At 47.2% G+C, this 72,089-nt stretch overlaps 2 protein-coding genes across 2 annotated transcripts in view; both read left to right on the plus strand.

Annotated features, from left to right (window-relative positions):
* The window catches only part of ninj2 (ninjurin 2), an 11,459-nt gene extending 6,339 nt beyond the window's left edge, over positions 1-5,120 (plus strand). Inside the window, exon 3 of the mRNA XM_038978042.1 lies at positions 4,972-5,120. Coding sequence (XP_038833970.1) covers positions 4,972-5,120 — 149 coding nt within the window. The remainder of the gene's footprint in view (positions 1-4,971) is intronic.
* A 3,865-nt stretch (positions 5,121-8,985) lies between these two features.
* LOC120032164 (ELKS/Rab6-interacting/CAST family member 1-like) lies at positions 8,986-53,268 on the plus strand. Its single transcript, XM_038978132.1, has 3 exons — positions 8,986-9,144; positions 48,608-49,138; positions 51,435-53,268. The coding sequence occupies exons 2-3, from the start codon at positions 48,905-48,907 to the stop codon at positions 51,945-51,947; spliced, it is 747 nt and encodes a 248-aa protein (XP_038834060.1). The 5' UTR covers positions 8,986-9,144; positions 48,608-48,904; the 3' UTR covers positions 51,948-53,268.
* The last annotated feature ends 18,821 nt before the right edge of the window (positions 53,269-72,089 follow it).

Consider the following 72,089-nt stretch of genomic DNA (forward strand, 5'->3'; position numbering starts at 1 on the left):
TGTAGCTGACTTGATGTAACTCTGTAGTTCTGAACCAGTTGTCTGTAGCTGACGTGATGTAACTCTGTAGTTCTGAACCAGTTGTCTGTAGCTGACTTGATGTAACTCTGTAGATCTAAACCAGTTGTCTGTAGCTGACGTGATGTAACTCTGTAGTTCTAAACCAGTTGTCTGTAGCTGTAAGATGTAACTCTGTAGTTCTAAACCAGTTGTCTGTAGCTGACTTGATGTAACTCTGTAGTTCTAAACCAGTTGTCTGTAGCTGACTTGATGTAACTCTGTAGTTCTAAACCAGTTGTCTGTAGCTGACTTGATGTAACTCTGTAGTTCTAAACCAGTTGTCTGAAGCTGACGTGATGTAACTCTGTAGTTCTAAACCAGTTGTCTGTAGCTGACGTGATGTAACTCTGTAGTTCTGAACCAGTTGTCTGTAGCTGACATGATGTAACTCTGTAGTTCTGAACCAGTTGTCTGTAGCTGACGTGATGTAACTCTGTAGTTCTAAACCAGTTGTCTGTAGCTGACTTGATGTAACTCTGTAGTTCTGAACCAGTTGTCTGTAGCTGACGTGATGTAACTCTGTAGTTCTAAACCAGTTGTCTGTAGCTGACGTGATGTAACTCTGTAGTTCTAAACCAGTTGTCTGTAGCTGACGTGATGTAACTCTGTAGTTCTAAACCAGTTGTCTGTAGCTGACGTGATGTAACTCTGTAGTTCTGAACCAGTTGTCTGTAGCTGACGTGATGTAACTCTGTAGTTCTGAACCAGTTGTCTGTAGCTGACGTGATGTAACTCTGTAGTTCTGAACCAGTTGTCTGTATCTGACGTGATGTAACTCTGTAGTTCTAAACCAGTTGTCTGTAGCTGACTTGATGTAACTCTGTAGTTCTAAACCAGTTGTCTGAAGCTGACGTGATGTAACTCTGTAGTTCTAAACCAGTTGTCTGTAGCTGACGTGATGTAACTCTGTAGTTCTGAACCAGTTGTCTGTAGCTGACATGATGTAACTCTGTAGTTCTGAACCAGTTGTCTGTAGCTGACGTGATGTAACTCTGTAGTTCTAAACCAGTTGTCTGTAGCTGTAAGATGTAACTCTGTAGTTCTAAACCAGTTGTCTGTAGCTGACGTGATGTAACTCTGTAGTTCTGAACCAGTTGTCTGTAGCTGTAAGATGTAACTCTGTAGTTCTAAACCAGTTGTCTGTAGCTGACTTGATGTAACTCTGTAGTTCTAAACCAGTTGTCTGTAGCTGACGTGATGTAACTCTGTAGTTCTAAACCAGTTGTCTGTAGCTGACGTGATGTAACTCTGTAGTTCTAAACCAGTTGTCTGTAGCTGACTTGATGTAACTCTGTAGTTCTAAACCAGTTGTCTGTAGCTGTAAGATGTAACTCTGTAGTTCTAAACCAGTTGTCTGTAGCTGACTTGATGTAACTCTGTAGTTCTAAACCAGTTGTCTGTAGCTGACTTGATGTAACTCTGTAGTTCTAAACCAGTTGTCTGTAGCTGACTTGATGTAACTCTGTAGTTCTAAACCAGTTGTCTGTAGCTGACGTGATGTAACTCTGTAGTTCTAAACCAGTTGTCTGTAGCTGACGTGATGTAACTCTGTAGTTCTGAACCAGTTGTCTGTAGCTGACGTGATGTAACTCTGTAGTTCTGAACCAGTTGTCTGTAGCTGACGTGATGTAACTCTGTAGTTCTAAACCAGTTGTCTGTAGCTGACGTGATGTAACTCTGTAGTTCTAAACCAGTTGTCTGTAGCTGACGTGATGTAACTCTGTAGTTCTGAACCAGTTGTCTGTAGCTGACGTGATGTAACTCTGTAGTTCTAAACCAGTTGTCTGTAGCTGACGTGATGTAACTCTGTAGTTCTAAACCAGTTGTCTGTAGCTGTAAGATGTAACTCTGTAGTTCTAAACCAGTTGTCTGTAGCTGACGTGATGTAACTCTGTAGTTCTGAACCAGTTGTCTGTAGCTGACGTGATGTAACTCTGTAGTTCTAAACCAGTTGTCTGTAGCTGACGTGATGTAACTCTGTAGTTCTGAACCAGTTGTCTGTAGCTGACTTGATGTAACTCTGTAGTTCTGAACCAGTTGTCTGTAGCTGACGTGATGTAACTCTGTAGTTCTGAACCAGTTGTCTGTAGCTGACGTGATGTAACTCTGTAGTTCTGAACCAGTTGTCTGTAGCTGACATGATGTAACTCTGTAGTTCTGAACCAGTTGTCTGTAGCTGACGTGATGTAACTCTGTAGTTCTAAACCAGTTGTCTGTAGCTGACTTGATGTAACTCTGTAGTTCTGAACCAGTTGTCTGTAGCTGACGTGATGTAACTCTGTAGTTCTAAACCAGTTGTCTGTAGCTGACGTGATGTAACTCTGTAGTTCTGAACCAGTTGTCTGTAGCTGACGTGATGTAACTCTGTAGTTCTAAACCAGTTGTCTGTAGCTGACGTGATGTAACTCTGTAGTTCTGAACCAGTTGTCTGTAGCTGACGTGATGTAACTCTGTAGTTCTGAACCAGTTGTCTGTAGCTGACGTGATGTAACTCTGTAGTTCTGAACCAGTTGTCTGTATCTGACGTGATGTAACTCTGTAGTTCTGAACCAGTTGTCTGTAGCTGACTTGATGTAACTCTGTAGTTCTGAACCAGTTGTCTGTAGCTGACGTGATGTAACTCTGTAGTTCTAAACCAGTTGTCTGTAGCTGTAAGATGTAACTCTGTAGTTCTAAACCAGTTGTCTGTAGCTGACTTGATATAACTCTGTAGTTCTGAACCAGTTGTCTGTAGCTGTAAGATGTAACTCTGTAGTTCTAAACCAGTTGTCTGTAGCTGACTTGATGTAACTCTGTAGTTCTAAACCAGTTGTCTGTAGCTGACGTGATGTAACTCTGTAGTTCTAAACCAGTTGTCTGTAGCTGACGTGATGTAACTCTGTAGTTCTAAACCAGTTGTCTGTAGCTGACTTGATGTAACTCTGTAGTTCTAAACCAGTTGTCTGTAGCTGTAAGATGTAACTCTGTAGTTCTAAACCAGTTGTCTGTAGCTGACTTGATGTAACTCTGTAGTTCTAAACCAGTTGTCTGTAGCTGACTTGATGTAACTCTGTAGTTCTAAACCAGTTGTCTGTAGCTGACTTGATGTAACTCTGTAGTTCTAAACCAGTTGTCTGTAGCTGACGTGATGTAACTCTGTAGTTCTAAACCAGTTGTCTGTAGCTGACGTGATGTAACTCTGTAGTTCTGAACCAGTTGTCTGTAGCTGACGTGATGTAACTCTGTAGTTCTGAACCAGTTGTCTGTAGCTGACGTGATGTAACTCTGTAGTTCTAAACCAGTTGTCTGTAGCTGACGTGATGTAACTCTGTAGTTCTGAACCAGTTGTCTGTAGCTGACGTGATGTAACTCTGTAGTTCTAAACCAGTTGTCTGTAGCTGACGTGATGTAACTCTGTAGTTCTAAACCAGTTGTCTGTAGCTGTAAGATGTAACTCTGTAGTTCTGAACCAGTTGTCTGTAGCTGACGTGATGTAACTCTGTAGTTCTGAACCAGTTGTCTGTAGCTGACTTGATGTAACTCTGTAGATCTAAACCAGTTGTCTGTAGCTGACGTGATGTAACTCTGTAGTTCTGAACCAGTTGTCTGTAGCTGACGTGATGTAACTCTGTAGTTCTGAACCAGTTGTCTGTAGCTGACGTGATGTAACTCTGTAGTTCTGAACCAGTTGTCTGTAGCTGACGTGATGTAACTCTGTAGTTCTGAACCAGTTGTCTGTAGCTGACGTGATGTAACTCTGTAGTTCTAAACCAGTTGTCTGTAGCTGACGTGATGTAACTCTGTAGTTCTAAACCAGTTGTCTGTAGCTGACTTGATGTAACTCTGTAGTTCTAAACCAGTTGTCTGTAGCTGACGTGATGTAACTCTGTAGTTCTGAACCAGTTGTCTGTAGCTGACGTGATGTAACTCTGTAGTTCTGAACCAGTTGTCTGTAGCTGACGTGATGTAACTCTGTAGTTCTGAACCAGTTGTCTGTAGCTGACGTGATGTAACTCTGTAGTTCTAAACCAGTTGTCTGTAGCTGACGTGATGTAACTCTGTAGTTCTGAACCAGTTGTCTGTAGCTGACGTGATGTAACTCTGTAGTTCTAAACCAGTTGTCTGTAGCTGTAAGATGTAACTCTGTAGTTCTAAACCAGTTGTCTGTAGCTGACGTGATGTAACTCTGTAGTTCTGAACCAGTTGTCTGTAGCTGACGTGATGTAACTCTGTAGTTCTAAACCAGTTGTCTGTAGCTGACGTGATGTAACTCTGTAGTTCTAAACCAGTTGTCTGTAGCTGACGTGATGTAACTCTGTAGTTCTAAACCAGTTGTCTGTAGCTGACGTGATGTAACTCTGTAGTTCTAAACCAGTTGTCTGTAGCTGACGTGATGTAACAGTTGTCTGTAGCTGACGTGATGTAACTCTGTAGTTCTAAACCAGTTGTCTGTAGCTGACGTGATGTAACTCTGTAGTTCTAAACCAGTTGTCTGTAGCTGACTTGATGTAACTCTGTAGTTCTGAACCAGTTGTCTGTAGCTGACGTGATGTAACTCTGTAGTTCTAAACCAGTTGTTGTTTAGTAAACTGTAAAACATGAACTTGCTTGACCACGCTGCAGTTCATATGACTGTTATATGTACTATTTGCTTTGTGGACGTCACCTGACAGATGTTTCTCTCCGGTTTTGTGGTGAAACAAACGTATGTGTAGTTTAATTTATTCCGCCACTGTTTTTTGTTGTTGTATATTATTGTATATCACGGTGGCGTATGAACGAATGGGTTATAGAGCAAACAACGCAATATCACAACATAGGATATAATATGTCTTGTTTCCTGGCTTGGCTTCCTCAGTGATATTACCCACGCACCACTGCGGTATAGGATCTCGCCTCAGTTACAACACTGTTTGTCTCTGTGTGTTCCAGCACGTAAGGACCTGAACGACGTAGCCAACCAGAGGAAGCTGGACATCATGAACAACGTGGCCACCGGCCTCGTCTTCATCACCGCCATCATCAACATCTTCATCACCGCATTTGGAGTGCAGAAAACTGGCCTGTACCCCAAAACCTAGACTGAAGACTGGCCTGTACCCCAAAACCTATACAGTAGACTGACCTGTACCCCAAAACCTAGACTGAAGACTGGCCTGTACCCCAAAACCTATACAGTAGACTGACCTGTACCCCAAAACCTAGACTGAAGACTGGCCTGTACCCCAAAACCTAGACAGAATACGGACCTGTACCCCAAAACCTAAAGTGATATACTTCAGCGATATATCTTTTAAAACATGGCAATACGGGTTTACTATTGTAACTTTTTTTTATCAGAAGAGATTTGTAAAAGGAAGATATTAATCATTTTAAATGTCAAAAAGTAGAATTGTCTTATTCTAATGTGTATGGCTCAGAAATCAAATTAAAGACAAGTGTTTGGGCTACAGATCAGTCTCTGTAGACAAACGGGTTGCCTCCCACAATTTAACAACGTTCAAGCATGTCCTTGGTCTGGGATTTCCAAGAATGGCTACAGACCAATGGGTCTTCAGATAATATAAGGCTCTTCAGATAATATGAGGGTCTTCAGATAATATAAGGGTCTTCTGATAATAGGAGGGGAAATATAATATAAGGCTCTTCAGATAATATGAGGGTCTTCAGATAATATAAGGGTCTTCAGATAATAGGAGGGGAAATATAATATAAGGCTCTTCAGATAATATGAGGGTCTTCAGATAATATAAGGGTCTTCTGATAATATAAGGGTCTTCTGATAATATAAGGGTCTTCAGATAATATAAGGGTCTTCAGATAATATAAGGGTCTTCAGATAATATAAGGGTCTTCTGATAATATAAGGGTCTTCTGATAATATAAGGGTCTTCAGATAATAGGAGGGGAAATATAATATGAGGGTCTTCAGATAATATGAGGGTCTTCAGATAATATAAGGGTCTTCAGATAATAGGAGGGGAAATATAATATAAGGGTCTTCAGATAATATAAGGGGGAAGATAATATAAGGGGGAAGATAATATAAGGGTCTTCAGATAATATAAGGGTCTTCAGATAATATAAGGGTCTTCAGATAATATAATGGTCTTCAGATAATATACGGGGGAAGATAATATAAGGGGAAACAGTGACTACTAGGGGTCTTTATTTGACTAATAAAGAAGGATACTCACTGTGTCCAAAGTGTGTCTCTAATGCAATAAAGTCCATACAACAACTGTGTCTTGGTCAAATGTTCTGCTATGTGCTTAGACACGTGATACTGAATAAAGGTGCTTATAAATGATAAGTAATACGGTCGGGGAGGAAATGATGACATCAGTTACATGTAATCTGATTACAACAAAAACTGTAACTGTTACCAGCAAAAACATTGTAATCGGATTACAGATACTTTTGGAAAAACGAGATGATTACTTCTTGGATTACTTAAAAAAAAGGATGTTGTGCAAAAAAAATACATTATGACAGCTTCCTGTTTTCTCAATGACATTCAGTTAAGCATTGAAAAAAGGAGCAGGTTTAAAGGTCCAATGCACCTGTTTTTATCTCAATATCAAATCATTTCTAACTAACAATTAAGTGCCTTAATGTGATTTCAATTAAAATGGTCAAAAATAAACAAAAAATAGCTTCTTGGCAAAGAACAATTTCTATTGGTCTGAGGAAAACTGAAAACTAGCTATTATTGGCAGAGAGATTTGGAACGCTCTTCTTATTGGTCGGTTAACTAATTTACCACCTGGTGATTTCACCAGACAGGCCAAAACTCCAGCCCACCAAAAACAGACTGAAATTTCAGGCTGAAAAAACAGCTCTTATATGAAAAGGAGCATCATCATCATTTTCACCATTCCACAGTATTATTCCAACCTCATAGTGTGGAAATATACACGGAGTGGACAAAACATTAGGAACACCTGTTCTTTCCATGACATAGACTGACCAGGTGAAAGCTATGATCCCTTATTGATGTCACCTGTTAAATCCACTTCAATCAGTGTAGATGAAGGGGAAGAGACAGGTTAAAGAATGATTTTTAAGCCTTGAGACAATTGAGACATGGATTGTGTATGTGTGCCATTCAGAGGGTGATAGTGCCTTTGAACAGGGTATGGTAGTAAACGCCAGGCGCACCGGTTTGAGTGTGTCAAGAACTGCAACGCTGCTGGGTTTTTCACCCTCAACAGTTTTCTGTGTGTATCAAGAATGGTCCACCACCCAAAGGACATCCAGCCAACTTGATACAACTGTAGGAAGCAATGGAGTCAACATGGGCCAGCCTCCCTGTGGAACTCTTTCCACACACCTGGAACGCTTTCGGCAAAAGGAAGGTATTCCTAATGTTTTGTACACTCGGTGTATATAAAACACAGGAACATCACATTTTTGACTGTATGGGCCTTTAAGTTTATTCCACCTGAGCAAGTCTGACCACAAGTCAGAGACCACTGTGATGACACACCAACTGATGACCACCAATCAGAGACCACTGTGATGACACACCAACTGATGACCACCAATCAGACACCACTGTGATGACACACCAACTGATGACCACCAATCAGAGACCACTGTGATGACACACCAACTGATGACCACCAATTAGACACCACTGTGATGACACACAAACTGATGACCACCAATCAGAGACCACTGTAATGACACACCAACTGATGACCACCAATCAGAGACCACTGTGATGACACACCAACTGATGACCACCAATCAGAGACCACTGTGATGACAAATGCCATTGATGGATCCTTTTAGTATTCTTCTAATCAAAATGTAACTGAAAGTAATCAGATTACTTTACTGAGTTTGGGTAATTAGGACAGGTAATTAGTAACTGTACTGTAACATATTACATTGGACAGGTAATTAGTAACTGTACTGTAACAGATTACATTGGACAGGTAATTAGTAACTGTACTGTAACAGATTACATTGGACAGGTAATTAGTAACTGTACTGTAACAGATTACATTGGACAGGTAATTAGTAACTGTACTGTAACAGATTACATTGGACAGGTAATTAGTAACTGTACTGTAACAGATTACATTGGACAGGTAATTAGTAACTGTACTGTAACAGATTACATTTAGAAAGTAACCTAACCAACCCTAGACTAATAAGTCATTACATTTCATGATCAAGGCTTTGGTCTATGGCCACTCGGGTGACCAAACCAGACACATTCCTTGGGCCACGTCTGGGTGTGTGTGTGTGTGTGTGTGTGTGTGTGTGTGTGTGTGTGTGTGTGTGTGTGTGTGTGTGTGTAAGGGGTACACACACTACACCACCTTGGCGCCAGGGGACTGGACTGGGACAGTATGGGAGGTCGTCAACACTGACACCTGGAATTATCAGAACTGTCATTGACAGTGGATTACAATGAACACATTGCTGTACAGGCCTACACACACCACATGTGCATACTTAGACATACACAAAAGTCAATTGTAGGCAACAAAATACATAATACTGTGTATAGCTCTCAAAGTACATGAGACACAATGTCATGGGCACACTACACACGGCTAGCCTTACATTAACACACTTGTTGTAGTTTCCAAACAGTGTCGGAGCTTCAGAGGCTTTGACAACACACTGTTATCAGGATCTGTGATTAGGTTAGGAAGTGTTTACCAAAGTGCGCCCTCTCCTGTTTGAAATACCTGGCAACGAATCAAAGAGCTGCATGAGTAAGGGTCTAGAATAGAGTGTGTTCTATTGTGAAAGTCTCTCTGCTACAGAGGAACGCCCGTTCATTTCTCTAGTGACCTCAAGCATAGCGCTCTCCCGCCTGTGTGTGATGTTGAAAGACTCGTGCACGTACGGCGGTGGAGTGGAGGGAGGCCATTCTCGTGAACGCGCATCCCGATCCTTACGTCACTGAAGCGCCCTGGCTCGGGGATCTACTGGTAGTGCTGGCAATAGAGGAGAAAAAAATCAACTGCTCCGAAAAGAGGCATTTTCTATCGGTTGTAACGGTTCCTCAACGGATAACGGTTCTATCTGACGCCGGATACGGATAATTGACATAACTGGACTAACCGGATTTATGAGAAGAAGGTAGGTGACATTTTAAAAGTGAATTTCTAGATTGAAGCCCACTTCTGACTGGGCTGAGAAGTGGACAGTCTAATTGCCGTGAGTGTGTGTCTCTCAGGAAAGAGAAGCCATGTACATGTGTTGAGTGTGTGTGGTGTTATATGGTAGTTTTGACAGCATGTCTGTTGTAATTAACTATAATTATACGCAGCTTTACTTAGTTGTCGTCTCGAGTTGTTGGGCTCTTCTGTAGCGCGAGATAGGAGGGAAAATATATTTAGCGGTTGAGGAAAAGAGGCGTCTCGTTTCACTGGGGTTTTACACAATGTAGGTATGCAATATATTCTACCATTCAATGTATTCCTGTGTTCCCTCAGAGGAATAGGCAGTCTTATAGCCGACTAAAGCGGTTATGAATCAGTGCATTGCGTTTTTGTCGGTGTAGTGAGAGGGTTCTTCTAGACTGCCGTTGAGGGTTCATTTGACTGTCTTGCTCTAAAGGTTTAAGTCTTTGACTTGTCAGTCTTACGAAAGAGCTGTCAACTGGCAGCGTGGCCAACACAGCAAGTCGACACCCGCTCTACAGAGTAGCCAACAACCTATTCCAGCAAGTTGCAAATTGTTACATTGTTGCTACGCTGTGTGGATAAAACATTTATCGCCAGGCCTATTCGGCAACATTGTAGCCAGACGTTATTGTTGCAAACACAAAAGCTATAGAACGTTTTACGACACCTCCGATTAGATAGACTCATTATTTTATCTACGACACGTTTTCCTACGGGAATGACTTCTTTATAGGGAATTACCTCCAAAGTGTAATGTTGCCGCCCGTTGAAATGCCATTTCCCCAACTCCTCCCATAAACACTGGAGTCGAATAACCCTGGCGCGGTTCACTTCCAGAATACCCAATCTGGACTAAACACGAGAACTTCTGAAGTGTTTGTAAACGCCCTGTGTAATAGACTGTAGCCTATTCCAAAGCACCCGTGATTGACTTGGACGTAAATGTGAGAGGAGACGATACGGATTGAGTCGGTATTTGTAGGCTATTCCCGGTATCCACTAGGCTACTCGTATCCTCCAGACAGAGCGGGCAACAGGTTGCTTCATGGCTGGGGCTAACGTTGTCATCGACCCCTTGTTATTCACGCGTCACTGCACGTAACCTAGGTTTACCTCAAATAGCCTAATAACTACTCAGTAATAATGCGGCTCCCTAAATAGATTAGTTTGACAGAATAATAACATTGTATTTTTTATCAGTTACTATTCTTTGAACGGTAGTATTTTTCATCAGGCTACAGTGGGCCTAGTTTGTAACGGCAGTAGGCACCGTCTGTATTTTTCATGATGTCGCTAATTACCGGAGAAGTTACCTTAAGTTCATACACTTTTTTTTTTTTAGTTTAGTTTAGTTTATTAGCTCGTGCTGCAGCTCCTCTTCCTGAGGTCTGTTTAATGTTGTACATGTCATACATTACACAATGCTGTGTGTCCTGGCCTTTTGACTCATAATTGATTAGTCAGTTGACTGATAATTGATTATGTCTGTCTGTCTGCCTATCAGTCTGCCTGTGTGTATGAGAGATAATTAAGGAGTGAGTGAATGAATGCTATGTTGTTCAGTACTACCTCCACTGTGAGGGGGCCAACAGTCTGTCTCAGTGTCAGAGCCCACCTGCTATAGAGGAGATAAGACCCTAATAACATGTCACCCTACCCCAGTCCATATTCAAGGCCTTATGTCAGGCTGCTCCACTGTAAGGCCTTATGTCAGGCTGCTCCACTGTAAGGCCCTTATGTCAGGCTGCTCCACTGTAAGGCCCTTATGTCAGGCTGCTCCACTGTAAGGCCCTTATGTCAGGCTGCTCCACTATAAGGCCTTATGCCAGGCTGCTCCACTGTAAGGCCTTATGCCAGGCTGCTCCACTGTAAGGCCTTATGCCAGGCTGCTCCACTGTAAGGCCTTATGCCAGGCTGCTCCACTGTAAGGCCTTATGCCAGGCTGCTCCACTGTAAGGCCCTTATGCCAGGCTGCTCCACTGTAAGGCCCTTATGCCAGGCTGCTCCACTGTAAGGCCCTTATGCCAGGCTGCTCCACTGTAAGGCCTTATGCCAGGCTGAACCACTGTAAGGCCTTATGCCAGGCTGCTCCACTGTAAGGCCTTATGCCAGGCTGCTCCACTGTAAGGCCCTTATGCCAGGCTGCTCCACTGTAAGGCCTTATGCCAGGCTGCTCCACTGTAAGGCCTTATGCCAGGCTGCTCCACTGTAAGGCCTTATGCCAGGCTGCTCCACTGTAAGGCCTTATGCCAGGCTGCACAACTGTAAGGCCTTATGCCAGGCTGCTCCACTGTAAGGCATTATGTCAGGATGCTCCACTGTAAGGCCCTTATGCCAGGCTGCTCCACTGTAAGGCCTTATGCCAGGCTGCTCCACTGTAAGGCCTTATGCCAGGCTGCTCCACTGTAAGGCCTTATGCCAGGCTGCTCCACTGTAAGGCCTTATGCCAGGCTGCTCCACTGTAAGGCCCTTATGCCAGGCTGCTCCACTGTAAGGCCCTTATGCCAGGCTGCTCCACTGTAAGGCCTTATGCCAGGCTGCTCCACTGTAAGGCCTTATGCCAGGCTGCACAACTGTAAGGCCTTATGCCAGGCTGCTCCACTGTAAGGCATTATGTCAGGATGCTCCACTGTAAGGCCCTTATGCCAGGCTGCTCCACTGTAAGGCCTTATGCCAGGCTGAACCACTGTAAGGCCTTATGCCAGGCTGCTCCACTGTAAGGCCTTATGCCAGGCTGCTCCACTGTAAGGCCCTTATGCCAGGCTGCTCCACTGTAAGGCCTTATGCCAGGCTGCTCCACTGTAAGGCCTTATGCCAGGCTGCTCCACTGTAAGGCATTATGTCAGGATGCTCCACTGTAAGGCCCTTATGCCAGGCTGCTCCACTGTAAGGCCTTATGCCAGGCTGCTCCACTGTAAGGCCTTATGCCAGGCTGCTCCACTGTAAGGCCTTATGCCAGGCTGCTCCACTGTAAGGCCTTATGCCAGGCTGCTCCACTGTAAGGCCCTTATGCCAGGCTGCTCCACTGTAAGGCCCTTATGCCAGGCTGCTCCACTGTAAGGCCTTATGCCAGGCTGAACCACTGTAAGGCCTTATGCCAGGCTGCTCCACTGTAAGGCCCTTATGCCAGGCTGCTCCACTGTAAGGCCTTATGCCAGGCTGCTCCACTGTAAGGCCCTTATGCCAGGCTGCTCCACTGTAAGGCCCTTATGCCAGGCTGCTCCACTGTAAGGCCTTATGCCAGGCTGAACCACTGTAAGGCCTTATGCCAGGCTGCTCCACTGTAAGGCCCTTATGCCAGGCTGCTCCACTGTAAGGCCTTATGCCAGGCTGCTCCACTGTAAGGCCTTTTGCCAGGCTGAACCACTGTAAGGCCTTATGCCAGGCTGCTCCACTGTAAGGCCTTATGCCAGGCTGCTCCACTGTAAGGCCTTATGCCAGGCTGCTCCACTATAAGGCCTTATGCCAGGCTGCTCCACTGTAAGGCATTATGTCAGGCTGCTCCACTGTAAGGCCTTATGCCAGGCTGCTCCACTGTAAGGCCTTATGCCAGGCTGCTCCACTGTAAGGCCTTATGCCAGGCTGCTCCACTGTAAGGCCTTATGCCAGGCTGCTCCACTGTAAGGCCTTATGCCAGGCTGCTCCACTGTAAGGCCTTATGCCAGGCTGCTCCACTGTAAGGCCTTATGCCAGGCTGCTCCACTGTAAGGCCTTATGCCAGGCTGCTCCACTGTAAGGCCTTATGTCAGCGTCGTCCAGGTTAGGGGAGGGTTTGGTCGGGGTAGGCCATCATTGTAAATAAGAATTTGTTCTTAACTGACTTGCCTAGTTAAATAAAAGTTAAATAAAATGATTTGAATGGTGTAGAATGAAAGAGGATGACATTGGCATACTATTGACATACTATAGATAACATACTGTACATTTTTTGTTTAATGGAAATTTAGTGAACTAGTCACGACAACCCCCTCTAGCTGTTGATTAATAGTTTTCACCTCCCCTCTGACCCCTATCCCAGTACCTGGTGGACACCTGGTTTCACCTCCCCTCTGATCCCTATCCCAGTACCTGGTGGACACCTGGTTTCACCTCCCCTCTGACCCCTATCCCAGTACCTGGTGGACACCTGGTTTCACCTCCCCTCTGACCCCTATCCCAGTACCTGGTGGACACCTGGTTTCACCTCCCCTCTGATCCCTATCCCAGTACCTGGTGGACACCTGGTTTCACCTCCCCTCTGACCCCTATCCCAGTACCTGGTGGACACCTGGTTTCACCTCCCCTCTGATCCCTATCCCAGTACCTGGTGGACACCTGGTTTCACCTCCCCTCTGACCCCTATCCCAGTACCTGGTGGACACCTGGTTTCACCTCCCCTCTGACCCCTATCCCAGTACCTGGTGGACACCTGGTTTCACCTCCCCTCTGACCCCTATCCCAGTACCTGGTGGACACCTGGTTTCACCTCCCCTCTGACCCCTATCCCAGTACCTGGTGGACACCTGGTTTCACCTCCCCTCTGACCCCTATCCCAGTACCTGGTGGACACCTGGTTTCACCTCCCCTCTGACCCCTATCCCAGTACCTGGTGGACACCTGGTTTCACCTCCCCTCTGACCCCTATCCCAGTACCTGGTGGACACCTGGTTTCACCTCCCCTCTGACCCCTATCCCAGTACCTGGTGGACACCTGGTTTCACCTCCCCTCTGATCCCTATCCCAGTACCTGGTGGACACCTGGTTTCACCTCCCCTCTGACCCCTATCCCAGTACCTGGTGGACACCTGGTTTCACCTCCCCTCTGACCCCTATCCCAGTACCTGGTGGACACCTGGTTTCACCTCCCCTCTGATCCCTATCCCAGTACCTGGTGGACACCTGGTTTCACCTCCCCTCTGACCCCTATCCCAGTACCTGGTGGACACCTGGTTTCACCTCCCCTCTGACCCCTATCCCAGTACCTGGTGGACACCTGGTTTCACCTCCCCTCTGATCCCTATCCCAGTACCTGGTGGACACCTGGTTTCACCTCCCCTCTGACCCCTATCCCAGTACCCGGTGGACACCTGGTTTCACCTCCCCTCTGACCCCTATCCCAGTACCTGGTGGACACCTGGTTTCACCTCCCCTCTGACCCCTATCCCAGTACCTGGTGGACACCTGGTTTCACCTCCCCTCTGACCCCTATCCCAGTACCTGGTGGACACCTGGTTTCACCTCCCCTCTTACCCCTATCCCAGTACCTGGTGGACACCTGGTTTCACCTCCCCTCTGACCCCTATCCCAGTACCTGATGGACACCTGGTTTCACCTCCCCTCTGACCCCTATCCCAGTACCTGGTGGACACCTGGTTTCACCTCCCCTCTGACCCCTATCCCAGTACCCGGTGGACACCTGGTTTCACCTCCCCTCTGACCCCTATCCCAGTACCTGGTGGACACCTGGTTGGAGCCTGACTTTATAACTGTACATCACGGAGAAGATCAAAGCCTGTCTAACTCCCTCTCTTTAACCCAGGAGGAGAGTAAAAGTGACAGAGAGAGAGAGAGGCCCCATGTACAAATTACTGCCTGAGTTGTTTGTTGAGTCCAATATGTGCAAGTCAAGACCTGTCATCTCTCACTTCTGTACCTTCAAGTTTACTCAAAATAAGCGCTTGTGGTGTGTGTGTGTGTGTGTGTGTGTGTGTGTGTGTGTGTGTGTGTGTGTGTGTGTGTGTGTGTGTGTGTGTGTGTGTGTGTGTGTGTGTGTGTGTGTGTGTGTGTGTGTGTGTGTGTGTGTGTGTGTGTGTTATCATGTATCAACTTGCTAGTGGCTTTCTGAGATAAAGAGTCTAATGGATAAGGATAATGCTGAATGAGAGTGAGATAAATTATATTTATGTTTGTATAGGAAGGATAATGCTGTACTGCATATGAAGGACAATGCTGTATTGTACAAGAAGGATAATGCTGTATTGTAGACGAATGATAATGCTATATTGTAGAGGAAGGATAATGTTGTATTGTATAGGAAGGATAATGCTGTACTGCATATGAAGGACAATGCTGTATTGTACAAGAAGGATAATGTTGTATTGTAGACGAATGATAATGTTATATTGTAGAGGAAGGATAATGTTGTATTGTAGAGGAAGGATAATGTTGTATTGTAGAGGAGGGATAATGTTGTACCGTAGATGAATGATAATGATGTATTGTAGAGGAATGATAATGCTGTACTGTAGACGATGGATAATGCTGTATTGTAGCAGAATGGTAATGCTGTAGTGTAGAGGAAGGATAATGCTGTATTGTAGACAATGGATAATGCTGTATTGTACAAGAAGGATAATGTTGTATTGTAGAGGAAGGATAATGTTGTATTGTAGAGGAAGGATAATGTTGTATTGTAGAGGAAGGATAATGTTGTACCGTAGATGAATGGTAATGATGTATTGTAGAGGAATGATAATGCTGTACTGTAGACAATGGATAATGCTGTATTGTAGCAGAATGCTAATGCTGTACCGCAGAGGAAGGATAATGCTGTATTGTAGGCCTTGTACACAGTAATAACACTATGTTTCCCCTAGAACCCAAAAAGTTGGGGTTAGCACTTCAGAATGTATTTCATTTAACACAAATTGAGATTTTGAGATTGTTTAATTTTTGTGGAGTTAGCTCAATCTGGGCAAAAGTATTAGATTCCTGCTGGGCTGAAGAAAGCCAAGCTCTTACTTTCATTTCTTTCCCACCCCATATTAATTTCTTCTCTTTTGCAACAATGAGTTTGGCAAGTTTACTTATGTGTTGGATGGCTGCAGTGAAAATGTAGGTTTATACCAGGTGTGTACAGGCCCCCACATGTGCAAATTATACACACGTGTGAGTTGGAGAGTGTTTTGTTTTGCATTTCCCAGCTACCCCTGAGAGTGGGGTTACAGCCACCCATTATCAATGGCTTCCCTGGAGAAATTAGTGTTAAGTGCCTTGCTCAAGGACACGTCAACAGATTCTTCACCTCGTCTGCGCAGGGATTCGAACTAGCGACCTTTCGGTTACTGGCGCAGCACTCTAACCACTAGGCTACCTGCCACTTGCATATATTTTGCTGATTGTGCTATTACACATTGATGTCAGGGTTATGCCAGTTATGACAGAATAAACTATCCCTTTCACACCCCTTTCTCACACCTAACAAAGGGATATTAACCGGGCTATTATATGATGCTAAGGATAGCATGTACCTGTTATGATGCTAAGGATAGCAAGTACAGTACTATAGCTGTTCCTGTTATGATGCTAAGGATAGTATGTACAGTACTATAGCTGTTCCTGTTATGATGCTAAGGATAGCATGTACAGTACTGTAGCTGTTCCTGTTATGATGCTACGGATAGCATGCACAGTACTATAGCTGTTCCTGTTGTGATGCTACGGATAGCATGTACCTGTTATGATGCTAAGGATAGCATGTACAGTACTATAGCTGTTCCTGTTATGATGCTAAGGATAGCATGCACAGTACTATAGCTGTTCAGGTTATGATGCTAAGGATAGCATGTACAGTACTATAGCTGTTCCTGTTATGATGCTAAGGATAGCATGTACAGTACTATAGCTGTTCCTGTTATGATGCTAAGGATAGCATGTACAGTACTATAGCTGTTCCTGTTATGATGCTAAGGATAGCATGTACAGTACTATAGCTGTTCCTGTTGTGATGCTACGGATAGCATGCACAGTACTATAGCTGTTCCTGTTATGATGCTAAGGATAGCATGTACAGTACTATAGCTGTTCCTGTTATGATGCTAAGGATAGCATGTACAGTACTATAGCTGTTCCTGTTGTGATGCTACGGATAGCATGTACAGTACTATAGCTGTTCCTGTTGTGATGCTACGGATAGCATGTACAGTACTATAGCTGTTCCTGTTGTGATGCTACGGATAGCATGTTCCTGTTATGATGCTAAGGATAGCATGTACAGTACTATAGCTGTTCCTGTTATGATGCTACGGATAGCATGCACAGTACTATAGCTGTTCCTGTTGTGATGCTACGGATAGCATGTACATGTTATGATGCTAAGGATAGCATGTACAGTACTATAGCTGTTCCTGTTATGATGCTAAGGATAGCATGTACAGTACTGTAGCTGTTCCTGTTATGATGCTACGGATAGCATGTACCTGTTATGATGCTAAGGATAGCATGTACAGTACTGTAGCTGTTCCTGTTATGATGCTACGGATAGCATGTACCTGTTATGATGCTAAGGATAGCATGCACAGTACTATAGCTGTTCCTGTTATGATGCTACGGATAGCATGTACCTGTTATGATGCTAAGGATAGCATGTACAGTACTGTAGCTGTTCCTGTTATGATGCTACGGATAGCATGTACCTGTTATGATGCTAAGGATAGCATGTACAGTACTGTAGCTGTTCCTGTTATGATGCTAAGGATAGCATGTACAGTACTGTAGCTGTTCCTGTTGTGATGCTACGGATAGCATGTACAGTACTATAGCTGTTCCTGTTGTGATGCTATGGATAGCATGTACCTGTTATGATGCTAAGGATAGTATGTACAGTACTATAGCTGTTCAGGTTATGATGCTAAGGATAGCATGTACAGTACTATAGCTGTTCAGGTTATGATGCTAAGGATAGCATGCACAGTACTATAGCATGTCAATGCTGCACAAACAGAACATATGGAACACCATTTGGAATGCTGTCTCCTCCTTTCCTGCGTACAGAGAACCCCCCCCTCTCTATCTCTATGTAGGAGGGAAAGAGGAGAACCCCCCCCCCCCACCCCTCTCTATCTCTATGTAGGAGGGAAAGAGGAGAACCCCCCCCCCCTCTCTATCTCTATGTAGGAGGGAAATAGGAGACCCCCCCTCTCTCTATCTCTATGTAGGAGGGAAAGAGGAGAACCCCCCCTCTCTATCTCTATGTAGGAGGGAAAGAGGAGAACCCCCCCCCTCTCTATCTCTATGTAGGAGGGAAAGAGGAGAACCCCCCCCCCCCTCCCCTCTCTATCTCTATGTAGGAGGGAAAGAGGAGACCCCCCCCCCCCTCTCTATCTCTATGTAGGAGGGAAAGAGGAGAACCCCCCCCCCCTCTCTATCTCTATGTAGGAGGGAAAGAGGAGAACCCCCCCTCTCTCTATCTCTATGTAGGAAGGAAAGAGGAGAACCCACCCCCTCTCTATCTCTATGTAGGAGGGAAAGAGGAGAAAACCCCCCCCCTCTCTATCTCTATGTAGGAGGGAAAGAGGAGAACCCCCCCCCTCTCTATCTCTATGTAGGAGGGAAAGAGGAGACCCCCCCCCTCTCTATCTCTATGTAGGAGGGAAAGAGGAGAACCCCCCCCCCCCTCCCCTCTCTATCTCTATGTAGGAGGGAAAGAGGAGAACCCCCCCCTCTCTATCTCTATGTAGGAGGGAAAGAGGAGAACCACCCCCCCCTCTCTCTATCTCTATGTAGGAGGGAAAGAGGAGAACCACCCCCCCTCTCTATCTCTATGTAGGAGGGAAAGAGGAGAACCCCCCCCTCCCTCTATCTCTATGTAGGAGGGAAAGAGGAGAACCACCCCCCCTCTCTATCTCTATGTAGGAGGGAAAGAGGAGAACCACCCCCCCTCTCTATCTCTATGTAGGAGGGAAAGAGGAGAACCCCCCCTCTCTATCTCTATGTAGAAGGGAAAGAGGAGAACCCCCCCCCCTCTCTATCTCTATGTAGGAGGGAAAGAGGAGAACCCCCCCCCCCCTCTCTATCTCTATGTAGGAGGGAATGAGGAGAACCCCCCCTCTCTCTATCTCTATGTAGGAGGGAAAGAGGAGAACCCCCCCCCTCTCTATCTCTATGTAGGAGGGAAAGAGGAGAACCCCCCCCCCTCTCTATCTCTATGTAGGAGGGAAAGAGGAGAACCCCCCCCTCTCTATCTCTATGTAGGAGGGAATGAGGAGAACCCCCCCCCCTCTCTATCTCTATGTAGGAGGGAAAGAGGAGAACCTTCCCCCCCCTCTCTATCTCTATGTAGGAGGGAAAGAGGAGAACCCCCCCCCCCTCTCTATCTCTATGTAGGAGGGAAAGAGGAGAACCCCCCCCCTCTCTATCTCTATGTAGGAGGGAAAGAGGAGAACCCCCCCCCCCTCTCTATCTCTATGTAGGAGGGAAAGAGGAGAACCCCCCCCCCCCCTCTATCTCTATGTAGGAGGGAAAGAGGAGAACCCCCCTCCCCCCCTCTCTATCTATATGTAGGAGGGAAAGAGGAGAACCCCCGTCTCTCTATCTCTATGTAGGAGGGAAAGAGGAGAACCCCCCCCCTCTCTATCTCTATGTAGGAGGGAAAGAGGAGACCCCCCCCCCTCTATCTCTATGTAGGAGGGAAAGAGGAGAACCCCCCCCCTCTCTATCTCTATGTAGGAGGGAATGAGGAGAACCCCCCCCCTCTCTATCTCTATGTAGGAGGGAAAAAGGAGAACCCCCCCCTCTCTATCTCTATGTAGGAGGGAAAGAGGAGAACCCACCCCCTCTCTATCTCTATGTAGGAGGGAAAGAGGAGACCCCCCCCCCTCTCTATCTCTATGTAGGAGGGAAAGAGGAGACCCCCCCCTCTCTATCTCTATGTAGGAGGGAAAGAGGAGACCCCCCCCCCTCTCTATCTCTATGTAGGAGGGAAAGAGGAGAACCCCCCCCCCCCCCCCTCTCTATCTCTATGTAGGAGGGAATGAGGAGAAACCCCCCCCCTCTCTATCTCTATGGAGGGAAAGAGGAGAACCCCCCTCTCTCTCTATCTCTATGTAGGAGGGAAAGAGGAGAACCCCCCCTCTCTATCTCTATGTAGGAGGGAAAGAGGAGACCCCCCCTCTCTCTATCTCTATGTAGGAGGGAAAGAGGAGAACCCCCCTCTCTCTATCTCTATGTAGGAGGGAAAGAGGAGAACCCCTCTCTCTCTATCTCTATGTAGGAGGGAAAGAGGAGAACCCCCCCCCCCCTCTCTATCTCTATGTAGGAGGGAATGAGGAGAACCCCCCCCCCCCTCTCTATCTCTATGTAGGAGGGAAAGAGGAGAACCCCCCCCTCTCTATCTCTATGTAGGAGGGAAAGAGGAGACCCCCCCCCTCTCTATCTCTATGTAGGAGGGAAAGAGGAGAACCCCCCCCCCTCTCTATCTCTATGTAGGAGGGAAAGAGGAGAACCCCCCCCCTCTCTATCTCTATGTAGGAGGGAATGAGGAGAACCCCCCCCCTCTCTATCTCTATGGAGGGAAAGAGGAGAACCCCCCTCTCTCTCTATCTCTATGTAGGAGGGAAAGAGGAGAACCCCCCCCCCCTCTCTATCTCTATGTAGGAGGGAATGAGGAGAACCCCCCCCCCCCTCTCTATCTCTATGTAGGAGGGAAAGAGGAGAACCCCCCCCTCTCTATCTCTATGTAGGAGGGAAAGAGGAGAACCCCCCCCCTCTCTATCTCTATGTAGGAGGGAAAGAGGAGAACCCCCCCCTCTCTATCTCTATGTAGGAGGGAAAGAGGAGAACCCCCCCCTCTCTATCTCTATGTAGGAGGGAAAGAGGAGAACCCCCCCCCCCTCTCTATCTCTATGTAGGAGGGAAAGAGGAGAACCCCCCCCCCTCTCTATCTCTATGTAGGAGGGAAAGAGGAGAACCCCCCCCCCCCTCTCTATCTCTATGTAGGAGGGAAAGAGGAGAACCCCCCCCTCCCCTCTCTATCTCTATGTAGGAGGGAAAGAGGAGAACTCCCCCCCCCCTCTCTATCTCTATGTAGGAGGGAAAGAGGAGAACCCCCCCCCCCCTCCCCTCTCTATCTCTATGTAGGAGGGAAAGAGGAGAACCCCCCCCCTCTCTATCTCTATGTAGGAGGGAAAGAGGAGAACCACCCCCCCCTCTCTCTATCTCTATGTAGGAGGGAAAGAGGAGAACCACCCCCCCCCCTCTCTATCTCTATGTAGGAGGGAAAGAGGAGAACCCCCCCCTCTCTATCTCTATGTAGGAGGTAAAGAGGAGAACCACCCCCCCTCTCTATCTCTATGTAGGAGGGAAAGAGGAGAAACACCCCCCCTCTCTATCTCTATGTAGGAGGGAAAGAGGAGAACCCCCCCCTCTCAATCTCTATGTAGAAGGGAAAGAGGAGAACCCCCCCCCCCTCTCTATCTCTATGTAGGAGGGAAAGAGGAGAACCCCCCCCCTCTCTATCTCTATGTAGGAGGGAATGAGGAGAACCCCCCCCCTCTCTATCTCTATGTAGGAGGGAAAGAGGAGAACCCCCCCCTCTCTATCTCTATGTAGGAGGGAAAGAGGAGAACCCCCCCCCTCTCTATCTCTATGTAGGAGGGAAAGAGGAGAACCCCCCCCCCACCCCTCTCTATCTCTATGTAGGAGGGAAAGAGGAGAACCCCCCCCCCCTCTCTATCTCTATGTAGGAGGGAAAGAGGAGAACCCCCCCCCCCCCCCCTCTCTATCTCTATGTAGGAGGGAAAGAGGAGAACCCCCCCCCTCTCTATCTCTATGTAGGAGGGAAAGAGGAGAACCCCCCCCCCCCTCTCTATCTCTATGTAGGAGGGAAAGAGGAGAACCCCCCCTCTCTCTATCTCTATGTAGGAGGGAAAGAGGAGAACCCCCCCCTCTCTATCTCTATGTAGGAGGGAAAGAGGAGACCCCCCCCTCTATCTCTATGTAGGAGGGAAAGAGGAGAACCCCCCCCCCCCTCTCTATCTCTATGTAGGAGGGAATGAGGAGAACCCCCCCCCCTCTCTATCTCTATGTAGGAGGGAAAGAGGAGAAACCCCCCCCCTCTCTATCTCTATGTAGGAGGGAAAGAGGAGAACCCCCCCCTCTCTATCTCTATGTAGGAGGGAAAGAGGAGACCCCCCCCTCTCTATCTCTATGTAGGAGGGAAAGAGGAGACCCCCCCCTCTCTATCTCTATGTAGGAGGGAAAGAGGAGAACCCCCCCCCTCTCTATCTCTATGTAGGAGGGAATGAGGAGAACCCCCCCCCTCTCTATCTCTATGGAGGGAAAGAGGAGAACCCCCCTCTCTCTCTATCTCTATGTAGGAGGGAAAGAGGAGAACCCCCCCCCCCCTCTCTATCTCTATGTAGGAGGGAAAGAGGAGACGCCCCCCTCTCTCTATCTCTATGTAGGAGGGAAAGAGGAGAACCCCCCCCCCCTCTCTATCTCTATGTAGGAGGGAAAGAGGAGAACCCCCCCTCTCTCTATCTCTATGTAGGAGGGAAAGAGGAGAACCCCCCCCTCTCTATCTCTATGTAGGAGGGAAAGAGGAGACCCCCCCCCTCTATCTCTATGTAGGAGGGAAAGAGGAGAACCCCCCCCCCCTCTCTATCTCTATGTAGGAGGGAATGAGGAGAACCCCCCCCCCCCCCCCTCTATCTCTATGTAGGAGGGAAAGAGGAGAACCCCCCCTCTCTATCTCTATGTAGGAGGGAAAGAGGAGAACCCCCCCCCCCTCTCTATCTCTATGTAGGAGGGAAAGTGGAGACCCTCCCCCCTCTCTATCTCTATGTAGGAGGGAAAGAGGAGACCCCCCCCCTCTCTATCTCTATGTAGGAGGGAAAGAGGAGAACCCCCCCCCCCCTCTCTATCTCTATGTAGGAGGGAATGAGGAGAACCCCCCCCCCCCCCTCTCTATCTCTATGGAGGGAAAGAGGAGAACCCCCCTCTCTCTCTATCGCTATGTAGGAGGGAAAGAGGAGAACCCCCCCCCCTCTCTATCTCTATGTAGGAGGGAAAGAGGAGACCCCCCCCTCTCTCTATCTCTATGTAGGAGGGAAAGAGGAGAACCCCCCTCTCTCTATCTCTATGTAGGAGGGAAAGAGGAGAACCCCTCTCTCTATCTCTATGTAGGAGGGAAAGAGGAGAACCCCCCCCCCTCTCTATCTCTATGTAGGAGGGAAAGAGGAGAACCCCCCCCCCCTCTCTATCTCTATGTAGGAGGGAAAGAGGAGAACCCCCCCCCCCCCCTCTCTATCTCTATGTAGGAGGGAAAGAGGAGAACCCCCCCCCTCTCTATCTCTATGTAGGAGGGAAAGAGGAGAACCCCCCCCCCTCTCTATCTCTATGTAGGAGGGAAAGAGGAGAACCCCCCCTCTCTCTATCTCTATGTAGGAGGGAAAGAGGAGAACCCCCCCCTCTCTATCTCTATGTAGGAGGGAAAGAGGAGACCCCCCCCTCTATCTCTATGTAGGAGGGAAAGAGGAGAACCCCCCCCCCCCTCTCTATCTCTATGTAGGAGGGAATGAGGAGAACCCCCCCCCCTCTCTATCTCTATGTAGGAGGGAAAGAGGAGAACCCCCCCCCCCTCTCTATCTCTATGTAGGAGGGAAAGAGGAGAACCCCCCCCTCTCTATCTCTATGTAGGAGGGAAAGAGGAGACCCCCCCTCTCTATCTCTATGTAGGAGGGAAAGAGGAGACCCCCCCCTCTCTATCTCTATGTAGGAGGGAAAGAGGAGAACCCCCCCCCTCTCTATCTCTATGTAGGAGGGAATGAGGAGAACCCCCCCCCTCTCTATCTCTATGGAGGGAAAGAGGAGAACCCCCCTCTCTCTCTATCTCTATGTAGGAGGGAAAGAGGAGAACCCCCCCCCCCCCCCCTCTCTATCTCTATGTAGGAGGGAAAGAGGAGACGCCCCCCTCTCTCTATCTCTATGTAGGAGGGAAAGAGGAGAACCCCCCCCCCCTCTCTATCTCTATGTAGGAGGGAAAGAGGAGAACCCCCCCTCTCTCTATCTCTATGTAGGAGGGAAAGAGGAGAACCCCCCCCTCTCTATCTCTATGTAGGAGGGAAAGAGGAGACCCCCCCCCTCTATCTCTATGTAGGAGGGAAAGAGGAGAACCCCCCCCCCCTCTCTATCTCTATGTAGGAGGGAATGAGGAGAACCCCCCCCCCCCCCCCTCTATCTCTATGTAGGAGGGAAAGAGGAGAACCCCCCCTCTCTATCTCTATGTAGGAGGGAAAGAGGAGAACCCCCCCCCCCTCTCTATCTCTATGTAGGAGGGAAAGTGGAGACCCTCCCCCCTCTCTATCTCTATGTAGGAGGGAAAGAGGAGACCCCCCCCCTCTCTATCTCTATGTAGGAGGGAAAGAGGAGAACCCCCCCCCCCCTCTCTATCTCTATGTAGGAGGGAATGAGGAGAACCCCCCCCCCCCTCTCTATCTCTATGGAGGGAAAGAGGAGAACCCCCCTCTCTCTCTATCTCTATGTAGGAGGGAAAGAGGAGAACCCCCCCCCTCTCTATCTCTATGTAGGAGGGAAAGAGGAGACCCCCCCCTCTCTCTATCTCTATGTAGGAGGGAATGAGGAGAACCCCCCCCCCCCCCCCCTCTATCTCTATGTAGGAGGGAAAGAGGAGAACCCCCCCTCTCTATCTCTATGTAGGAGGGAAAGAGGAGAACCCCCCCCCCCTCTCTATCTCTATGTAGGAGGGAAAGTGGAGACCCTCCCCCCTCTCTATCTCTATGTAGGAGGGAAAGAGGAGACCCCCCCCCTCTCTATCTCTATGTAGGAGGGAAAGAGGAGAACCCCCCCCCCCCTCTCTATCTCTATGTAGGAGGGAATGAGGAGAACCCCCCCCCCCCCCTCTCTATCTCTATGGAGGGAAAGAGGAGAACCCCCCTCTCTCTCTATCTCTATGTAGGAGGGAAAGAGGAGAACCCCCCCCCTCTCTATCTCTATGTAGGAGGGAAAGAGGAGACCCCCCCCTCTCTCTATCTCTATGTAGGAGGGAAAGAGGAGAACCCCCCTCTCTCTATCTCTATGTAGGAGGGAAAGAGGAGAACCCCTCTCTCTCTATCTCTATGTAGGAGGGAAAGAGGAGAACCCCCCCCCCCCCTCTCTATCTCTATGTAGGAGGGAATGAGGAGAACCCCCCCCCCCATCTCTATCTCTATGTTGGAGGGAAAGAGGAGAAAGAAACACAAAGTAGGGGTGCAGATGGACAAATGGAGCAGGTGAAGAGAGAAACAGAGAGTGAACATCTGTCCCTATCTGCTAGGTAGTCTATGTGGTTGTCGAGGCGACAGGGAGTGATATACACCTTTCCTGCACCAGGAGCTTCATCAACACATGACTTCCTGCCTCTTCATTGTCTCTCTCTTTCAATTCAAATGGCTTTATCAGCATGGGAAACTAATGTTTACATTGCCAAAGCAAATGAAATAGACAAGAAACCAAAACTCTCCCTTTCTCTCCCTTCCCCTCTCCCTCTCCCTTTCCCTTCCCCTCTCCCTTTCCCTTGCCCTCTCTCTCCCTTTCCCTTGCCCTCTCTCTCCCTTTCCCTTCCCCTCTCCCTTCCCCTCTCCCTTCCCCTCTCCCTTTCTCTCCCTTCCCCTCTCCCTCCCCCTCTCCCTTCCCCTATCTCTCCCTTTCTCTCCCTTCCCCTCTCTCTCCCTTCCCCTCTCCCTCTCCCTTCCCCTCTCTCTCCCTTCCCCTCTCTCTCCCTAGAGACTTTAACATTTCACTTTATTTATGTGTGGAACAAATTGTGTTGACTTACACATGCCATATCTGTAGTTAGTGTGTAATGTTGTTGCTTTGAATATGTCCTCTCAGTCAGTCACTAGGTCAGGTCTGTCTTACACAATTAAAGGATATTTCCCTCTGCAGCTAATGGAGGAGTTAAAGTGAGCTGGTCTCAGTGACTGGTCTGAGATCAGTGGTGGCAGGTAGAGGATCTCAAGATCTGACTTGAGAGAGAGAGTGAGGAAGGGAGGGAAAGAGAGAGAGAGACAGAAAGAGAGAGAGATAGGGGGACAGAGAGAGATAGGGGGGACAGACAGAGAGGGGGGACAGACAGAGAGAGGGGGGACAGACAGAGAGGGGGGGGGCAGAGAGAGAGGGGGGACAGAGAGAGAGGGGGACAGACAGAGAGGGGGGACAGACAGAGGGGGGGGGGGGCAGCGAGAGAGAGGGGGGGACAGAGAGAGAGGGGGGGACAGAGAGGGGGGGACAGCGAGAGAGAGGGGGGATAGAGAGAGAGGGGGGACAGACAGAGAGGGGGGGACAGAGAGAGAGAGGGGGGAGACAGAGAGGGCGGGACAGCGAGAGATAGGGGGGATAGAGAGAGAGGGGGGACAGAGAGAGAGAGGGGGGAGACAGAGAGGGGGGGACAGAGAGAGAGAGGGGGGAGACAGAAAGAGAGAGCTGGATAGTTCTGAGATCAGAGCTAACAGGTAGCTAGAGGTGGATTTGAAGGCGTGAGTTGATTTCTATAAATACACTGTCTGACAGACCAGGAGGAGTATTGATTTTTTCCACAGTTTGTTGTATTACAACCTGAGTTTAAAATGTATTATTTGTCACTGACTTACACACAATACCCACCATGTCAAAGTGGAATTGTGTTTTTAGAAATGTGCAAAAATTAATTACAAATAAAAAGCTGAAATGTCTTGAGTCAATAAGTATTCAAGACAGCCATTTTCTAGTCTTGCCATAGATTTTCAAGCCGATTGAACTTGTATCTGCAGTGGGCTAAATCAGGGTCACACAGAGGGATTCTTGGTCGTCTTAGACAAAACTACTTTGAAACAAAAATGTACACCTCACACACATGGTTATGGGTTTAACAAAAAGAAGACACCTGTACCATGTCAGATATACTGTTGAAATGTATTACATTTTGAGTTTGCTTCCCAATATTACACTTTATATACATCACAGAAGACTGAAATATAACAAAACCGTTTGACATAGAAACACCAGATTTTCATTGTATAAAAACAACATCTTTATTAATGATGAAATGATGAAACATATTAATAACATTCCACCCATGAGACCAAAGAGGATGCTGTTGGTCATTGACTGCAGGAAAGGGCGAAGTCAAAACTTTAACTAGGCCACTCAGGAACATTCAATGTCGTCTTGGTGAGCAGTGTGTTTTAGGTTATTTTCCTGCTGAAAGGTGACTTTGTCTCCCAGTGTCTGGTGGAAAGCAGACTGAACCAGTTTTTCCTCTAAGATTTTTCTTCTGCTTAGCTCTATTCCATTAATTTTTTATCCTGAAAAACTCCCCAACCTTTAATGATGAGAAGCATACTCATAACATGATGCTGCCACCACCATGCTTGAAAATATGGTGTGGTTCTCAGTGATGTGTTGTATTTATTTGCCAAATTTTCCTTCTTTTCACTCTATCATTTATGTTAGTATTGTGGAGTAACTACAATGTAGATCCATCCCCAGTTATCTCCTATCATAGCCATTAAACTGTAACTGTTTAAAATCACCATTAGCCTCATAATAAAATCCCTGCGTGTTTTCCTTCCTCTCCACCAACAGAGTTAGGAAGGACACCTGTATCTTTGTATTGACTGGGTGTATTGATGCACCATCCAAAGTGTAACTGTCACGTCTGCCCCCCCCCCCCCCCCCCCCCGGCGCTTGAGGGCGCCAGGCTGCCCTGCATCACGCACTCCTGCCATCTATTATGCACACCTGCCTTCCCTCGTCACGCGCATCAGCGATATTGGACTCACCTGGACTCACTCATCACCTGTTTATTACCTCCTCTATATTTGTCAGTTCCCCAGCTCTGTTCCCTGCTGCTGCCTCAACAATCACCCAACCTCAACAATCACCCAACCTCCACAATCACCCAACCTCCACAATCACCCAACCTCCACAATCACCCAACCTCCACAATCACCCAACCTCAACAATCACCCAACCTCAACAATCACCCAACCTCAACAATCACCCAACCTCAACAATCACCCAACCTCCACAATCACCCAACCTCCACAATCACCCAACCTCCACAATCACCCAACCTCCACAATCACCCAACCTCCACAATCACCCAACCTCAACAATCACCCAACCTCCACAATCACCCAACCTCAACAATCACCCAACCTCAACAATCACCCAACCTCAACAATCACCCAACCTCCACAATCACCCAACCTCAACAATCACCCAACCTCCACAATCACCCAACCTCAACAATCACCCAACCTCCACAATCACCCAACCTCCACAATCACCCAACCTCCACAATCACCCAACCTCCACAATCACCCAACCTCAACAATCACCCAACCTCAACAATCACCCAACCTCAACAATCACCCAACCTCAACAATCACCCAACCTCCACAATCACCCAACCTCCACAATCACCCAACCTCCACAATCACCCAACCTCCACAATCACCCAACCTCCACAATCACCCAACCTCAACAATCACCCAACCTCCACAATCACCCAACCTCAACAATCACCCAACCTCAACAATCACCCAACCTCAACAATCACCCAACCTCCACAATCACCCAACCTCAACAATCACCCAACCTCCACAATCACCCAACCTCCACAATCACCCAACCTCCACAATCACCCAACCTCAACAATCACCCAACCTCCACAATCACCCAACCTCAACAATCACCCAACCTCCACAATCACCCAACCTCAACAATCACCCAACCTCCACAATCACCCAACCTCCACAATCACCCAACCTCAACAATCACCCAGCCTCCACAATCACCCAACCTCCACAATCACCCAACCTCCACAATCACCCAACCTCCACAATCACCCAACCTCAACAATCACCCAACCTCAACAATCACCCAACCTCAACAATCACCCAACCTCAACAATCACCCAGCCTCAACAATCACCCAACCTCCACAATCACCCAACCTCCACAATCACCCAACCTCCACAATCACCCAACCTCAACAATCACCCAACCTCAACAATCACCCAACCTCAACAATCACCCAACCTCAACAATCACCCAACCTCAACAATCACCCAACCTCAACAATCACCCGACCTCAACAATCACCCGACCTCCACAATCACCCGACCTCCACAATCACCCGACCTCAACAATCACCCGACCTCAACAATCACCTGACCTCAACAATCACCCGACCTCCACAATCACCCGACCTCCACAATCACCCAACCTCAACAATCAACCCAACCTCAACAATCACCCAACCTCCACAATCACCCAGCCTCAACAATCACCCAACCTCAACAATCACCCAACCTCCACAATCACCCAACCTCAACAATCACCCAACCTCAACAATCACCCAACCTCAACAATCACCCAACCTCCACAATCACCCAACCTCCACAATCACCCAACCTCCACAATCACCCAACCTCCACAATCACCCAACCTCCACAATCACCCAACCTCAACAATCACCCAACCTCAACAATCACCCAACCTCCACAATCACCCAACCTCCACAATCACCCAACCTCAACAATCACCCAGCCTCCACAATCACCCAACCTCCACAATCACCCAACCTCAACAATCACCCAACCTCCACAATCACCCAACCTCAACAATCACCCAACCTCAACAATCACCCAACCTCAACAATCACCCAACCTCCACAATCACCCAGCCTCCACAATCACCCAACCTCAACAATCACCCAACCTCAACAATCACCCAACCTCAACAATCACCCAACCTCAACAATCACCCAGCCTCAACAATCACCCAACCTCCACAATCACCCAACCTCCACAATCACCCAACCTCCACAATCACCCAACCTCAACAATCACCCAACCTCAACAATCACCCAACCTCAACAATCACCCAACCTCCACAATCACCCAGCCTCAACAATCACCCAACCTCAACAATCACCCAACCTCCACAATCACCCAACCTCCACAATCACCCGACCTCAACAATCACCCAACCTCCACAATCACCCAACCTCCACAATCACCCAACCTCAACAATCACCCAACCTCAACAATCACCCAACCTCAACAATCACCCAACCTCAACCCAATTGAGATTGTTTGGGATGAGTTGGACTGCAGAGTTAAGGAAAAGCAGCCAACAAGTGCTCAGCATATGTGGGAATTCCTTCAAGACTGTTGGAAAAGCATTCCAGGTGAAGCTGGTTGAGAGAATGCAAAGCTGTCATCAAGGCAAAGGGTGGCTACTTTGAAGAATCTAAAATATATTTTTATTTGTTTAACACTTTTTTTGTTAATACATGATTCCATATGTGTTATTTCATAGTTTTGATGTCTTCACTATTATTCTACAATGTAGAAAATAGTACAAATGAAGAGAAAACCCTTGAATGAGTAGGTGTGTCCAAACTTTTGACTGGTACTGTATATCCTGATGCCTAGTCACCTTACCCCTATACATATCTACCTCCATCACTCCAGTATCCCTGTCACCTTACCCCTATACATATCTACCTCCATCACTCCAGTATCCCTGTCACCTTACCCCTATACATATCTACCTCCATCACTCCAGTATCCCTGTCACCTTACCCCTATACATATCTACCTCCATCACTCCAGTATCCCTGTCACCTTACCCCTATACATATCTACCTCCATCACTCCAGTATCCCTGTCACATTACCCCTATACATATCTACCTCCATCACTCCAGTATCCCTGTCACCTTACCCCTATACATATCTACCTCCATCACTCCAGTATCCCTGTCACCTTACCCCTATACATATCTACCTCCATCACTCCAGTATCCCTGTCACCTTACCCCTATACATATCTACCTCCATCACTCCAGTATCCCTGTCACCTTACCCCTATACATATCTACCTCCATCACTCCAGTATCCCTGTCACCTTACCCCTATACATATCTACCTCCATCACTCCAGTATCCCTGTCACCTTACCCCTATACATATCTACCTCCATCACTCCAGTATCCCTGTCACCTTACCCCTATACATATCTACCTCCATCACTCCAGTATCCCTGTCACCTTACCCCTATACATATCTACCTCCATCACTCCAGTATCCCTGTCATCTTACCCCTATACATATCTACCTCCATCACTCCAGTATCCCTGTCATCTTACCCCTATACATATCTACCTCCATCACTCCAGTATCCCTGTAAATATGGTACTGGAACTGACCCTGTATATAGTCTGCTGACTTACTTCATCGTGTTCTTCGTATCTCTTGTGTGTTCCTGTTCTACTTCTTGTAATTTCTAGTAACACATTGATGACTGCGTTGTTATTGACGACTGTGTTGTTATTGATGACTGCGTTGTTATTGACGACTGTGTTGTTATTGATGACTGTGTTGTTATTGATGACTGTGTTGTTATTGATGACTGTGTTGTTATTGACGACTGTGTTGTTATTGATGACTGTGTTGTTATTGACGACTGTGTTGTTATTGACGACTGTGTTGTTATTGATGACTGCGTTGTTATTGACGACTGTGTTGTTATTGACGACTGTGTTGTTATTGACGACTGTGTTGTTATTGACGACTGTGTTGTTATTGACGACTGTGTTGTTATTGACGACTGTGTTGTTATTGACGACTGCGTTGTTATTGACGACTGTGTTGTTATTGATGACTGTGTTGTTATTGATGACTGTGTTGTTGGGTTTAGAGCTTCCAAGACTGGTGCATGTGATAATACAACCGCAAACTTATAGACTCAAGACATTTCAGCTTTTAAATGTTTATTCATTTGTAAAAAATAAATCAATAAATAATCCACTTTGACATGATGGGGTATTGTGTGTAGATCTGTGGCACAGCATGTCAAGTCAAGGGGTTTGAATGCTTTCTGAAGGCGCTGTAAATCAGAAACGACTGAATATCAGAGTTATTTGTAACTGTTTGGAGAGGAAGCAAATGTTCATGTTGAAATTCATGCTTTGAAATACACAAGCCTTCTTTGTTGTTTTTGAACATTATTAACAAAGATCTATGATCTCTTTAAACTGTTCATATCTCATGAGTTGACTAGAACCCACGTGAACGTTTAATTCAGTTTAATTCAGTTTAATTCAGTTTAATTCTAGCCCTGAGCTTTATCTAGAGCCGACATCACCCTGACATTTTGTATGTGGTTTGCCCTGGTTACATCTTACTTTGGTGTCCCCGGTTTTCCTCCAACTTGCTTTATAATCTGTTTCTGTTCTTTGGAGATCCACTGATTGTAATCTTAAAGTTGTGTCCCAAATGGCACCCTATTCCATATTTAGTGCACTACTTTTGACCTGGGAAGTAGTGCCATTTGGGCCACTCGATATTTAGTGCACTACTTTTGACCTGGGAAGTAGTGCCATTTGGGCCACTCGATATTTAGTGCACTACTTTTGACCTGGGAAGTAGTGCCATTTGGGCCACTCGATATTTAGTGCACTACTTTTGACCTGGGAAGTAGTGCCATTTGGGCCACTCGATATTTAGTGCACTACTTTTGACCTGGGAAGTAGTGCCATTTGGGCCACTCGATATTTAGTGCACTACTTTTGACCTGGGAAGTAGTGCCATTTGGGCCACTCGATATTTAGTGCACTACTTTTGACCTGGGAAATAGTGTCATTTGGGCCACGGTCTTAGTCATATGCTGAGGCCTGTTGCACACGTCGCCATGGGAACAGTGACACATGTACATGACAGTCACACCACCTGGATTAGGAGACGTTTGGTTGGTCTCTTTGTTGCAGCTCAAGAGTCAGCCTATAAGGACACTTTTGGAAAACACTTGGATCTTTCTTGCTTCAGTGGTTCTGTTCAATTTGCCTTACAAGAAAAGCTTCTCTCTCTCTCGCTCTCTTCTGTCTCTCTCTCTCTCTCTCTCTTCTGTCTCTCTCTCACTCATCTGCCTGTCTCTCTCTCTCACTCATCTGTCTGTCTGTCTGTCTGTCTCCTCTCTCTCTCCAGTCTCTCTCCTCTCTCTCTTCTGTCTCTCTCTCTCTTCTGTCTGTCTCTCTCTCTCTCTCTTCTGTCTGTCTCTCTCTCTCTCTCTTCTGTCTGTCTGTCTGTCTGTCTGTCTGTCTGTCTGTCTGTCTGTCTGTCTGTCTGTCTGTCTGTCTGTCTGTCTGTCTGTCTGTCTGTCTGTCTGTCTGTCTGTCTGTCTGTCTGTCTGTCTGTCTGTCTGTCTCCTCTCTCTTCTCTCTCTCCTCTCTCTCCTCTCTCTCCTCTCTCTCCTCTCTCTTATCTTCTCTCCTCTCTCTTATCTTCTCTCTCTCCTCTCTCCTCTCTCCTCTCTTCTCTCCTCTCTCTCCTCTCTCTTCTCTCTCTCCTCTCTCTCCTCTCTCTCCTCTCTCTCCTCTCTCTTATCTTCTCTCCTCTCTCTTATCTTCTCTCTCTCCTCTCTCTCTCAGTTCTGACTGAGTCTAACAGAGTGTGAACATGTTGTAGGAGAGACGCTCAGTAGGTTCAATGGTCAGGACTATAATGACCACTGAGCCTCTACATCTGCATTGCTGCTGTTTGGGGTTTTAGGCTGGGTTTCTGTATAAGCACTTAGTGACATCTGCTGATGTAAAAAAGGGCTTTATAAATACATTTGGTTTGATTTTGATTCGATTGGATTTTATCTGTGTGTGTGTGTGTGTGTGTGTGTGTGTGTGTGTGTGTGTGTGTGTGTGTGTGTGTGTGTGTGTGTGTGTGTGTGTGTGTGTGTGTGTGTGTAATGGTTGCCTGGAGGCAGGGTCCTGGCCTGCTGTGTCCAGGTGTGTGTTTGGTGGCCTGTGGGGGGAGAGAACAGATGGTCAGTTAAGTGTTTGTGTGTTTGCACGTGTGTTTATGTGGCCGTGCGTGTGTGTGCATGGCCGTGCGTGTGTGTGTGCATGGCCGTGCGTGTGTGTGCATGGCCGTGCGTGTGTGTGTGCATGGCCGTGCGTGTGTGTGTGCATGGCCGTGCGTGTGTGCGTGCATGGCCGTGCGTGTGTGCGTGCATGGCCGTGCGTGTGTGCGTGCATGGCCGTGCGTGTGTGCGTGCATGGCCGTGCGTGTGTGCGTGCATGGCCGTGCGTGTGTGCGTGTGGCTGACTGGTTGTGACATTAGCAGAGGTGGCCAGAGCACTCCAGCCTTCAGCTCTGATGCTCAGCCATTCAGTCCCATTCAAATTCAAATAGTTCCGGCTTCATGCGCCATCTGGAGATTTCCATAGGAACACGTGGATGACGTCAGCGCTGTCACTATCTACTGGTTTTAATGTCCATGCAAGGATCAGGGAAGGTTAAAGCGTATCCTAGATGTGTACCTAGGGGTGTCTTCCACCAGACTGCTGGTCTGTGGGACTGCTCTGGTTCAGTTCCACCCCAGTCATAGTGACACAGGCATGGAGAGGCCAGCTTGTGTTTCCCTGTAGCTGGGTCTGGTGTTACTGGGCCTGGGTAGAGGTGGAGGATAGGATTGTAGCTGGGTCTGGTGTTACTGGGCCTGGGTAGAGGTGGAGGATACGATTGTAGTTGGGTCTGGTGTTACTGGGCCTGGGTTGAGGTGGAGGATAGGATTGTAGCTGGGTCTGGTGTTACTGGGCCTGGGTAGAGGTGGATAGGATTGTAGCTGGGTCTGGTGTTACTGGGCCTGGGTAGAGGTGGAGGATAGGATTGTAGCTGGGTCTGGTGTTACTGGGCCTGGGTAGAGGTGGATAGGATTGTAGCTGGGTCTGGTGTTACTGGGCCTGGGTAGAGGTGGATAGGATTGTAGCTGGGTCTGGTGTTACTGGGCCTGGGTAGAGGTGGAGGATAGGATTGTAGCTGGGTCTGGTGTTACTGGGCCTGGGTAGAGGTGGAGGATAGGATTGTAGCTGGGTCTGGTGTTACTGGGCCTGGGTAGAGGTGGATAGGATTGTAGCTGGGTCTGGTGTTACTGGGCCTGGGTAGAGGTGGAGGATAGGATTGTAGCTGGGTCTGGTGTTACTGGGCCTGGGTAGAGGTGGAGGATAGGATTGTAGCTGGGTCTGGTGTTACTGGGCCTGGGTAGAGGTGGAGGATAGGATTGTAGCTGGGTCTGGTGTTACTGGGCCTGGGTAGAGGTGGAGGATAGGATTGTAGCTGGGTCTGGTGTTACTGGGCCTGGGTAGAGGTGGAGGATAGGATTGTAGCTGGGTCTGGTGTTACTGGGCCTGGGTAGAGGTGGAGGATAGGATTGTAGCTGGGTCTGGTGTTACTGGGCCTGGGTAGAGGTGGAGGATAGGATTGTAGCTGGGTCTGGTGTTACTGGGCCTGGGTAGAGGTGGAGGATAGGATTGTAGCTGGGTCTGGTGTTACTGGGCCTGGGTTGAGGTGGAGGAGAGGATTGTAGCTGGGTCTGGTGTTACTGGGCCGGGGTTGAGGTGGAGGATAGGATAGGATGGTAAACAGAGGCCTGACTTGGCAGACATGTTTATGTCTGTGTTGCCATCTGTGTGACTGTGTGTGTGTGTGTGTGTGTGTGTGTTCTGTGTGTGTGTTCTCTGTGTGTTCCGTGTGTGTGTGTGTTCTGTGTGTGTGTGTGTTCTCTGTGTGTTCCGTGTGTGTGTGTGTGTGTGTGTGTGTGTGTGTGTGTGTGTGTGTGTTCTGCGTGTGTGTTTGTGTGTGTTCTGTGTGTGTGTGTATGTTCTGTAGTTTGGCCACATCTCCTGTACAGTGGCCAGATATCTCTGTGTCTCCGGTGTGTTTCCATGTCTGGACTTCCGATTGGAGCCCGGCCTAGGAAAAGGCTCAGTTCTCCTACTGGCCCCCTCTCTCTCTCTCTCTCTCTCTCTCTCTCTCTCTCTCTCTCTCTCTCTCTCTCTCTCTCTCTCTCTCTCTCACCATCTCTCCCTGTACTCTATATTCTCTCTCTCTAAATTGACCCCCCTCCCCGACACACTAATGATCAAAAGCATGTTGTGACTGCCTGACCGGTGATACTGTGAGATAAATGAGAGGGAGAGAAAGACAGATGAAGAGGGACAGAGAGAGAGAGAAATACAACACAAACAGAGCCCCTCAGAGCCCCAGGACAGCAACACAATTAGACCCAACCAAATCATGAGAAAACAAAAAGAGAATTACTTGACACATTGGAAAGAATTTACAAAAAAATAGAGCAAACTAGATTACACACACACACACGCTATTTGTCCCTAAACAGAGAGTACACAGTGACAGAATTCCTGACCACAGTGGCAGACCCAAACTTAAGGAAAGCTTTGACTATGTACAGACTCAGTGAGCATAGCCTTGCTATTGAGAAAGGCCGCCGTAGGCAGACCTGGCTCTCAAGAGAAGACAGGCTATGTGCACACTGCCCACAAAATGAGGTGGAAACTGAGCTGCACTTCCTAACCTCCCTCCAAATGTTCTACCATATTAGAGATTTCCCACAAAGAATTTGAAAACAAACACAATTTGGATAAACTCCCATATCTACTGGGTGAAATACCACAGTGTGCCATTATAGCAGCAAGATTTGTGACCTGTTGCCACAAGAAAAGGTCAACCAGTGAAGAACAAACACCATTGTAAATACAACCCATATTTATGCTTATTTATTTTCCCTTTTGTACTTTAACCATTTGCACATTGTTACAACACTGTAAATATACATAATATGACATTTTATGTGTCTTTATTCTTTTGGAACTTTTGTGAGTTTACTGTTCAATGTAAATGTTTTTATTTGTTATCTATTTCACTTGCTTTGGCAATGTAAACATATGTTTCCCATGCCAATAAAGGCCTTAAATCAAAGTGAATTAAGAGAGAGAGGGAGATTTTTTATTTATTTTTTAAGTACCTTTTATTGGCCCAATAATTACATAATTGAAGGCACAATTTTTACTCCATGGTAATGTAACTAAAAATGTAACGCCAATAATGTCTGCAATGTCCTCCTGGCGATTGGCCTGTTTTCAGTAGCTCCAGTGTGAGCCAAGCCCGCCCCAGCAGCACAGCTCTATGGTCCGTACACCCCGCCCCCTGCATCTCACGTTTCCTGTTCTCACACACACACACACACACACACACACACACACACACACACACACACAGACAGACAGACAGACAGACAGACAGACAGACAGACAGACAGACAGACAGACAGACAGACAGACAGACAGACAGACAGACAGACAGACAGACAGACAGACAGACAGACAGACAGACAGACAGACAGACAGACAGACAGACAGACAGACAGACAGACAGACAGACAGACAGACAGACAGACAGACAGACAGACAGAGAGAGAGAGAGAGAGAGAGAGAGAGAGAGAGAGAGAGAGAGAGAGAGAGAGAGAGAGAGAGAGAGAGAGAGAGAGAGAGAGAGAGAGAGAGAGAGAGAGAGAGAGAGAGAGAGAGAGAGAGAGAGAGAGAGAGAGAGAGAGAGAGAGAGAGAGAGAGAGAGAGAGAGAGAGAGAGAGAGAGAGAGAGAGAGGCTATATTAAAACGGTTTAATTTGATCCTGAGTGTAGGTTATTTCCCTGACATCTGGAATCAAGGACTCATAACCCCAATCTTTAAAAACGGAGACAAATTTGACCCTAACAATTACAGAGGCATTTGTGTGAACAGTAACCTGGGGAAGGTTTTCTGTAGTATTATAAATGTAAGAGTTCTAAACTTCCTTAATAAGCACAATGTCTTGAGTAAAAGCCAAATTGGATTTATACCAAAACATCGCACAACTGATCATATTTACACCCTACACACCCTGATAGATAAACATTTCCACCAAAATAATACCAAAATATACGCTTGCTTTATCGACTTCCAAAAAGCATTTGATTCTATTTGGCATACAGGACGGTTCTACAAAGTTATTGAAAGTGGTGTAGGGGGTAAAACATATGACATAATTAAATCAATGTATACTGGCAATACGTGCAGCATTAAAATTGGCAAGAAGATAACAGAATTCTTTAACCAGGGGCGGGGCCTTCGTCAGGGTTGTAATCTGAGCCCTGCACTCTTCAATATTTACATCAATGCATTGGCCACTATTCTAGAAAAATCCTCAGCCCCTGGTGTTAGTCTCCACAATTCAGAGGTTAAATGCCTACTCTTCGCAGATGACCTATGCCTGCTGTCACCCACCGCACATGGCCAAATATTCTTTAGCCTCCTGAGGTTGAAAAGGCTCTGTTGTGCCTTCTTCACCACACTGTCTGTGTGGGCGGTCCATTTCAGTTTGTCAGTGTTGTGTACGACAAGGAACTTGAAGCTTTCATTCTTCTCCACTGCGGTCCCGACAGATGTAGATAGGGGGGTGCACCCTCTGCTGTTTCCTGAATTCCACGATAATTTCCTTTGTTTTGTTGATGTTGAGTGAGAGGCACCACACTCCCAGAGTACCACACTTCCAGGCACCATACTCCCAGAGCCCTCACCTCCTCCCTATAGGCTGTCTCGTCATCATTGGTAATCAAGCCTACTACTGTTGTGTCGTCTGCAAACTTTATGATTGAGTTGGAGGCGTGCTTGGCCACGCAGTCATGGGTGAACAGGGAGTACAGGAGGGGGCTGAGCACGCACACTTGTGGGGCCACAGTGTTGAGGATCAGCGGAGTGGAGGTGATGTTTCCTACCTCCTACCAAGGTGGGAACCATGGCTACTGTATTTGGTACTTATCACTTATTGCTGTTACACTAATTGTGGTAACACTTCATTCAGCTGGAGATTGTTGATATACCTTCTAGTGGTTATATAGAGATTCTAGACTGTCAGAATGTTGATATACCTTCTAGTGGTTATATAGAGATTCTAGACTGTCAGAATGTTGATATACCTTCTAGTGGTTATATAGAGATTCTAGACTGTCAGAATGTTGATATACCTTCTAGTGGTTATATAGAGATTCTAGACTGTCAGAAGATTGATATACCTTCTAGTGGTTATATAGAGATTCTAGACTGTCAGAAGGTTGATATACCTTCTAGTGGTTCTATAGAGATTCTAGACTGTCAGAAGGTTGATATACCTTCTAGTGGTTATATAGAGATTCTAGACTGTCAGAAGGTTGATATACCTTCTAGTGGTTATATAGAGATTCTAGACTGTCAGAAGGCTGATATACCCTCTAGTGGTTATTTAGAGATTCTAGACTGTCAGAAGGCTGATATACCTTCTAGTGGTTATATAGAGATTCTAGACTGTCAGAATGTTGATATACCTTCTAGTGGTTATATAGAGATTCTAGACTGTCAGAAGGTTGATATACCTTCTAGTGGTTATATAGAGATTCTAGACTGTCAGAAGGTTGATATACCTTCTAGTGGTTCTATAGAGATTCTAGACTGTCAGAAGGTTGATATACCTTCTAGTGGTTATATAGAGATTCTAGACTGTCAGAAGGTTGATATACCTTCTAGTGGTTATATAGAGATTCTAGACTGTCAGAAGGCTGATATACCTTCTAGTGGTTATATAGAGATTCTAGACTGTCAGAATGTTGATATACCTTCTAGTGGTTATATAGAGATTCTAGACTGTCAGAAGGCTGATATACCTTCTAGTGGTTATATAGAGATTCTAGACTGTCAGAATGTTGATATACCTTCTAGTGGTTATATAGAGATTCTAGACTGTCAGAATGTTGATATACCTTCTAGTGGTTATATAGAGATTCTAGACTGTCAGAATGTTGATATACCTTCTAGTGGTTATATAGAGATTCTAGACTGTCAGAAGGCTGATATACCTTCTAGTGGTTATATAGAGATTCTAGACTGTCAGAATGTTGATATACCTTCTAGTGGTTATATAGAGATTCTAGACTGTCAGAAGGCTGATATACCTTCTAGTGGTTATATAGAGATTCTAGACTGTCAGAAGATTGATATACCTTCTAGTGGTTATATAGAGATTCTAGACTGTCAGAATGTTGATATACCTTCTAGTGGTTATATAGAGATTCTAGACTGTCAGAAGGCTGATATACCTTCTAGTGGTTATATAGAGATTCTAGACTGTCAGAAGATTGATATACCTTCTAGTGGTTATATAGAGATTCTAGACCGTCAGTCATTCGTTTCAATGTAAAATGTTTCTCTACCACCTGAGTTTTAAGGATAGTAGTGGAAGAGAACACATCACAGCTGATTATGCTAAGAGCCTGGAGTTTTCCTACGTCGGAGCAAAACTCTGGACCCCTCCCTACATGATATGTGTTACATACTGACAAGACTTATCATTTTGGACACGTGTGTGTGTTATTATAATCTCTCATATGGGCCCCCTGTAACAGACTATAAATATCACAAGGTGTGTGTGTGAGAGTGTGTGTGTGTGTGTGTGTCAGAGTGCTTTCTCTGCCAGACTCTCGTCCTCTTCTCCATAAAGGGAATATTTCTAGCATTCTTTCAATAAGTAATGAGAACGTGAAGTAGAGAGGCTAGAGGGAGAGACCTCATGTCAGAGGGTGTGTGTGTGTGTGTGTGTGTGTGTTGTTGTCAGATGATGTCTGGTTCCTCAAAGTGCCCTGGAGGCTGAAGGAGGTTGTTCCAGGTTAGTCACCACTCTGACGTCAGAGACTGTTACAGTGTCATGTTACCTGAGGGTGGAGGAGGAGTCAGACTGTTATCATGTTACCTGAGGGTGGAGGAGGAGTCAGACTGTTATCATGTTACCTGAGGGTGGAGGAGGAGTCAGACTGTTATCATGTTACCTGAGGGTGGAGGAGGAGTCAGACTGTTATCATGTTATCTGAGGGTGGAGGAGGAGTCAGACTGTTATCATGTTACCTGAGGGTGGAGGAGGAGTCAGACTGTTATCATGTTACCTGAGGGTGGAGGAGGAGTCAGACTGTTATCATGTTACCTGAGGGTGGAGGAGGAGTCAGACTGTTATCATGTTACCTGAGGGTGGAGGAGGAGTCAGACTGTTATCATGTTATCTGAGGGTGGAGGAGGAGTCAGACTGTTATCATGTTACCTGAGGGTGGAGGAGGAGTCAGACTGTTATCATGTTACCTGAGGGTGGAGGAGGAGTCAGACTGTTATCATGTTACCTGAGGGTGGAGGAGGAGTCAGAAGACTTGTATCATGGTGGAAGAGGAGGACAGATTGTTTACAGTAATAGAGGTTAGAGTGAAACGCCACAGGCTGTAGAGGTCAGAGGGCGTGTGGAGATGAGGTGTGTTATGTCTTGTGAACTCTGTGAGCCGCGTTCATAGGAACAATGAGAGGGTTTTAAAGTGGACGGTGTGTGACTGAACAAACAGCCTCATATGGAGAGATGGTTAAGACACAGGGCTCTTTGATCCTGCTGAATGTCAGACATCAGATGATGCTGAATGCTGCAAGCCTTCTATTCCTAGACACTGTAGTTAGGAGGTTCGACTGGTCCCTGGCAGTGCTATTCTACCAACTGTCCTGTCTCTGTCACCCCACCCAGTATTGTAATCAAAACTTACCAGAAAGCATGTAGTCCTTGGCTCAGACAGTGTAGTAGTCTGGGCTCAATGGCATCTCATTAGTGTGCAAGATCTTGAGAATCAGCTGTACATGTGATGGAAGAATGCACTGTGCATGCAGAGGGTTTGGAATAGTTTTGGGAAAATATGCCACAAGACCTAGAATTGCCTTATGTGTATCCCACAAAAAAAGTTTCACTGTTATAAGTTAACTTTTTTGATGAATTTAATCAAAATTCCCCAAATTCCAGGGCTTAACTTCCCATGGAAAATTTCTGGAAAAATTCCAGAAATTTACTGGAAAGTTTCCTACCCTTTGCAACCCTAGTAGTATGTACTAACCCTAGTAGTATGTACCAACCCTAGTAGTATGTACTAACCCTAGTAGTATGTACTAACCCTAGCCTGGATAGATGGAACCATAGTTGTTATTCCCTGATGTTGCTGCTTATTGATTAGCTAGTCCAGGGCTATTCTACTCTGACCCTACGAGGTCCGGAGCCTGCTGGTTTTCTGTTCTACCTGATCATTCATATCACCCACCTGGTGTCCCAGGTCCACATCAGTCCCTGATTAGAGGGGAATCACCCACCTGGTGTCCCAGGTCCACATCAGTCCCTGATTAGAGGGGAATCACCCACCTGGTGTCCCAGGTCCACATCAGTCCCTGATTAGAGGGAAATCATCCACCTGGTGTCCCAGGTCCACATCAGTCCCTGATTAGAGGGAACAATGGCAAAACGCAGTGGAACTGGCTTGGAGGTCCAGAGTTGAGTTTGAGGGAGCTAGTCTATATCCACGGATGAAGAAAGACTGTATTGAGTGTTGGATTTTCCAATGGCTTGTGGAGGCAGACTGTATTGAGTGTGTTTTCCAATGGCTTGTGGAGGCAGACTGTATTGAGTGGGTTTTCCAATGGCTCGTGGAGGCAGACTGTATTGAGTGTTGGGTTTTCCAATGGCTTGTGGAGGCAGACTGTATTGAGTGGTGGGTTTTCCAATGGCTCGTGGAGGCAGACTGTATTGAGTGTTGGGTTTTCCAATGGCTCGTGGAGGCAGACTGTATTGAGTGTGTTTTCCAATGGCTCGTGGAGGCAGACTGTATTGAGTGTTGGGTTTTCCAATGGCTTGTGGAGGCAGACTGTATTGAGTGGTGGGTTTTCCAATGGCTCGTGGAGGCAGACTGTATTGAGTGTTGGGTTTTCCAATGGCTCGTGGAGGCAGACTGTATTGAGTGTTGGGTTTTCCAATGGCTTGTGGAGGCAGACTGTATTGAGTGGTGTGTTTTCCAATGGCTCGTGGAGGCAGACTGTATTGAGTGGTGGGTTTTCCAATGGCTCGTGGAGGCAGACTGTATTGAGTGGTGGGTTTTCCAATGGCTTGTGGAGGCAGACTGTATTGAGTGGTGTGTTTTCCAATGGCTCGTGGAGGCAGACTGTATTGAGTGTTGGGTTTTCCAATGGCTTGTGGAGGCAGACTGTATTGAGTGGTGGGTTTTCCAATGGCTCGTGGAGGCAGACTGTATTGAGTGTTGGGTTTTCCAATGGCTCGTGGAGGCAGACTGTATTGAGTGTGTTTTCCAATGGCTCGTGGAGGCAGACTGTATTGAGTGTTGGGTTTTCCAATGGCTTGTGGAGGCAGACTGTATTGAGTGGTGGGTTTTCCAATGGCTCGTGGAGGCAGACTGTATTGAGTGTTGGGTTTTCCAATGGCTCGTGGAGGCAGACTGTATTGAGTGTTGGGTTTTCCAATGGCTTGTGGAGGCAGACTGTATTGAGTGGTGTGTTTTCCAATGGCTCGTGGAGGCAGACTGTATTGAGTGGTGGGTTTTCCAATGGCTCGTGGAGGCAGACTGTATTGAGTGGTGGGTTTTCCAATGGCTTGTGGAGGCAGACTGTATTGAGTGGTGTGTTTTCCAATGGCTCGTGGAGGCAGACTGTATTGAGTGTTGGGTTTTCCAATGGCTTGTGGAGGCAGACTGTATTGAGTGGTGGGTTTTCCAATGGCTTGTGGAGGCAGACAATATTGAGTGGTGTGTTTTCCAATGGCTCGTGGAGGCAGACTGTATTGAGTGTTGGGTTTTCCAATGGCTTGTGGAGGCAGACTGTATTGAGTGGTGGGTTTTCCAATGGCTCGTGGAGGCAGACTGTATTGAGTGTTGGGTTTTCCAATGGCTCGTGGAGGCAGACTGTATTGAGTGTTGGGTTTTCCAATGGCTCGTGGAGGCAGACTGTATTGAGTGGGTTTTCCAATGGCTTGTGGAGGCAGACTGTATTGAGTGTTGGGTTTTCCAATGGCTCGTGGAGGCAGACTGTATTGAGTGTTGGGTTTTCCAATGGCTCGTGGAGGCAGACTGTATTGAGTGTTGGGTTTTCCAATGGCTTGTGGAGGCAGACTGTATTGAGTGGTGTGTTTTCCAATGGCTCGTGGAGGCAGACTGTATTGAGTGGTGGGTTTTCCAATGGCTCGTGGAGGCAGACTGTATTGAGTGGTGGGTTTTCCAATGGCTTGTGGAGGCAGACTGTATTGAGTGGTGTGTTTTCCAATGGCTCGTGGAGGCAGACTGTATTGAGTGTTGGGTTTTCCAATGGCTTGTGGAGGCAGACTGTATTGAGTGGTGGGTTTTCCAATGGCTCGTGGAGGCAGACTGTATTGAGTGTTGGGTTTTCCAATGGCTCGTGGAGGCAGACTGTATTGAGTGGGTTTTCCAATGGCTTGTGGAGGCAGACTGTATTGAGTGTTGGGTTTTCCAATGGCTCGTGGAGGCAGACTGTATTGAGTGTTGGGTTTTCCAATGGCTCGTGGAGGCAGACTGTATTGAGTGGGTTTTCCAATGGCTCGTGGAGGCAGACTGTATTGAGTGTGTTTTCCAATGGCTCGTGGAGGCAGACTGTATTGAGTGGTGGGTTTTCCAATGGCTTGTGGAGGCAGACTGTATTGAGTGGTGGGTTTTCCAATGGCTCGTGGAGGCAGACTGTATTGAGTGTTGGGTTTTCCAATGGCTCGTGGAGGCAGACTGTATTGAGTGTGTTTTCCAATGGCTCGTCGAGGCAGACTGTATTGAGTGTTGGGTTTTCCAATGGCTCGTGGAGGCAGACTGTATTGAGTGTTGGGTTTTCCAATGGCTTGTGGAGGCAGACTGTATTGAGTGGTGGGTTTTCCAATGGCTCGTGGAGGCAGACTGTATTGAGTGTTGGGTTTTCCAATGGCTCGTGGAGGCAGACTGTATTGAGTGTTGGGTTTTCCAATGGCTTGTGGAGGCAGACTGTATTGAGTGGTGTGTTTTCCAATGGCTCGTGGAGGCAGACTGTATTGAGTGGTGGGTTTTCCAATGGCTCGTGGAGGCAGACTGTATTGAGTGGTGGGTTTTCCAATGGCTTGTGGAGGCAGACTGTATTGAGTGGTGTGTTTTCCAATGGCTCGTGGAGGCAGACTGTATTGAGTGTGTTTTCCAATGGCTCGTGGAGGCAGACTGTATTGAGTGTTGGGTTTTCCAATGGCTCGTGGAGGCAGACTGTATTGAGTGTTGGGTTTTCCAATCGCTCGTGGAGGCAGACTGTATTGAGTGTTGGGTTTTCCAATGGCTCGTGGAGGCAGACTGTATTGAGTGTGTTTTCCAATGGCTCGTGGAGGCAGACTGTATTGAGTGTTGGGTTTTCCAATGGCTCGTGGAGGCAGACTGTATTGAGTGTTGGGTTTTCCAATGGCTTGTGGAGGCAGACTGTATTGAGTGGTGTGTTTTCCAATGGCTCGTGGAGGCAGACTGTATTGAGTGGTGGGTTTTCCAATGGCTCGTGGAGGCAGACTGTATTGAGTGGTGGGTTTTCCAATGGCTTGTGGAGGCAGACTGTATTGAGTGGTGTGTTTTCCAATGGCTCGTGGAGGCAGACTGTATTGAGTGTGTTTTCCAATGGCTCGTGGAGGCAGACTGTATTGAGTGTTGGGTTTTCCAATGGCTCGTGGAGGCAGACTGTATTGAGTGTTGGGTTTTCCAATCGCTCGTGGAGGCAGACTGTATTGAGTGTTGGGTTTTCCAATGGCTCGTGGAGGCAGACTGTATTGAGTGTGTTTTCCAATGGCTTGTGGAGGCAGACTGTATTGAGTGTGTTTTCCAATGGCTTGTGGAGGCAGACTGTATTGAGTGGGTTTTCCAATGGCTTGTGGAGGCAGACTGTATTGAGTGTTGGGTTTTCCAATGGCTCGTGGAGGCAGACTGTATTGAGTGTGTTTTCCAATGGCTCGTGGAGGCAGACTGTATTGAGTGTGTTTTCCAATGGCTCGTGGAGGCAGACTGTATTGAGTGTTGGGTTTTCCAATGGCTTGTGGAGGCAGACTGTATTGAGTGTTGGGTTTTCCAATGGCTTGTGGAGGCAGACTGTATTGAGTGGTGTGTTTTCCAATGGCTCGTGGAGGCAGACTGTATTGAGTGTTGGGTTTTCCAATGGCTTGTGGAGGCAGACTGTATTGAGTGGTGTGTTTTCCAATGGCTCGTGGAGGCAGACTGTATTGAGTGTGTTTTCCAATGGCTCGTGGAGGCAGACTGTATTGAGTGTTGGGTTTTCCAATGGCTCGTGGAGGCAGACTGTATTGAGTGTTGGGTTTTCCAATCGCTCGTGGAGGCAGACTGTATTGAGTGTTGGGTTTTCCAATGGCTCGTGGAGGCAGACTGTATTGAGTGTGTTTTCCAATGGCTTGTGGAGGCAGACTGTATTGAGTGTGTTTTCCAATGGCTTGTGGAGGCAGACTGTATTGAGTGGGTTTTCCAATGGCTTGTGGAGGCAGACTGTATTGAGTGTTGGGTTTTCCAATGGCTCGTGGAGGCAGACTGTATTGAGTGTGTTTTCCAATGGCTCGTGGAGGCAGACTGTATTGAGTGTGTTTTCCAATGGCTCGTGGAGGCACACTGTATTGAGTGTTGGGTTTTCCAATGGCTTGTGGAGGCAGACTGTATTGAGTGTTGGGTTTTCCAATGGCTTGTGGAGGCAGACTGTATTGAGTGGTGTGTTTTCCAATGGCTCGTGGAGGCAGACTGTATTGAGTGTTGGGTTTTCCAATGGCTTGTGGAGGCAGACTGTATTGAGTGGTGTGTTTTCCAATGGCTCGTGGAGGCAGACTGTATTGAGTGTTGGGTTTTCCAATGGCTCGTGGAGGCAGACTGTATTGAGTGTTGGGTTTTCCAATGGCTCGTGGAGGCAGACTGTATTGAGTGTTGGGTTTTCCAATGGCTCGTCGAGGCAGACTGTATTGAGTGTTGGGTTTTCCAATGGCTCGTGGAGGCAGACTGTATTGAGTGGTGGGTTTTCCAATGGCTCGTGGAGGCAGACTGTATTGAGTGTGTTTTCCAGATTGCTATTGGGCGGTGACGGAAAGAGAGACGGAGAGAGAGCCTGCGTGCTGGTGTGTGTGTGTGGAATGGGAGGCGTGTTGCTTCAGTTAGAAAGGGCAGTGAGGCCCTGTCTGGGACACAATTTATTATGGAAACCACAGAGAGGTGATTATTACAGAGGGAGAATGTGGATAGCTTACTAGAAGAGAGAGAGGAAGGGAGAGAGGGAGAGAAAGAGTAGGAAAGGGAGAGTGTTTATGAGAGAGAGAGAGAGAGAAGCTTGTCTGCTGGCAGGGTCACCCAGACAGGCAGGCAGCTCGAGTAAATACAGTATGGCATGTGAGTGACCCAGATACAACCTGGACCTGGCCAGGAGTCCGGAGAGGAGGAGGGGGAGGGAGGGAGGAGAGGAGAGAAGAGGAGAGGGGAGGAGGCAGGAGAGTGGCAGGTGAGGAGGCTGATTATTGCCAGAGCTGTTCATTAGGCCATTATTTCCTCTACTGGGACAGTATCTGACAGACACCATCCACTGTCCTCTCTCTCTCTACTACAGCCTGTGTCCTCTATCCTGCATGTGTGTGTGTGTGTGTCTGTGTGTCTGTGTGTGTGTGTGTGTGTGTGTGTGTGTGTGTGTGTGTGTGTGTGTGTGTGTGTGTGTGTGTGTGTGTGTGTGTGTGTGTGTGTGTGTGTGTGTGTGTGTGTTGGTGTCTTGACTATTTTGTGTATACTATACTAAGATATTGTATGTGGTATTTCTGTACACCTGTGAGCTATAAATGGAAACTTCCATGACTTATTCTCCGTATTGTCTACTGTACACAGAATTTCATACACACAACATTACAAAAGGAGCTGCACACTGTATGGAGCTTATTACATTATGGCATGCTGCCACGTCACTGTGAATAATCAGTGATGTAACACAGGGGAGTGGTGAATTCTCAGTGATGTAACACAGGGGAGTGGTGAATTCTGAGTGATGTAACACAGGGGAGTGGTGAATTCTCAGTGATGTAACCCAGGGGAGTGGTGAATTCTCAGTGATGTAACACAGGGGAGAGGTGAATTCTCAGTGATGTAACACAGGGGAGTGGTGAATACTCAGTGATGTAACACAGGGGAGTGGTGAATTCTCAGTGATGTAACACAGGGGAGTGGTGAATTCTCAGTGATGTAACACAGGGGAGTGGTGAATTCTCAGTGATGTAACACAGGGGAGTGGTGAATTCTCAGTGATGTAACACAGGGGAGTGGTGAATTCTCAGTGATGTAACACAGGGGAGTGGTGAATTCTCAGTGATGTAACACAGGGGGGTGGTGAATTCTCAGTGATGTAACACAGGGGAGTGGTGAATTCTCAATGATGTAACACAGGGGGGTGGTGAATTCTCAGTGATGTAACTCAGGGGAGTGGTGAATTCTAAGTGATGTAACACAGGGGAGTGGTGAATTCTAAGTGATGTAACACAGGGGAGTGCTGAATTCTCAGTGATGTAACACAGGGGAGTGGTGAATTCTCAGTGATGTAACACAGGGGGGTGGTGAATTCTCAGTGATGTAACACAGGGGAGTGGTGAATTCTCAGTGATGTAACTCAGGGGAGTGGTGAATTCTAAGTGATGTAACACAGGGGAGTGGTGAATTCTAAGTGATGTAACACAGGGGAGTGGTGAATTCTCAGTGATGTAACACAGGGGGGTGGTGAATTCTCAGTGATGTAACACAGGGGAGTGGTGAATTCTCAGTGATGTAACTCAGGGGAGTGGTGAATTCTAAGTGATGTAACACAGGGGTGTGGTGAATTCTAAGTGATGTAACACAGGGGAGTGGTGAATTCTCAGTGATGTAACACAGGGGAGTGGTGAATTCTCTCCTCTTTTTTAGCTTAAAGTCTTTTATCTCTTTCTCTCTTACAGATCATTGCATCATCCCAGGACCCATGGACTAAATGGATGTTTAAACCACCTTACTAGCCAAGTTGACCAATCAGCATCGTCCAATCATCCAGGAAATACAGGATCTTTGAACATGAACAATCTGTTCCTCTCCTTCAGCTAAGACAGACTGCCAGTCAGTAACCACATAGTGTAACTCTCTGTATCAGGACACTGTAGTCCATATCTATTGGAGGATCACTGAGTCCACTGAGTCTCAGTATCTCACCTTTAACCCCTCACCCCCAGCCCTTGACCCTTAACCCCTGACTCCTGACCATGTACGGCAGCGCCCGCTCCGTTGCCAAGATGGAGGGCAACAACGGCAGCAGTCAGAGTCCCGGACGCTCCCCCTGCCTGCCCCGCTCCCCGCGCCTCGGCCACCGTCGCACCAACAGTACAGGAGGCCCCGGGGGAAAGACCCTCTCCATGGAGAACATCCAGTCTCTGAACGCGGCCTATGCCACCTCCGGACCCATGTACCTCAGTGACAACGAGGTCATCTCTCAACAGGTGATCTAGTAATAGAATATGACGTGTCTTTTAGGAGAGGTTTTTATCCAAAATGACTGTCATCTCCTTCTATTCTTTTAAATCAGGAGCCTTAAACCTTATCTTGCCTAGGGACCCCCTCCCAGGCAAACTGGCGACCCAGGGACCCTCATCAGACGTTAGCAAAAAAATATTTTGTATATCATTATCATTCCCGGGTGAATGATAGTGGCAAGGACAAGTAATCAACATTTTAAAAATGTATAGATTTGGTAGATGGTTTTTCATTATTCTCACCGCCCCACATGATAATTGGAAGAGGAAGTGTAACTCTAATATAGCCTGTTAGCTAGGAAGGTGACTCCAAACACATGATAATTGGAGGAGGAAGTGTAACTCTAATACAGCCTGTTAGCTAGGAAGGTGACTCCAAACACATGATAATTGGAACAGGAAGTGTAACTCTAATACAGCCTATTAGCTAGGAAGGTGACTCCAAACACATGATAATTGGAAGAGGAAGTGTAACTCTAATACAGCCTATTAGCTAGGAAGGTGACTCCAAACACATGATAATTGGAACAGGAAGTGTAACTCTAATACAGCCTGTTAGCTAGGAAGGGGACTCCAAACACATGATAATTGGAGGAGGAAGTGTAACTCTAATACAGCCTATTAGCTAGGAAGGTGACTCCAAACACATGATAATTGGAGGAGGAAGTGTACCTCTAATATAGCCTGTTAGCTAGGAAGGTGACTCCAAACACATGATAATTGGAGGAGGAAGTGTACCTCTAATACAGCCTGTTAGCTAGGAAGGGGACTCCAAACACATGATAATTGGAACAGGAAGTGTAACTCTAATATAGCCTGTTAGCTAGGAAGGTGACTCCAAACACATGATAATTGGAGGAGGAAGTGTAACTCTAATACAGCCTATTAGCTAGGAAGGTGACTCCAAACACATTATAATTGGAAGAGGAAGTGTACCTCTAATATAGCCTGTTAGCTAGGAAGGTGACTCCAAACACATTTTCACTAAGAGCAGCGGTTTAGCTGGTTCAACAAAGGTTAGCCGTGTGTTGGCAGAAATGAGTGTCCAAGTGAAGAAAGCTGAGCAGAAGCCAGTGGCACTGCCACACCGGTCGCCTGTCTGTGGCTGCTGTTTCATAGACTGTCAGATACTGCAGTGAGAGGAACTGGCTCCAATGACTGTAATTTGCTCAGGATTAGGATTTGAAAAATAAAGTTTACATCTTTAGAAAGAAGATATTCTCCTCTTTTCTACTGTAGTTATGTCATTGATATTTTGTTTATTCTGTTGTTACTAGTGATATTCATAAAAACATTGAAAGAATGCAAAATATAAATCCACTTTAAAATAAGTTGCAGACCCTCTGCAGTACCGTTAGGGATCCGCGGACACCCGGTTGAATACACCTGTTTTAAATGACACTATGATTAGCACCTTGCTTTTACCAAAGACACTTCCTGTATGACTAGCACCTTGCTTTTACCAAAGACACTTCCTGTATGACTAGCACATTGCTTTTACCAAAGACACTTCCTGTATGACTAGCACATTGCTTTTACCAAAGACACTTCCTGTATGACTAGCACCTTGCTTTTACCAAAGACACTTCCTGTATGACTAGCACATTGCTTTTACCAAAGACACTTCCTGTATGACTAGCACCTTGCTTTTACCAAAGACACTTCCTGTATGGCTAGCACCTTGCTTTTGCCAAATACACTTCCTGTATGACTAGCACCTTGCTTTTACCAAAGACACTTCCTGTATGACTAGCACCTTGCTTTTACCGAAGACACTTCCTGTATGGCTAGCACATTGCTTTTACCGAAGACACTTCCTGTATGGCTAGCACCTTGCTTTTACCGAAGACACTTCCTGTATGGCTAGCACCTTGCTTTTACCGAAGACACTTCCTGTATGGCTAGCACCTTGCTTTTACCGAAGACACTTCCTGTATGGCTAGCACCTTGCTTTTACCGAAGACACTTCCTGTATGGCTAGCACCTTGCTTTTACCGAAGACACTTCCTGTATGGCTAGCACCTTGCTTTTACCGAAGACACTTCCTGTATGACTAGCACCTTGCTTTTACCGAAGACACTTCCTGTATGGCTAGCACATTGCTTTTACCGAAGACACTTAGCTACTGTATGGATGTGAATTATTTAAATGGTTTGTATTCCTGTATGTGAATTTTGTTGTTTGTTTATTTGAATATGCTGATCTTAACTAAATTAATTTTGTGCACAATAAAGTAATTCTAATCTAATCCGATCTATTATAGACCCAGGCCTATCCCAACCCCAACCACGACCCTAGCCTGCCCAAGAGCACCATGACCCTGGGTCGCTCCGGAGCAAAGCTCCCTTATGGCGTCCGGACAACCGCCATGGGCTCCAACCCCAACATCAGCCAGGGAGGTGGAGGCTCGTCCATGCCCAGTGACAGCATCGCGTTTGGGTGTGACCACGTGTCCTCGTCCCAGTCCAGCCTCCAGCAGGCGTCCACGGTGCCTCACTCCTTACGCCAAACCAGAGACAACACCATCATGGACCTCCAGACCCAGCTGAAGGAGGTGCTGAGGGAGAACGCGCTCCTCCGGGAGGAGGTGGATATGAAGGAGAGCAAGCTGAGCTCATCCATGAACTCCATCAAGACCTTCTGGAGCCCCGAGCTGAAGAAGGAGAGAGCCCTGAGGAAGGACGAGGTGTCCAAGATCTCCGTCTGGAAGGAGCAGTACAGAGTGGTGCAGGACGAGACTCAGGTACGATCCTGGAGTCACTGGCAGTACATGTAGTTAGACTGGAAGGAGTGTGAAGTCATTCAGATGGGATGCGGAGACTTGCTTGGAAGTTGGAAGGTTGGTCCTAAGGGAACCTAAGGGTTCTAACCATTGGGTCAGTTGTTGGTCGTTCTGCATGGTGTTGTGACCCTGGTCGAAGGTGAAGAGGTCAGACTTAGTTGTATAAGCTGTTAGTGCTGTTGTTGTCTCTTCCATATTTAGCTCACAGTCAGCCAGAGATCTGCCTTCCGCCTGTTTCCCCTCCGGCTGTGTGTGCGTGTGAGCGTGTGACGTCGGTCAGTGAGCAGCTGGTTCGCCTGTCTGCTGAGTTGGATAAATCTGGGGTCTGTCTGGGCAGATTTGATCCCACAAGGCTTGATTACAACCTCTTATTGGGAAGACAATTTTGAGATGGTATCCTAATTCTGTAGTGAAGGATGGAACCAGTTTTATCTAATTCTGTAGTGAAGGATGGAGACAGTTTGATCTAATTCTGTAGTGAAGGATGGAGACAGTTTGATCTAATTCTGTAGTGAAGGATGGAGACAGTTTGATCTAATTCTGTAGTGAAGGATGGAACCAGTTTGATCTAATTCTGTAGTGAAGGATGGAGCCAGTTTGATCTAATTCTGTAGTGAAGGATGGAACCAGTTTGATCTAATTCTGTAGTGAAGGATGGAGCCAGTTTGATCTAATTCTGTAGTGAAGGATGGAACCAGTTTTATCTAATTCTGTAGTGAAGGATGGAGCCAGTTTTATCTAATTCTGTAGTGAAGGATGGAGACAGTTTGATCTAATTCTGTACTGAAGGATGGAGCCAGTTTTATCTAATTCTGTAGTGAAGGATGGAGACAGTTTGATCTAATTCTGTAGTGAAGGATGGAGACAGTTTTATCTAATTCTGTAGTGAAGGATGGAGACAGTTTGATCTAATTCTGTACTGAAGGATGGAGACAGTTTTATCTAATTCTGTAGTGAAGGATGGAGACAGTTTGATCTAATTCTGTAGTGAAGGATGGAGCCAGTTTGATCTAATTCTGTAGTGAAGGATGGAGACAGTTTGATCTAATTCTGTAGTGAAGGATGGAGACAGTTTGATCTAATTCTGTAGTGAAGGATGGAGACAGTTTGATCTAATTCTGTACTGAAGGATGGAGCCAGTTTTATCTAATTCTGTAGTGAAGGATGGAGACAGTTTGATCTAATTCTGTAGGGAAGGATGGAGACAGTTTGATCTAATTCTGTAGTGAAGGATGGAGACAGTTTGATCTAATTCTGTAGTGAAGGATGGAGACAGTTTGATCTAATTCTGTAGTGAAGGATGGAGACAGTTTGATCTAATTCTGTTGGTGTCTTGACTATTTTGTGTATACTATACTAAGATATTGTATGTGGTATTTCTGTACACTGTGAGCATAAATGGAAACTTCCATGACTTATTCTCCGTATTGTCTACTGTACACAGAATTTCATACACACAACATTACAAAAGGAGCTGCACACTGTATGGAGCTTATTACATTATGGCATGCTGCCACGTCACTGTGAATAATCAGTGATGTAACACAGGGGATGGTGAATTCTCAGTGATGTAACACAGGGGAGTGGTGAATTCTGAGTGATGTAACACAGGGGAGTGGTGAATTCTCAGTGATGTAACCCAGGGGAGTGGTGAATTCTCAGTGATGTAACACAGGGGAGTGGTGAATTCTCAGTGATGTAACACAGGGGAGTGGTGAATATCCAGTGATGTAACACAGGGAGTGGTGAATTCTCAGTGATGTAACACAGGGGAGTGGTGAATTCTCATGATGTAACACAGGGGAGTGGTGAATTCTCAGTGATGTAACACAGGGGAGTGGTGAATTCTCAGTGATGTAACACAGGGGAGTGGTGAATTCTCAGTGATGTAACACAGGGGAGTGGTGAATTCCAGTGATGTAACACAGGGGGGTGGTGAATCTCAGTGATGTAACACAGGGGAGTGGTGAATTCTCAATGATGTAACACGGGGGGTGGTGAATTCTCAGTGATGTAACTCAGGGAGTGGTGAATTCTAAGTGATGTAACAAGGGGAGTGGTGAATTCTAAGTGATGTAACCAGGGGAGTGCTGAATTCTCAGTGATGTAACACAGGGGAGTGGTGAAATCAGTGATGTAACACAGGGGGGTGGTGAATTCTCAGTGATGTAACACAGGGGAGTGGTGAATTCTCAGTGATGTAACTCGGGGAGTGGTGAATTCTAAGTGATGTAACAAGGGGAGTGGTGAATTCTAAGTGATGTAACACAGGGGAGTGGTGAATTCAGTGATGTAACACAGGGGGGTGGTGAATTCTCAGTGATGTAACACAGGGGAGTGGTGAATTCTCAGTGATGTAACTCAGGGGAGTGTGGAATTCTAAGTGATGTAACACAGGGGTGTGGTGAATTTAAGTGATGTAACACAGGGGAGTGGTGAATTCTCAGTGATGTAACACAGGGGAGTGGTGAATTCTCTCCTCTTTTTTTAGCTTAAAGTCTTTTATCTTTCTCTCTTACAGATCATTGCATCATCCAGGACCACAGGACTAAATGGATGTTTTAACCACCTTACTAGCCAAGTTGACCATCAGCATGTCCAATCATCCAGGAAATACAGGATCTTTGAACATGAACAATCTGTTCCTCTCCTTCAGCTAAGACAGACTGCCAGTCAGTAACCACATAGTGGAACTCTCTGTATCAGGACACTGTAGTCCATATCTATTGGAGGATCACTGAGGCCACTGAGTCTCAGTATCTCACCTTTAACCCTCACCCCAGCCCTTGACTTAACCCCTGACTCCTGACCATGTACGGCAGCGCCCGCTCCGTTGCCAAGATGGAGGGCAACAACGGCAGCAGGCAGAGTCCCGGACGCTCCCCTGCCTGCCCCGCTCCCCGCGCCTCGGCCACCGTCGCACCAAAGTACAGGAGGGCCGGGGGAAAGACCCTCTCCATGGAGAACATCCAGTCTCTGAACGCGGCCTATGCCACCTCCGGACCATGTACCTCAGTGACAACGAGGTCATCTCTCAACAGGTGATCTGTAATAGAATATGACGTGTCTTTTAGGAGAGGTTTTTATCCAAAATGACTGTCATCTCCTTCTATTCTTTTAAATCAGGAGCCTTAACCTTATCTTGCCTAGGGACCCCCTCCCAGGCAAACTGGCGACCCAGGGACCCTCATCAGACGTTAGCAAAAAAATATTTTGATATCATTATCATTCCCGGGTGAATGATAGTGGCAAGGACAAGTAATCAACATTTTAAAATGTATAGATTTGGTAGATGGTTTTTCATTATTCTCACCGCCCCACATGATAATTGGAAGAGGAAGTGTAACTCTAATAGCCTGTTAGCTAGGAAGGTGACTCCAAACACAGATAATTGGAGGAGGAAGTGTAACTCTAATACAGCCTGTTAGCTAGGAAGGTGACTCCAAACACATGATAATTGGAACAGGAAGTGTAACTCTAATACAGCCTATTGCTAGGAAGGTGACTCCAAACACATGATAATTGGAAGAGGAAGTGTAACTCTAATACAGCCTATTAGCTAGGAAGGTGACTCCAAACACATGATAATTGGAACAGGAAGTGTAACTCTAATACAGCCTGTTAGCTAGGAAGGGGACTCCAAACACAGATAATTGGAGGAGGGAGTGTAACTCTAATACAGCCTATTAGTAGGAAGGTGACTCCAAACACATGATAATTGGAGGAGGAAGTGTACCTCTAATATAGCCTGTTAGCTAGGAAGGTGACTCCAAACACATGATAATTGGAGGAGGAGTGTACCTCTAATACAGCCTGTTAGCTAGGAAGGGGACTCCAAACACATGATAATTGGAACAGGAAGTGTAACTCTAATATAGCCTGTTAGCTAGGAAGGTGACTCCAAACACATGATAATTGGAGGAGGAAGTGTAACTCTAATACAGCCTATTAGCTAGGAAGGTGACTCCAAACACATTATAATTGGAGAGGAAGTGTACCTCTAATATAGCCTGTTAGCTAGGAAGGTGACTCCAAACACATTTTCACTAGAGCAGCGGTTTAGCTGGTTCAACAAAGGTTAGCCGGTGTTGGCAGAAATGAGTGTCCAAGTGAAGAAAGCTGGCAGAAGCCAGTGGCACTGCCACACCGGTCGCCTGTCTGTGGCTGCTGTTTCATAGACTGTCAGATACTGCAGTGAGAGGAACTGGCTCCAATGACTGTAATTTGCTCAGGATTAGGATTTGAAAAATAAGTTTACATCTTTAGAAAGAAGATATTCTCCTCTTTTTCTACTGTAGTTATGTCATTGATATTGTTTATTCTGTTGTTACTAGATATTCATAAAAACATTGAAAGAATGCAATATAAATCCACTTTAAAATAAGTTGCAGACCCTCTGCAGTACCGTTAGGGATCCGCGGACACCCGGTTGAATACACCTGTTTTAAAGACACTATGATTAGCACCTTGCTTTTACCAAAGACACTTCCTGTATGACTAGCACCTTGCTTTTACCAAAGACACTTCCTGTATGACTAGCACATTGCTTTTACCAAAGACACTTCCTGTATGACTAGCACATTGCTCTCTCTGTCATGCCCTGTTCAATGACCCATAATACAGGCAGCACTGCTCCCCTGTGTGTGTATGTGTGTGTGTGTGTGTGTGTGTGTGTGTGTGTGTGTGTGTGTGTGTGTGTGTGTGTGTGTGTGTGTGTGTGTGTGTGTGTGTGTGTGTGTGTGTGTGTGTGTGTGTGTGTGTGTGTGCTTGCTGCCAGATGGCCTAATACCAGAGAGAGATGCCACACAGGTGTGAGTTTGTGTGTGTGTGTGTGTGTGTGTGTGTGTGTGTGTGTGTGTGTGTTTGTCTCTGCTTATTTTACAGATGACTGCTCTCAGAACAGATGGTTAACAGAACCGTTTTTCTATGTGTTTTCAGAGGTAGGGATCCACACAGTTTAGTTGTTTAGTCTGAGCCATGTCCCATCTCACCTCCTCCTCCTCTGAGAAAGTGATGCCCCAAACCAACCCCCCAGGTTGATCCAACAACATTGGGAATACATCACAACAACAGCTATCAGTCCATCTTGCCCTCTGATAGACCAGGTGGAATCTCTGCCATCATTCCTGAATCAACCCCATGCTTTCATATGTAATTGCCCCTATTGTTGGTAGGACATGTAGGTAGGAGGGTCTCGTGGTCTGTTGGGATACGTGTAGGTAGGAGGGTCTCGTGGTCTGTTGGGATACGTGTAGGTAGGAGGGTCTCGTGGTCTGTTGGGATACGTGTAGGTAGGAGGGTCTCGTTGGGATAGGTAGGAGGGTCTCGTGGTCTGTTGGGATACGTGTAGGTAGGAGGGTCTCGTGGTCTGTTGGGATACGTGTAGGTAGGAGGGTCTCGTGGTCTGTTGGGATACGTGTAGGTAGGAGGGTCTCGTGGTCTGTTGGGATACGTGTAGGTAGGAGTGTCTCGTGGTCTGTTGGGATACGTGTAGGTAGGAGGGTCTCGTGGTCTGTTGGGATACGTGTAGGTAGGAGGGTCTCGTGGTCTGTTGGGATACGTGTAGGTAGGAGGGTCTCGTGGTCTGTTGGGATACGTGTAGGTAGGAGGGTCTCGTGGTCTGTTGGGATACGTGTAGGTAGGAGGGTCTCGTGGTCTGTTGGGATACGTGTAGGTAGGAGGGTCTCGTGGTCTGTTGGGATACGTGTAGGTAGGAGGGTCTCGTGGTCTGTTGGGATACGTGTAGGTAGGAGGGTCTCGTGGTCTGTTGGGATACGTGTAGGTAGGAGGGTCTCGTGGTCTGTTGGGATACAGTGTAGGTAGGAGGGTCTCGTGGTCTGTTGGGATACAGTGTAGGTAGGAGGGTCTCGTGGTCTGTTGGGATACGTGTAGGTAGGAGGGTCTCGTGGTCTGTTGGGATACGTGTAGGTAGGAGGGTCTCGTGGTCTGTTGGGATACGTGTAGGTAGGAGGGTCTCGTGGTCTGTTGGGATACATGTAGGTAGGAGGGTCTCGTGGTCTGTTGGGATACGTGTAGGTAGGAGGGTCTCGTGGTCTGTTGGATACGTGTAGGTAGGAGGGTCTCGTGGTCTGTTGGGATACGTGTAGGTAGGAGGGTCTCGTGGTCTGTTGGGATACGTGTAGGTAGGAGGGTCTCGTGGTCTGTTGGGATACGTGTAGGTAGGAGGGTCTCGTGGTCTGTTGGGATACGTGTAGGTAGGAGGGTCTCGTGGTCTGTTGGGATACGTGTAGGTAGGAGGGTCTCGTGGTCTGTTGGGATACGTGTAGGTAGGAGGGTCTCGTGGTCTGTTGGGATACGTGTAGGTAGGAGGGTCTCGTGGTCTGTTGGGATACGTGTAGGTAGGAGGGTCTCGTGGTCTGTTGGGATACGTGTAGGTAGGAGGGTCTCGTGGTCTGTTGGGATACGTGTAGGTAGGAGGGTCTCGTGGTCTGTTGGGATACGTGTAGGTAGGAGGGTCTCGTGGTCTGTTGGGATACGTGTAGGTAGGAGGGTCTCGTGGTCTGTTGGGATACGTGTAGGTAGGAGGGTCTCGTGGTCTGTTGGGATACGTGTAGGTAGGAGGGTCTCGTGGTCTGTTGGGATACGTGTAGGTAGGAGGGTCTCGTGGTCTGTTGGGATACGTGTAGGTAGGAGGGTCTCGTGGTCTGTTGGGATACGTGTAGGTAGGAGGGTCTCGTGGTCTGTTGGGATACGTGTAGGTAGGAGGGTCTCGTGGTCTGTTGGGATACGTGTAGGTAGGAGGGTCTCGTGGTCTGTTGGGATACGTGTAGGTAGGAGGGTCTCGTGGTCTGTTGGGATACGTGTAGGTAGGAGGGTCTCGTGGTCTGTTGGGATACGTGTAGGTAGGAGGGTCTCGTGGTCTGTTGGGATACGTGTAGGTAGGAGGGTCTCGTGGTCTGTTGGGATACGTGTAGGTAGGAGGGTCTCGTGGTCTGTTGGGATACGTGTAGGTAGGAGGGTCTCGTGGTCTGTTGGGATACGTGTAGGTAGGAGGGTCTCGTGGTCTGTTGGGATACGTGTAGGTAGGAGGGTCTCGTGGTCTGTTGGGATACGTGTAGGTAGGAGGGTCTCGTGGTCTGTTGGGATACGTGTAGGTAGGAGGGTCTCGTGGTCTGTTGGGATACGTGTAGGTAGGAGGGTCTCGTGGTCTGTTGGGATACGTGTAGGTAGGAGGGTCTCGTGGTCTGTTGGGATACGTGTAGGTAGGAGGGTCTCGTGGTCTGTTGGGATACGTGTAGGTAGGAGGGTCTCGTGGTCTGTTGGGATACGTGTAGGTAGGAGGGTCTCGTGGTCTGTTGGGATACGTGTAGGTAGGAGGGTCTCGTGGTCTGTTGGGATACGTGTAGGTAGGAGGGTCTCGTGGTCTGTTGGGATACGTGTAGGTAGGAGGGTCTCGTGGTCTGTTGGGATACGTGTAGGTAGGAGGGTCTCGTGGTCTGTTGGGATACGTGTAGGTAGGAGGGTCTCGTGGTCTGTTGGGATACGTGTAGGTAGGAGGGTCTCGTGGTCTGTTGGGATACGTGTAGGTAGGAGGGTCTCGTGGTCTGTTGGGATACGTGTAGGTAGGAGGGTCTCGTGGTCTGTTGGGATACGTGTAGGTAGGAGGGTCTCGTGGTCTGTTGGGATACGTGTAGGTAGGAGGGTCTCGTGGTCTGTTGGGATACGTGTAGGTAGGAGGGTCTCGTGGTCTGTTGGGATACGTGTAGGTAGGAGGGTCTCGTGGTCTGTTGGGATACGTGTAGGTAGGAGGGTCTCGTGGTCTGTTGGGATACGTGTAGGTAGGAGGGTCTCGTGGTCTGTTGGGATACGTGTAGGTAGGAGGGTCTCGTGGTCTGTTGGGATACGTGTAGGTAGGAGGGTCTCGTGGTCTGTTGGGATACGTGTAGGTAGGAGGGTCTCGTGGTCTGTTGGGATACGTGTAGGTAGGAGGGTCTCGTGGTCTGTTGGGATACGTGTAGGTAGGAGGGTCTCGTGGTCTGTTGGGATACGTGTAGGTAGGAGGGTCTCGTGGTCTGTTGGGATACGTGTAGGTAGGAGGGTCTCGTGGTCTGTTGGGATACGTGTAGGTAGGAGGGTCTCGTGGTCTGTTGGGATACGTGTAGGTAGGAGGGTCTCGTGGTCTGTTGGGATACGTGTAGGTAGGAGGCTCTCGTGGTCTGTTGGGATACGTGTAGGTAGGAGGGTCTCGTGGTCTGTTGGGATACGTGTAGGTAGGAGGGTCTCGTGGTCTGTTGGGATACGTGTAGGTAGGAGGGTCTCGTGGTCTGTTGGGATACGTGTAGGTAGGAGGGTCTCGTGGTCTGTTGGGATACGTGTAGGTAGGAGGGTCTCGTGGTCTGTTGGGATACGTGTAGGTAGGAGGGTCTCGTGGTCTGTTGGGATACATGTGGTTGTTTTGGCAACAGGGAGTTGTCTTCCCACTCTGTTCCGGGGATTAGGAGAGAGAGAGAGACCATATGGCTGTGGGTCGGGCTTACACCTGACTATGTGTAAGTAAGCAATGAAGGGTATTGTCTGACATGATTAGAACACACACACACACACACACACACACACACACACACACACACACACACACACACACACACACACACACACACACACACACACACACACACACACACACACCCTTCCTGCTGCTAGCGCCCAGGGAGAGCTCATCAGGGCAGAGGTGGAGGGATATATTTACCTCAGATGGTGACCATGGTGACAGCATGTATGTGTGTGTGTGGGGTGTGCTGGGCAGAGGGGAGGAGGCTAGAGAGAGGATGGCCATGCCAGGCTTAGTGGGCAGTGAAGTGGCACTATTACCATTGATTTGGACTAAGTACAATCTACTGCATTGCTCACATGTCACGGAAAATTCACGTCAGGTTGGAATTTGATCTTAGAAGTGACTGGCTTTAAATTAGTAGAGATTGAGTCTGTAATGTACCACAGCTTGTGTTTTAAAGGCAGTGTATTGACTGAGTCTGTAATGTACCACAGCGTGTGTTTTAAAGGCAGTGTATTGACTGAGTCTGTAATGTACCACAGCTTGTGTTTTAAAGGCAGTGTATTGACTGAGTCTGTAATGTACCACAGCTTGTGTTTTAAAGGCAGTGTATTGACTGAGTCTGTAATGTACCACAGCTTGTGTTTTAAAGGCAGTGTATTGACTGAGTCTGTAATGTACCACAGTGTGTGTTTTAAAGGCAGTGTATTGACTGAGTCTGTAATGTACCACAACTTGTGTTTTAAAGGCAGTGTATTGACTGAGTCTGTAATGTACCACAGCGTGTGTTTTAAAGGCAGTGTATTGACTGAGTCTGTAATGTACCACAGCGTGTGTTTTAAAGGCAGTGTATTGACTGAGTCTGTAATGTACCACAGCTTGTGTTTTAAAGGCAGTGTATTGACTGAGTCTGTAATGTACCACAACTTGTGTTTTAAAGGTAGTGTATTGACTGAGTCTGTAATGTACCACAGCTTGTGTTTTAAAGGCAGTGTATTGACTGAGTCTGTAATGTACCACAGCGTGTGTTTTAAAGGCAGTGTATTGACTGAGTCTGTAATGTACCACAGTGTGTGTTTTAAAGGCAGTGTATTGACTGAGTCTGTAATGTACCACAGCTTGTGTTTTAAAGGCAGTGTATTGACTGAGTCTGTAATGTACCACAGTGTGTTTTAAAGGCAGTGTATTGACTGAGTCTGTAATGTACCACAGTGTGTGTTTTAAAGGCAGTGTATTGACTGAGTCTGTAATGTACCACAGCTTGTGTTTTAAAGGTAGTGTATTGACTGAGTCTGTAATGTACCACAACTTGTGTTTTAAAGGCAGTGTATTGACTGAGTCTGTAATGTACCACAGCTTGTGTTTTAAAGGCAGTGTATTGACTGAGTCTGTAATGTACCACAACTTGTGTTTTAAAGGCAGTGTATTGACTGAGTCTGTAATGTACCACAGCGTGTGTTTTAAAGGCAGTGTATTGACTGAGTCTGTAATGTACCACAGCTTGTGTTTTAAAGGCAGTGTATTGACTGAGTCTGTAATGTACCACAGCTTGTGTTTTAAAGGCAGTGTATTGACTGAGTCTGTAATGTACCACAGTGTGTGTTTTAAAGGCAGTGTATTGACTGAGTCTGTAATGTACCACAGTGTGTGTTTTAAAGGCAGTGTATTGACTGAGTCTGTAATGTACCACAGCTTGTGTTTTAAAGGCAGTGTATTGACTGAGTCTGTAATGTACCACAGCTTGTGTTTTAAAGGCAGTGTATTGACTGAGTCTGTAATGTACCACAACTTGTGTTTTAAAGGCAGTGTATTGACTGAGTCTGTAATGTACCACAGCGTGTGTTTTAAAGGCAGTGTATTGACTGAGTCTGTAATGTACCACAGCTTGTGTTTTAAAGGCAGTGTATTGACTGAGTCTGTAATGTACCACAGCTTGTGTTTTAAAGGCAGTGTATTGACTGAGTCTGTAATGTACCACAGCTTGTGTTTTAAAGGCAGTGTATTGACTGAGTCTGTAATGTACCACAGTGTGTGTTTTAAAGGCAGTGTATTGACTGAGTCTGTAATGTACCACAGTGTGTGTTTTAAAGGCAGTGTATTGACTGAGTCTGTAATGTACCACAACTTGTGTTTTAAAGGTAGTGTATTGACTGAGTCTGTAATGTACCACAGCTTGTGTTTTAAAGGCAGTGTATTGACTGAGTCTGTAATGTACCACAACTTGTGTTTTAAAGGTAGTGTATTGACTGAGTCTGTAATGTACCACAGCTTGTGTTTTAAAGGCAGTGTATTGACTGAGTCTGTAATGTACCACAGTGTGTGTTTTAAAGGCAGTGTATTGACTGAGTCTGTAATGTACCACAGCTTGTGTTTTAAAGGCAGTGTATTGACTGAGTCTGTAATGTACCACAACTTGTGTTTTAAAGGTAGTGTATTGACTGAGTCTGTAATGTACCACAGCTTGTGTTTTAAAGGCAGTGTATTGACTGAGTCTGTAATGTACCACAGCGTGTGTTTTAAAGGCAGTGTATTGACTGAGTCTGTAATGTACCACAGTGTGTGTTTTAAAGGCAGTGTATTGACTGAGTCTGTAATGTACCACAGCTTGTGTTTTAAAGGCAGTGTATTGACTGAGTCTGTAATGTACCACAGTGTGTGTTTTAAAGGCAGTGTATTGACTGAGTCTGTAATGTACCACAGTGTGTGTTTTAAAGGCAGTGTATTGACTGAGTCTGTAATGTACCACAGCTTGTGTTTTAAAGGTAGTGTATTGACTGAGTCTGTAATGTACCACAGCTTGTGTTTTAAAGGCAGTGTATTGACTGAGTCTGTAATGTACCACAGTGTGTGTTTTAAAGGCAGTGTATTGACTGAGTCTGTAATGTACCACAGTGTGTGTTTTAAAGGCAGTGTATTGACTGAGTCTGTAATGTACCACAGCTTGTGTTTTAAAGGCAGTGTATTGACTGAGTCTGTAATGTACCACAACTTGTGTTTTAAAGGTAGTGTATTGACTGAGTCTGTAATGTACCACAGCTTGTGTTTTAAAGGCAGTGTATTGACTGAGTCTGTAATGTACCACAGCGTGTGTTTTAAAGGCAGTGTATTGACTGAGTCTGTAATGTACCACAGCTTGTGTTTTAAAGGCAGTGTATTGACTGAGTCTGTAATGTACCACAGTGTGTGTTTTAAAGGCAGTGTATTGACTGAGTCTGTAATGTACCACAGTGTGTGTTTTAAAGGCAGTGTATTGACTGAGTCTGTAATGTACCACAACTTGTGTTTTAAAGGCAGTGTATTGACTGAGTCTGTAATGTACCACAGCTTGTGTTTTAAAGGCAGTGTATTGACTGAGTCTGTAATGTACCACAACTTGTGTTTTAAAGGCAGTGTATTGACTGAGTCTGTAATGTACCACAGCGTGTGTTTTAAAGGCAGTGTATTGACTGAGTCTGTAATGTACCACAGCTTGTGTTTTAAAGGCAGTGTATTGACTGAGTCTGTAATGTACCACAGCGTGTGTTTTAAAGGCAGTGTATTGACTGAGTCTGTAATGTACCACAGCTTGTGTTTTAAAGGCAGTGTATTGACTGAGTCTGTAATGTACCACAGCGTGTGTTTTAAAGGCAGTGTATTGATTGAGTCTGTAATGTACCACAGCGTGTGTTTTAAAGGCAGTGTATTGACTGAGTCTGTAATGTACCACAGCTTGTGTTTTAAAGGCAGTGTATTGACTGAGTCTGTAATGTACCACAGCGTGTGTTTTAAAGGCAGTGTATTGACTGAGTCTGTAATGTACCACAACTTGTGTTTTAAAGGCAGTGTATTGACTGAGTCTGTAATGTACCACAGCGTGTGTTTTAAAGGCAGTGTATTGACTGAGTCTGTAATGTACCACAGCGTGTGTTTTAAAGGCAGTGTATTGACTGAGTCTGTAATGTACCACAGCGTGTGTTTTAAAGGCAGTGTATTGACTGAGTCTGTAATGTACCACAGCGTGTGTTTTAAAGGCAGTGTATTGACTGAGACTTCCAGCCGTACAGGAGAAACAGCAGATAGTCTCATATCAGCGTTGATAGTGGAGGTCAACATCATGTTGAACCGTCTCAGTCACACAGTGCTGAAGCTGTAATTGTTGCGCTCGTCGATGTAATGATCGGACCAAGGTGCAGCGCGGTCGGCGTACGTCATACGTTTATTAAATGAACACCAAAAAAACAAGACAGATAAACGACACGTAAAGTTTTGTAGCGCTAACACAGCAACTATACTAAAACAAGATCACACAAACTAAGGTGGAAAAAAGGCTGCCTAAGTATGATCCCCAATCAGAGACAACTATAGACAGCTGCCTCTGATTGGGAACCATACCCGGCCAACAAAGACATAGAAAACATAGATTGCCCACCCTAGTCACACCCCGACCTAACCAAATAGAGAATTAAGAGATCTCTAAGGTCAGGGCGTGACAGTAATCTAAGTTTCTCTCTTTCTACTTCTCTTACAACATAGAGAACAAATGGCAGAGAGTTGGAAACGGAAGCAAAGTGTTGAAAGTTTCCCTGGTTTTCCATGATTTATTAATGAAGAGGTTTGAGTTGTTAGTTCTCATCGTTCTGGTCGTTACCGTCCCCTTGCTGTTCAGCCATGTGACTTGTAGAGAAAGAACATTTCAGAAAGAGAGAGAGACTGTGTTGTAGTGTGTGTGTCAGTGCTGTAGTGTGTGTGTGTGTCAGTGCTGTAGTGTGTGTGTGTGTGTGTGTGTGTGCCAGTGCTGTAGTGTGTGTGTTGTAGTGTGTGTGTGTGTGTGTGTGTGTGTGTGTGTGTGTGTGTGTGTGTGTGTGTGTGTGTGTTAGTGCTGTAGTGTGTGTGTGTGTGTGTGTGTGTGTGTGTGTGTGTGTGTGTGTGTGTGTGTGTGTGTGTGTCAGTGTTTTAGTGTGTGTGTGTGTCAGTGTTTTAGTGTGTGTGTGTGTGTGTGTGTGTGTGTGTGTGTGTGTGTGTGTGTGTGTGTGTGTGTGTGTGTGTGTGTGTGTGTCAGTGCTGTAGTGTGTGTGTCAGTGCTGTAGTGTGTGTGTCAGTGTGGTGCAGAAGACCATGTCAGAGAGAACATACATGTCTGTCCTTATATGGAGCCGGTTATGAAATATTATGTCGGTGAGGAATGAACAGAATCTCGCTCTGCATGTGGCTACACACACACACACACACACACACACACACACACACCATAACACCTCCCCGGCCCCTCATCTTTCCCTCTTTCCCTCTGCCTCATCCCTCTCTCTCCCTCCACCCCTGTCTCTCTCTCCCTCCACCCCTCTCTCTCTCTCCACCCCTCTCTCCATCTGCCTCCGTCCCTGTCTCTCCCTCCACCCCTCTCTCTCTCTCTCTCCCTCCACCCCTCTCTCTCCCTCCACCCCTCTCTCTCTCTCTCCCTCCACCCCTCTCTCTCCCTCCACCCATGTCTCTCCCTCCACCCCTCTCTCTCTCCCTCCACACCTCTCTCTCTCTCCCTCCACCCCTCTCTCTCTCCCTCCACCCATGTCTCGCCCTCCACCCCTCTCTCTCTCTCCCTCCACCCCTCTCTCTTTCCCTCCACCCCTCTCTCTCCCTCCACCCCTCTCTCTCTCTCCCTCCACCCCTCTCCCTCCCTCCACCCCTGTCTCTCTCTCCACCCCTCTCTCTCTCTCCCTCCACCCCTCTCTCTTTCCCTCCACCCCTTTCTCTCCCTCCACCCCTCTCTCTCCCTCCACCCCTCTCTCTCTCTCCCTCCACCCCTCTCTCTCTCTCCCTCCACCCCTTTCTCTCCCTCTATCCCTCTGCCTCCATCCCTCTCTCTCCCTCCACCCTTCTCTCCCTCTGCCTCCACCCCTGTCTCTCCCTCCACCCTTCTCTCTCCCTCCACCCCTGTCTCTCCCTCCACCCCTCTCTCTCTCTCCCTCCACCCCTCTCTCTCTCTCCCTCCACCCCTCTCTCTCTCTCCCTCCACCCCTGTCTCTCTCTCCCTCCACCCCTGTCTCTCCCTCCACCCATGTCTCTCCCTCCACCCCTCTCTCTCTCTCCCTCCACCCCTCTCTCTCTCTCCCTCCACCCCTCTCTTTCCCTCCACCCCTTTCTCTCCCTCCACCCCTCTCTCTCCCTCCACCCCTGTCTCTCCCTCCACCCCTCTCTCTCTCTCCCTCCACCCCTCTCTCTCTCTCCCTCCACCCCTCTCTCTCTCTCCCTCCACCCCTCTCTCTCTCTCCCTCCACCCCTGTCTCTCCCTCCACCCATGTCTCTCCCTCCACCCCTCTCTCTCTCTCCCTCCACCCCTGTCTCTCCCTCCACCCATGTCTCTCCCTCCACCCCTCTCTCTCTCTCCCTCCACCCCTCTCTCTCTCCCTCCACCCCTCTCTCTCTCTCCACCCCTCTCTCTCTCCACCCCTCTCTCTCTCCACCCCTTTCTCTCCCTCCACCCCTCTCTCTCCCTCCACCCCTGTCTCTCCCTCCACCCCTCTCTCTCTCCCTCCACCCCTCTCCCTCTCTCCACCCCTCTCCCTCTCTCCACCCCTCTCTCTCTCTCCACCCCTCTCTCCCTCTCCCTCCACCCTTCCTCTCTTTCCCTCCACCCTTCCTCTCTTTCCCTCCACCCCTCTCTCTCCCTCCACCCCTCTCTCTCCCTCCACCCCTCTCTCTCTCTCCCTCCACCCCTCTCTTTCCCTCCACCCCTCTCTCTCCCTCCACCCCTCTCTCTCCCTCCACCCCTCTCCCTCCCTCCACCCCTCTCTCCATGGCCTGATTCCCACAGGGTTGGGCCGTGTGCTTAAGCCTGTACATGCCCACATACGTGTGTGTCTATATAGATGGGGGTTGTGTTCAGAGCACAGGCCAGCTGGTGATAGACTAGAACATCCCTCATGGCTTCAGGCCTTCCTCTGAGACCTGCTGTCAATAGGCTGAGATAGACCTACAGAGACCTACTGTCAATAGACTGAGATAGACCTACTGTCAATAGACTGAGATAGACCTACTGTCAATAGACTGAGATAGACCTACTGTCAATAGACTGAGATAGCTCTACAGAGACCTACTGTCAATAGACTGAGATAGACCTACTGTCAATAGACTGAGATAGACCTACTGTCAATAGACTGAGATAGACCTACTGTCAATAGACTGAGATAGCTCTACTGAGTCTTCCTGTAAGAGCTAACTCATAATAATATGTTAAATAAGTTGTTAATAGTGTGATGATGCCACAGTGAGTTGGTGGATCCCAGCTGAAACAATCAGAGAACTAATTAGCTGTAAATGCACCAGTAGCCCACAAACATGTACATGTCCTGCTGTTCAGATCAGTACACACACACACACACACACACACACACACACACACACACACACACACACACACACACACACACACACACACACACACACACACACACACACGTCACATCTGCATAATTACAGTACATGATGCTGAATGATTATCATTAGTTCCCAGCTACCTCTTTAATAACCTCCTCTCTACCCACAGATACCTCTTTAATAACCCTCCTCTCTACCCACAGATACCTCTTTAATAACCCTCCTCTCTACCCACAGATACCTCTTTAATAACCCTCCTCTCTACCCACAGATACCTCTTTAATAACCCTCCTCTCTACCCACAGATACCTCTTTAATAACCCTCCTCTCTACCCACAGATACCTCTTTAATAACCTCCTCTCTACCCACAGATACCTCTTTAATAACCTCCTCTCTACCCACAGATACCTCTTTAATAACCCTCCTCTCTACCCACAGATACCTCTTTAATAACCTCCTCTCTACCCACAGATACCTCTTTAATAACCCTCCTCTCTACCCACAGATACCTCTTTAATAACCTCATCTCTACCCACAGATACCTCTTTAATAACCTCCTCTCTACCCACAGATACCTCTTTAATAACCTCTCTACCCACAGACACCTCTTTAATAACCTCCTCTCTACCCACAGACACCTCTTTAATAACAACTAACAGCCTCTCAGGGACAGCTGAGTCCGTTTGAGTCCTGTGATAATTCCCTATATTCTCCCTGTCAGAAGCTCCTTGTCAAAGACTAACTTTGAACTCCCATATTGGACAGCGGGTCTAAAAGAGAGAGATCCTCCATCTCTGTTATGACAGTGTTGTAGTGGTGAAGAGACACTGTGAGAGATTCAGCTGGCTGTGCTGAGGCCTGTCATGTCTGCTCTGGACAGACAGACAGACAGACAGACAGACAGACAGACAGACAGACAGACAGACAGACAGACAGACAGACAGACAGACAGACAGACAGACAGACAGACAGACAGACAGACAGACAGACAGACAGACAGACAGACAGACAGACAGACAGACAGACAGACCCATTGTGACCCATTGTGACACATTGGCATGGCCCGCTACCTGTCCCAAATCCCCAGTGACACTGATCAGTCAAGTTCAAACGACAACAATTTGTAAACACACATATGAGCTAACAGTGATGATGTACAGTGGCTAGCCAGTCTGACTCTTGTGGACAAGCAGATAGTCAAACAGCATGGATAAGAACAAGGCTGAGCAATACCAGTATCCAATTATTGACCTAGTCTACAATACCGGGATCCAATTATTGACCTAGTCTACAATACCAGTATCCAATTATTGACCTAGTCTACAATACCAGTATCCAATTATTGACCTAGTCTACAATACCGGGATCCAATTATTGACCTAGTCTACAATACCAGTATCCAATTATTGACCTAGTCTACAATACCAGTATCCAATTATTGACCTAGTCTACAATACCAGTATCCAATTATTGACCTAGTCTACAATACCAGTATCCAATTATTGACCTAGTCTACAATACCGGGATCCAATTATTGACCTAGTCTACAATACCGGGATCCAATTATTGACCTAGTCTACAATACCGGGATCCAATTATTGACCTAGTCTACAATACCGGGATCCAATTATTGACCTAGTCTACAATACCGGGATCCAATTATTGACCTAGTCTACAATACCGGGATCCAATTATTGACCTAGTCTACAATACCGGGATCCAATTATTGACCTAGTCTACAATACCGGGATCCAATTATTGACCTAGTCTACAATACCGGGATCTAATTATTGACCTAGTCTACAATACCGGGATCCAATTATTGACCTAGTCTACAATACCGGGATCCAATTATTGACCTAGTCTACAATACCGGGATCCAATTATTGACCTAGTCTACAATACCAGTATCCAATTATTGACCTAGTCTACAAAGTGGATTTGTAATCAGAATGGTACTCAGAAGTCTGTACATGTTATTGATCAGAGCAATGTTCATTGGTCCTTGTTATCTTCCCAAAGAGACAGAGCGAGAGGGAGAGAGGAGGAGAGAGAGAGGGGAAGAGAGAGGATAGTGGGGAGGGGAGATAACAGCGAGAAAGAGGGAGAGGGGATAGAGAGAGAGAGGAGGGGTGGAGAGAGGGAGAGGAGAGAGAGAGGGGGGGAGAGGAGAGAGAGAGGGGGGAGAGGAGAGAGAGAGGGGGGAGAGGAGAGAGAGGGGGGGAGAGGAGAGAGATAATCTTAACATTTACAACATAATTCCTCCTCTTTCTTCTCCTCTCCCTCCTCCTCTCCCTCCTCCTCTTCCTCCCCCTCTCCCTCCTCCTCTTCCTCCTCCTCCACTTTGACATAATATTAGGTTTAGGATGCCTTCTAGGGATCAACTGTGTTCACTATTACAATATATTAACTTACTAGATTCCTGAGTAGCTGTTGCTTGGTGATAGACAATAAACTTTCCCAGGCATTGTTGGCCCTACTGATGTGTAAAACCACACATGATGTAGATCACACTGACTGATTGGGGTCAACCTTTCTGTCTCCATCCCTCTCTCCACTCCTCTCTCTGTCTCCATCCCTCTCTCCACTCCTCTCTCTGTCTCATCCCTCTCTCCACTCCTCTCTCTGTCTCATCCCTCTCTCCACTCCTTTCTCTGTCTCCATCCCTCTCTCCACTCCTCTCTCTGTCTCCATCCCTCTCTCCACTCCTCTCTCTGTCTCATCCCTCTCTCCACTCCTCTCTCTGTCTCATCCCTCTCTCCACTCCTTTCTCTGTCTCCATCCCTCTCTCCACTCCTCTCTCTGTCTCATCCCTCTCTCCACTCCTTTCTCTGTCTCCATCCCTCTCTCCACTCCTCTCTCTGTCTCATCCCTCTCTCCACTCCTTTCTCTGTCTCCATCCCTCTCTCCACTCCTCTCTCTGTCTCATCCCTCTCTCCACTCCTTTCTCTGTCTCCATCCCTCTCTCCACTCCTCTCTCTGTCTCATCCCTCTCTCCACTCCTTTCTCTGTCTCCATCCCTCTCTCCACTCCTCTCTCTGTCTCATCCCTCTCTCCACTCCTCTCTCTGTCTCCATCCCTCTCTCCACTCCTCTCTCTGTCTCCATCCCTCTCTCTACTCCTCTCTCTGTCTCATCCCTCTCTCCACTCCTCTCTCTGTCTCATCCCTCTCTCCACTCCTCTCTCTGTCTCCATCCCTCTCTCCACTCCTCTCTCTGTCTCATCCCTCTCTCCACTCCTCTCTCTGTCTCATCCCTCTCTCCACTCCTCTCTCTGTCTCATCCCTCTCTCCACTCCTCTCTCTGTCTCCATCCCTCTCTCCACTCCTCTCTCTGTCTCATCCCTCTCTCCACTCCTCTCTCTGTCTCATCCCTCTCTCCACTCCTTTCTCTGTCTCCATCCCTCTCTCCACTCCTTTCTCTGTCTCATCCCTCTCTCCACTCCTCTCTCTGTCTCCATCCCTCTCTCCACTCCTCTCTCTGTCTCCATCCCTCTCTCCACTCCTCTCTCTGTCTCCATCCCTCTCTCCACTCCTCTCTCTGTCTCCATCCCTCTCTCCACTCCTCTCTCTGTCTCCATCCCTCTCTCCACTCCTCTCTCTGTCTCCATCCCTCTCTCCACTCCTCTCTCTGTCTCATCCCTCTCTCCACTCCTCTCTCTGTCTCCATCCCTCTCTCCACTCCTCTCTCTGTCTCATCCCTCTCTCCACTCCTCTCTCTGTCTCCATCCCTCTCTCCACTCCTCTCTCTGTCTCCATCCCTCTCTCCACTCCTCTCTCTGTCTCCATCCCTCTCTCCACTCCTCTCTCTGTCTCCATCCCTCTCTCCACTCCGCTTTTTGTCTCCATCCCTCTCTCCACTCCGCTTTTTGTCTCCAGGAACACTAGTCAGGGACACTAGTCAGAGACTGGTCAGGGACACTAGTCAGGGGCTGGTCAGGGGCTGGTCAGGGACACTAGTCAGGGACTGGTCAGGGACACTAGTCAGGGACTGATCAGGGACACTAGTCAGGGACTGGTCAGGGACACTAGTCAGGGACTGGTCAGGGACACTAGTCAGGGACTGGTCAGGAACACTAGTCAGGGACTGGTCAGGGACACTAGTCAGAGACTGGTCAGGGACACTAGTCAGGGACTGGTCAGGGACACTAGTCAGAGACTGGTCAGGGACACTGGTCAGGGACACTGGTCAGGGACACTGGTCAGGGACACTAGTCAGGGACACTAGTCAGGGACACTAGTCAGGGACTGGTCAGGGACACCATGATGTGC

The sequence above is a fragment of the Salvelinus namaycush genome, chromosome 38, assembly GCF_016432855.1.
Source record: "Salvelinus namaycush isolate Seneca chromosome 38, SaNama_1.0, whole genome shotgun sequence".
Taxonomy (NCBI): Eukaryota; Metazoa; Chordata; class Actinopteri; order Salmoniformes; family Salmonidae; genus Salvelinus; species Salvelinus namaycush.

Excerpts from the sequence above, each read along its gene's own strand:
- LOC120032164 (XM_038978132.1), top strand. The coding sequence starts at position 48,905 with ATGTACGGCAGCGCCCGCTCCGTTGCCAAGATGGAGGGCAACAACGGC. Across the intron at positions 49,139-51,434 it reads ACGAGGTCATCTCTCAACAG|ACCCAGGCCTATCCCAACCC; the intron begins GTGATCTAGTAA and ends GATCTATTATAG.